At 52.3% G+C, this 67,077-nt stretch overlaps 9 protein-coding genes across 9 annotated transcripts; 8 read left to right on the top strand and 1 right to left on the bottom strand.

Annotated features, from left to right (window-relative positions):
- The first annotated feature begins 4,819 nt into the window (after positions 1-4,819).
- On the top strand, positions 4,820-7,244 carry LOC129783545 (tubulin alpha-3 chain-like). Its single transcript, XM_055793496.1, has 3 exons — positions 4,820-5,012; positions 5,209-5,357; positions 6,211-7,244. Exons 1-3 carry the CDS (start codon positions 4,835-4,837, stop codon positions 7,189-7,191), a joined length of 1,308 nt encoding a protein of 435 aa, XP_055649471.1. The 5' UTR covers positions 4,820-4,834; the 3' UTR covers positions 7,192-7,244.
- Positions 7,245-10,902: 3,658 nt separating this feature from the next.
- LOC129783521 (urocortin-3-like) lies at positions 10,903-11,373 on the top strand. The gene has a single exon (XM_055793470.1). The coding sequence runs from the start codon at positions 10,903-10,905 to the stop codon at positions 11,371-11,373; it is 471 nt and encodes a 156-aa protein (XP_055649445.1).
- A 6,656-nt stretch (positions 11,374-18,029) lies between these two features.
- LOC129783549 (tubulin alpha-3 chain-like) lies at positions 18,030-20,457 on the top strand. The gene is made up of 3 exons (XM_055793500.1): positions 18,030-18,222; positions 18,419-18,567; positions 19,424-20,457. Exons 1-3 carry the CDS (start codon positions 18,045-18,047, stop codon positions 20,402-20,404), a joined length of 1,308 nt encoding a protein of 435 aa, XP_055649475.1. The 5' UTR covers positions 18,030-18,044; the 3' UTR covers positions 20,405-20,457.
- Positions 20,458-24,120: 3,663 nt separating this feature from the next.
- On the top strand, positions 24,121-24,591 carry LOC129783522 (urocortin-3-like). The gene has a single exon (XM_055793471.1). It carries the CDS (start codon positions 24,121-24,123, stop codon positions 24,589-24,591), a length of 471 nt encoding a protein of 156 aa, XP_055649446.1.
- Positions 24,592-31,247: 6,656 nt separating this feature from the next.
- On the top strand, positions 31,248-33,672 carry LOC129783544 (tubulin alpha-3 chain-like). Its single transcript, XM_055793494.1, has 3 exons — positions 31,248-31,440; positions 31,637-31,785; positions 32,639-33,672. Exons 1-3 carry the CDS (start codon positions 31,263-31,265, stop codon positions 33,617-33,619), a joined length of 1,308 nt encoding a protein of 435 aa, XP_055649469.1. The 5' UTR covers positions 31,248-31,262; the 3' UTR covers positions 33,620-33,672.
- Positions 33,673-37,331: 3,659 nt separating this feature from the next.
- Positions 37,332-37,802, top strand: LOC129783523 (urocortin-3-like). The gene has a single exon (XM_055793472.1). It carries the CDS (start codon positions 37,332-37,334, stop codon positions 37,800-37,802), a length of 471 nt encoding a protein of 156 aa, XP_055649447.1.
- Positions 37,803-44,458: 6,656 nt separating this feature from the next.
- LOC129783542 (tubulin alpha-3 chain-like) lies at positions 44,459-47,140 on the top strand. Its single transcript, XM_055793491.1, has 3 exons — positions 44,459-44,651; positions 44,848-44,996; positions 45,833-47,140. The coding sequence occupies exons 1-3, from the start codon at positions 44,474-44,476 to the stop codon at positions 46,811-46,813; spliced, it is 1,308 nt and encodes a 435-aa protein (XP_055649466.1). The 5' UTR covers positions 44,459-44,473; the 3' UTR covers positions 46,814-47,140.
- A 3,389-nt stretch (positions 47,141-50,529) lies between these two features.
- Positions 50,530-51,000, top strand: LOC129783541 (urocortin-3-like). The gene has a single exon (XM_055793490.1). The coding sequence runs from the start codon at positions 50,530-50,532 to the stop codon at positions 50,998-51,000; it is 471 nt and encodes a 156-aa protein (XP_055649465.1).
- A 9,824-nt stretch (positions 51,001-60,824) lies between these two features.
- On the bottom strand, positions 60,825-63,241 carry LOC129783550 (tubulin alpha-3 chain-like). Its single transcript, XM_055793501.1, has 3 exons — positions 63,049-63,241; positions 62,704-62,852; positions 60,825-61,851 (listed from the first exon to the last, which is right to left on the bottom strand). Exons 1-3 carry the CDS (start codon positions 63,224-63,226, stop codon positions 60,871-60,873), a joined length of 1,308 nt encoding a protein of 435 aa, XP_055649476.1. The 5' UTR covers positions 63,227-63,241; the 3' UTR covers positions 60,825-60,870.
- Positions 63,242-67,077: the final 3,836 nt, after the last annotated feature.

Genomic DNA, 67,077 nt, shown 5'->3' with positions numbered 1-67,077 from the left:
GTCAGAGTTCAGCCTTTTCTGGTGCAGAGATGTCTAGAGTAACCTTGGGCAGCAAGGAGCAACAGGGATTTGCTCAGAGCCGAGGGAGAAATCATTGCTCTGAGCAGAAAGTTGAAAAGACTTTCCCCTGTGCTCCCCGGTGAGCTCCAGTAAAGCACTGGTCCAGGCTGGGAACAGGCTTTTGTCCCCCACCAGCTGCCATGGGGATCTGCACCATCCCTGGTTTTGAGGTCCTTTTCCAGCACCAGGTTAGACAATGGGAATATCTCAGCCCCACTGGTGCCTGGAAATCAAAACATCACATGCCTGGGGCTCACGCTGAGTGAGCTCAGTGAGCTTCTGATCCCCTTTAATGAAGGCAATTAACATTGAAGTGACACCACGGAAGCAGATGAGCCAAGGTGTTTGCTGGCACCAGGCTGTGCTTGCACGTGCAAAGCTGAGACAGGGACAGCAGATACCAGCTGATAGTGAGTGATGGGGAAAGCAGAGATCCTCCATCCCCAGCTGCATCCCCGCCAGGGAGTCTCACACACACCCGGCACTGGCTTGGACGAACCCTCCCAAAATTAATCCTCCTTCTCAACCTCTGCCAAGCGAGACCAGGGGTTGCTTGGAGGGGCTGAAACACATGCAGATGTTGGAGGAGCCAGATTTCCTGAGGAAGCTGGATAGAAATAGGAGCACTGAAATCTCCATCAGCACCCATCTGTGCCTGGGAACATGTAGAGCCAAGGCTGCTGTGCTTGGAAAAGACATCATTGTTGATTGGGGTGATATGTGCAGTTTTGTAAAAGCCAGGTGAGGATTTGGTCTTTCCTGCCGTTTCATGCAGGAAGTCTTGGTATTGCACTCAAAAAGAGAGGTTTGCTCAGGCATGGGTGCACAGTTGCTGCACACTCACAACATACCTGCCTGCCTCCATTGCCAGGTCCCCTCCAGTCTCTTCATAATCCTTACCCCAGGCAGCCAGCTCTTCCCAGACCTCCAGGAATGCCCTCGTCCTCCTCCTCCTCCTCCACATGATAATGCTCAGAGGCTTCTTTCACCCACACCAGAGCAAACCAGAGATGCTGCAGTGATTTAGACAGCCCCCAAGGACAGCAGATCCTGAACCTCATCCTGGGATCAAGGAGGTCCCATGCCCATCTGGCTGAGGAAGGGATTCAGGCAGTGTAACTCAATGGGCATCAAGCATCTGGCCAAAAATGCACTCCCACTGTGCAAGGAGGTATCCACACTCACATCCATGGGGTCTTGGCTAAAAAAAACAAGATGATTTCCAGCAGCAACCACAGGCAGAGTTTGCCCATGCACCTCGGGACAGAGAGCAAGGGAACATGGCAGAGTTATATCAGGAGATGATCCCTAAGCAGGGTGGTGAGATGCACTTCAGGCTGCAGATACACCTAGAGGGAGCCATCCCTGGTGGCATCAAAGCCTGCTTCTGGGATGTCCTGTCCCATTCTTGGAATGTTTTGTCCCGCTCCTGGGATGTCCGGTCCTGCTCTGAGCTGGGCCAGCTGTAACCAACTCTTCCAGGAACAGGGCTAGCCCCGGCCACCCAGGAGCTCTGCATGGAACTCTGTCAACACGATTTGTGATATGAATAGGAGCACATAAAGATGCAAAAGCAACCCAATTATTTGAAGAAGGATAAGAAACTGCCCCCAGTTTCAGCCGCAGACCCACTGGCTGCTGGATGGGTGATTTGCTCTGCTCTATGTCCCTCTCACGTGCTTTTGCTGTGACTCTGGACTGTTGCCTTCCTGACCATTTTCTGTGAGTTGTGCCCTGGGGCAGTCCCATTTTCTGTTCCTCTTCTTAGAAGACCCCAACTTTCCCACTGAACCCAAGAGAGGTGGTAGGGCAGAGGGTAAACCACCCATATCCAGGGCACCAGACCATGAGACTTAGTAGGTCCCATGAAGCCCATCCCCATGTCTTAAGTCTAAATCAGATTTTACAACTTGTGTTTCTGGCCTCTGAGACATCCCATGTCCGTGAGGTTTTGCTTTTTTATATGCTGCACGGAGAATAAAACCATTGTCCATTTGCAAAGTGGTGGTCACATTGGTGCCCCTCAGTCCTGGCACTATGCCATATACTGTCACCTCTCTCCTTGTCTGTCCCAAGTCCCCCCAGACATCCATCAGCCCCACATCACAGAACAGCCTCAGCATCTCTGATGAATTTTTGCCACCTAACAGCTCTTATCCCTATCTTAGAGAAGGGACACTGAGGAACAGAAAAGTCCCATCTCCACCAGTGTTCCAGGACCACACAGGTCCTACATTCCCCTCTGGCAGTGAGGCCCATCTCCATGGGACAGGCTGGGGAGAGCTCCACTCTCTGCACTGTCAACGGCCTGGGGCCAGGAAAGGGGGATGCTGCAAAGTTCAGGCACAGCCAGGGTAGCTGGATTGCGTTCGATGGGCCAACACTGCCCTGGAGCTGGGAGAGCCCGGCTTCCTCATGGGGCACCAGTGCTGGAGAACCAATCCCAGCCCCATGACATCACCCCAGGGCAGGAGCCCCATTCTGCAACTCCTGTCCATCCCCAAGAGATTCAACAGACGTGCTGTTTGCATTTGGAAAAGGGCAATGGAACACAGAAAACACATTTCCAGCCCTGAGGATGGCAATGAAAGTTTTAAAAATTAGCATAATTCTTTAAATATATAAATAAATAATTCCACATGCTCCCCCACCCCCCAAAAATAACCATTCAAAGCTCCTTTTCTGATTTCACAGAAAGTGCTCTTAGACATCGTAGGGAAAGCAATTCTGAATGAATATTTAAAAGCCAAAGAAACTCCAAACTCTATGGGTTTGCAGGTGCAAATCCTTCAAAGAACCTTGATTACCCCACATGGCTATCCCTCCTGGAGCAGAAACACCTGAACCCTTTGCCAGCAGGTGGCTGCACAAGGAGGGGACAGGCGGGACCCCTCTAGCAGAGAGCCCAGCTCTACCTTCTATAAAAAGCCCAAGAGGGAGGCAGATAGGGTGTGCTCTCAGGGAGGTGGTTCTAAGTGTGGTAAGGGGTCCTGGAGGTTTGGAGCAATGGTGAGTAGCTGTGGGTCTGCTCTCTGATAGTCAGGGCTGGTCCTGCCTGGCTCTGCAGGAGGGTGAGGCTGGCGATGGCTTTTTTTTCCCAGTGAGATGTTTTGCCCCTGGCTGTGTGCTTCCGTGGGTGTAAAACTGGTTGTGGGGTATGGGGGAGCGTGTGAGCCCTGGACAAGGGGTTCCTAAAGGCGCAGAGCTTGTGCTTGGGCATGTCCAGTGCTGGGTTGGCTTTGCAAATGTTGGTGTCCCCCTCTTCCTGACCTAGGGAGGGCTACTCTGCTGAAATGCCTTCAGACCTGTTTATCCTTCTGTGTGAAGATATTTTGAAGGCATTGCTGGTGGTATTCAATACATGACTGAGCTAGGTGCCCATCTGGTGCTGCTGTGGGGCTGGGGCAGACCTGGAACAGGGGATGAAGGTCTCTCCTTGTGGAGACTGGTTCAGCATCCCTGTTCTGTCCTTGGCGTTGGGGGTGGCTAAGGCTGTCCTGGGACTGTTTAGGAAGAGAAGTGCAGTGGTGGTGGCTGAGGGCTGCTATATTAAACACCAACACTCAGGGCAGGACCCTCTGCTGTAGTGGAGGATGTTGCTGCCCTGTGTCTGTGCTTGGTAGGGGTCCTGCTGTGCCAGGCTTCTTGCAAGAAGATAACTTGAGAGTTGCTGTGCTGGTGCAGTGTCCTGCCTAGGCCACAGCTAAAAGCAGATGGTGAAGGCAGACTAAGGTTTGGGTAAGCCCATCTGACACTTTCTTATCTTGTAGCTCAGGGCTTCTTGAAATGGACGTGGTTTTTTTCCCTTAGTAAGCCTCAGTAGAAGTCTCTAGTCCAGTCTCTTTGAGCCCAAAAGCCTGGGTTTCACAGCCTCCTGTGTCAAGGAGTTCAACAGCACAACCACACTTTCTGTACAGGGACTCCTCTCTAGCCAAGCCAAGAGCAGTTGCTTTATGGGGCAATTACTAGTCTTGTATGGAGGTAATGAAGAAATGCTCTCTTGCTTGGATTCTCTCCAGCTGTCTCTAATCAGTGATCCTGCATAGCTGTATCTAATCTAAATGGAGATGAGAAACTACTCTGACAGTCAGTTCTTGAAGCTCAACAGCACTGGCTTCTCCCATCAGAGAGAAGCAGAGGGCTGCTGCTGCTGTCTGAGCCGGGAGAAGTCTGCCTGTACCTCCCTGGGAGGAGCATGGTGGGAGTGTTCCCACTGCTGCCTAAGGCTGGCTGGGCTGAATCATTCCCTCCTCTGCAGCTGAGAGCACCAGATACAGTACCTGGGAAGGCTGTCTGTGCCCTGTCTCCTGCCCCAAGGCAGGATCAGCAAAGCAAAGAGAAGAAACCATGAGCAGTTGGACCTGATAGCCACCATGTACTGTAGATTCAGCAGCTGGGCGTGGTGGCCTGCTTCTTGTAACAGGGCTCTTGAGCAATATGAGTGTTGGGATGCGGAGGGACCTGCCACAACACCCTGCTCTCTGCATCTGCCTTGCTGGGAGATTGCAGCATCTCTCTGAAGTGCTAATGCTTATTTGTGGGTTGTTCGGCAGCTCTCGGGTGCCTGCTACAGAGAAAGTGTCCTGGCTGCCACCAAGCTGGGTTAATGTTCCTCTTGTCCATAGGTTGTTAGCCACATGCTCTATAAAGACATTCAGAAGTGCCCGCTTTAGTCTAATTCCTCAGTGTACACTCCTAACTTTCTCTTCTCTTCTCTCCCATTCCTGTGCAGAGGGAGTGTATTTCTATCCATATTGGCCAGGCTGGTGTCCAGATGGGCAATTCCTGTTGGGAATTATATTGCCTGGAGCACGGGATTGAGCCAGATGGATTCTTCCCCAGTGAATTCCCAGGGCAAGCAGACTCTTCCTTTGGGACCTTCTTCAGTGAGACAGGATCAGGGAAGTATGTACCCAGGGCAATATTTGTTGACCTAGAGTCTACTGTCATTGGTAAGTCATGGAAGGTCTCCAAAACTCTTGGCGGTGGGGGCAATAACTTCTCTGTACCTGAAGTGTGGTGTTGGCCACCTAAACTCTTGGAAGCTAGCAGCCTCACCATGTAAAACTGCATCTAAATTAGTGCAAGTAACTTGGTAGACAGCAGATCTTATGCTAGTGACACTCATGAGATCTCAATCCCCTCCAGATGAGATCAGGACTGGGATCTACCGCACGCTCTTCCACCCAGAGCAGCTCATCAGTGGCAAAGAAGATGCTGCCAACAACTATGCTCGGGGCCGCTACACCGTTGGGAAGGAGATCATTGACTCTGTTGTTGACAGAGCTCGTAAAATGGTAAAAACCTTGTGGAGGGTCGTCTGCATAGCGCTCTGGTTGCTTTTGCCCTGGCTGTCAAGAGATGCAATGGGCTGGGTGGCTGGAGTGGAGAGAGGGAGGCAGTGGTGAGACTAAACCAAGCATATCTTGGTTGGCTTGAAAATGCCACTGTGACCTGGAGCAACACAATGGGATGCCTGTGGGTGTAGGCCTTGCTGCTTGGGACTTAAGGGGAAAACCAGGGACTCAAGATGCCCCCAGCTTAAGCAGGAAAAGAAGCAGCTGCGACTTGACTGTCCAGGCAAGAGGGCTTTCCCCTAATGTGTGTAGGGTTTGCTGTGTCAATCCTGATCCAAAATCTTATCCCAAACAATGTCACATCTCAGCTTCTGGATAGTGGCTCCCCTTAGACCTCTCTTCCCTAGTGTGATAGTGTCTGGAGCATAAGGTTTCACCCACACAGACCTCAGAAGTGCTGTGATAACACTTGATTTAAGTGGAAACTTGTAGTGACTTTCAGACTTCTCCTAATCTTCTTGACTGTTAGTATTGTGAGTCTCTCTGACCTAATATGTCACTCCCTCAGGCCAGGCCTCCTTTCCTCCAAAAGTAGAAGATAATGTAAAAGCAGCTTAATTTGCTGTGTCTAACAGATCCCACCTTCTAGAAGTGAGAGGGTTGTGTGTAAGCAGTAAAAAAAAAAAAAAAAAAAAAAAACAAAACAAAACCAAAAAAACCCAAAAAAAACCAAAACCCACAAACGCCCAAAGACTTGATCTTGATGGTTAAACACAGAACTTTAGCTTAAATCCAAGGACACCACAATAACTCCATTAACTCGGTCCTTCTGGTTCTTTCCCTGGTGCTCCAGACTGAGCAGTGCAGTGGCCTCCAAGGATTCCTGGTCTCCCATAGCTTTGGGGGAGGCACAGGCTCTGGGTTCACCTCCCTTCTCATGGAACGGCTCTCTGTGGAGTACAGCAAGAAGTCCAAGCTGGAGTTCTCTGTGTACCCAGCCCCACAGGTCTCCACAGCAGTGGTGGAGCCCTACAACTCTATCCTCACCACCCACACTACCCTGGAGCACTCGGACTGCTCCTTCATGGTGGACAACGAAGCCATCTATGACATCTGCAACCGCAACCTGGACATTGAGCGTCCCACCTACACCAACCTCAACAGGCTGATTGGGCAGATAGTCTCGTCAGTCACTGCCTCCTTGAGATTCAATGGTGCTCTGAATGTTGACCTGACTGAGTTTCAGACCAACCTGGTGCCCTACCCACGGATACACTTCCCGCTCACAACCTATGCACCCATCATCTCTGCGGAGAAAGCCTACCATGAGCAGCTGTCTGTGCCGGAGATCACCAATGCTTGCTTTGAGTTCTCCAACCAGATGGTGAAGTGTGACCCACGCCGTGGCAAGTACATGGCATGCTGCCTGCTGTACCGAGGTGACGTGGTGCCCAAGGATGTGAATGCAGCCATTGCAGCCATTAAAACACGCCGGTCGATCCAGTTTGTGGACTGGTGCCCCACAGGCTTCAAGGTGGGTATCAACTACCAGCCTCCCACGGTGGTGCCTGGGGGAGACCTGGCCAAGGTGCAGCGGGCTGTGTGCATGCTGAGCAACACCACGGCCATTGCGGAGGCATGGGCCCGTCTGGACCACAAGTTTGACCTGATGTATGCCAAGCGAGCCTTTGTGCACTGGTATGTGGGGGAGGGCATGGAGGAGGGGGAGTTTTCAGAGGCCAGAGAGGACCTGGCTGCCCTGGAGAAGGATTATGAGGAGGTTGGCAGGGACTCTGCAGATGGAGAAGATGAGGCTGATGAGGATGAGTATTAATGAACTGCAGTCTGTTCTTAATGAAGTCAGTCCTCTGTCATAAGGCTAAATTGGTTCTGAGTGCCTGGAGGTGCTAAAGGGTTGTCCTGAACAGCAATGCTACTGTTTGACGTATTATACCTTTTCTGCTTGCATAGTTTATGCTCTCATAGTGCACTTCTGTAGCATGGGTGTCTTGAGCTTTATCACACTGCTGTTTATTGATGAGTGAAGCTGAATAGGTGCCTGACTTAGTGTTGGGGACGCATCCTGCCTAGGCAGAGGATCTGGATTTCTAATCCAGGGGAATGTTGCAAGCTGCCTGCTTTGGCTAAAATGGCAAACTCTTGCTCTAGCTTTTACTGTAAAAGCACCTTTTAATTAGAAATGCACCTGTATACTTCTATGCAACTGTCTTTTTTTTTTTTTATTTGAATAAAGATTTTCTTTCTCTGAGTTCTTTGGACTTAATGAAGATTTATTCTGTGGGGTGGTCCCTTCTGTGTGGATGTTGTCCTGGGGAGAACAGCAAATGCTGATAAGAGTGTGCTCTGGGCAGGTCATCTGTAAGGATCATCAACAATAATTATTGCTGTGAGGCAAGTGTCTTATATCCTGCAGGGACTTGTCTGTCTGGAGCTGGATGCTGTTCTTCTTGCCACCAAGAGCAGCTCGGAGGAAGCATGTCTGGGAGAACAGGGAACCCCCAGTTTGACCAGTGCCATTACAGGGAGTGGCACCTGGGCAAAAAGTACTTTTCTGGTGGGGCTTTACCTCACCATCTTTGGTAAAGCCTGTTTGTTGCCTGAGCAAGTACTGGCTGGTGGAGCAGTGCTGTAGCTGTAGACTGGGGTCTTGCTCAGGGGTTGGTGCAAGCATGAGCTCAGTCCTGTGCACCTGGGGTTGGAGTTTGCCCTGAGGAGGTGTGCCAGGCCAATGTGATGGAGTGGCTCAGGAGGAAAAGCCATGAAAAGCCTCTGATAAGATATAGAGAAGGAGTGTTCATAAGCCTGTGGGGTAGGAGAATGGCTGGCTCCATGCTGCATGGAGTTATACACCACATTTGTTTGTTGTATACCCACTCCTCATTTTAATGCTGGGTTCTGTCTCAAAGTGAAGTCAGTCTCCCTCTGCCCCAGACCTCCTCCATACCCTGTAGCTACAGCTGCCCTCTGTCCTAATGGGGATGTGATTCTGGAGATGTTCCCAAAGTGATGCACTGGCAGGTACAGCCAGGGATGGTTAGAAGGATGGAGATGTGTTGCTGCCTCCTATAATTGGGAGGTGGAAAGAGCCCAGAGCTCATTGTTAGCTGCAGTTAGCCTAAAAAACCAGGGTGCTGGGAGCATGAATAGACAGTAGATGGGTCCTCCCATCTACTGTTGGGCTGAAGCCTCCTCTGTGCTCAACTCGCTGCTATGAAATTACCTCAGTGAAAATGTTAGGTATGGCCCACTGCTCTTGGGGAGGGTCATGATCCTGAGGGCTCTGCAAGGCCTTTTGAAGATATTCTGCCTCTCCACCCAGCAGCTCAGGACCAGGGTCCCAGGGAGAGCAGGGGTTGTAGACAAGGGTGAGAAATTTAGCAGCCTCTAAATTCATGCCACCCACCCTGCTAGCAGGGGCTGCCAGGATTTTCTTTTTTTTTTTTTTTTTGTGAGGGGGACTGTTCCTTCTGAGGCTGAAACGCAGCTGCAAAGGGGGAGGTTTTGGGGTAGGAGAAAGATCTTCATCCTGTTAAGCTTTTGCAAGCAAAAAACTAAGTCCCAGTGTTTACATGTCTGAACTGGGGCTGAAGGAAGGAGAGGTTTGGGCCCTGAATTGCTCTTGCATGGGGGCTGTGTGCCTGGGGAAAGGTTTCCTCCCCCGTGCTGCCTGGGTCGTGCCATGGCTGCTGCATGTCCTCTGTCTCTCTTCTGGACACAGGGCAGAGTTAAGGGGGTGGCTGTTGCCTGGGGGGGTGTGTGTGTGTGTGTGTGTCTCTGTGGGGTTTTGTGCAGGGGCATGCGAGGCAAAGGAGTGGAAATTAAACAGGTCCTTCAAATCCTGCCTGTACGACCTGCCCCATTCTCCCCCTCTGAGGGACTGCAAAGGGCAGGGTTAAGGGGATAAACCTGTCCCAGTCTCCCCCTCCACAGGACGGTGATGGACAGTTAAAGTGACAGCAGTTTCAGGGACCGCGGCTCAGGGGGAAGAAGAGCAGGTCCAGGGTGACAACTCCTAGGGCAAGTGATTTGACTTGATTTTGATGGGTCTGAGGACATCTCCCCCACCCAGCAGCCCCTTATGCAGTGGTGCACAGCCTCCATACCCAGAAGATGCACATACTCCATCCCCAAAGACACAGACATCCATGGAGACCCAAGGGAGCCATCCTGCTCTGAAAGAACTTCCCACGGGCTTCCCCAGCCTCCCTGACACCTCCACACTCCTGTCCCCATGGGAAATAAATTAGCAGTTCGTGACCCCAAATCAGTGATGAAACCCCAGCCCCAGGCAGGGCCCTGCACCCCCGGGGACTGTCCCCTGGCCAGGGCTTGCCATGCGGTGCCCTTGCCACAAGGTGGGGTCTGAAGATCGGGAATGCCAGCACACCTCCAGGCGCTTGGAGGGGCCATGTGCCCTCAGGGCTGGCCCCAGGGACACTTTTCTGACCTCGACAGGGGCAAAGACCCTCACCATGAGATCCCCTGTGGCCTTTTCGGTGGTCTTTTTGAATGGTCGGGTGGGTATACAGGGCAATGGGTCGCTACTGGGAGAGACAGGACTCAGAGATGGGGAGGTTTTGTGGAGCAGGAGGGTTATCCCAAGGTTTTCAGTCCCCCTCAAGGCCCAGAAATGACTGTCTTTCAAGCAGGGAGTGACGCTGCTATGATGTTATTTTGGAGGTGGCCCCAGGTCCCCAGGCAGGGCTGTCCACAGGGGGACTGCACCCTAGATGGGCCATCAGATGGGGCAGCCCATCCTGAACGCAGGGTGGAGGGGGGTCCTGGGCATGGAGCCATGGGGTAACAGGCAGCCCTGGAGCACCCAGGGTCAGGGCTGGAGAAGGGACATGGGGCCATCACAGTGGACTGGTGGCAGATCACACCTCCAGCACTGGGGCTGACTGTCCCCCACTCTTCATGCCCTTTTCAGAAAGAGTTTTGTGAACAGGTGGAAGGGCAAGTTCTGGTTTCAAAGAGCACAGAAACATCTCTGGTGGCTTCAGACTGACCAGAGAGGAGCTGAAAGGAAAACCCACCTTTACAGCACCTGGTGGTACCCACAGTTACTCCATGGAGGAGTTAGCAAGGTAGAGAGGGCTGCAGGGAGGCTGCAATGAGATTCCTCCAGGCAAGGAGGTACCCACAGTAGAAACCATCTCTCCTGCAGCAGGCACTGGTGCTTCAGCAAATGGATGGCCAAATCCTTTCCTTCATGGAGACTGCAGCTTTGCAAAGCATTTTGGACATTCCACCTCCCACCCAGCACCCCAAAACCAAGGGCTGGGGGATTGCACCTTGGAGGAGGAGGCCCCAGGACAACTGATTCCCACCCACCTGTCCTAACCATTAGAGGGGATGGGGGAGACCTGGGAGGTGAAACCAAGAGTGCAGAATCTGGGAGAGGGACCCAGGTCTATGGGATGTGGGAGGATGGGGAGACAATGGTGCTCTATCCTGGGCCCGGCAGGATGCTCATGCCCATCTCTGCCCTCCCCTCACTCTCTCCATTGGGCAGGCCACCACAATGGCCCACACCAGGCTGCTGCTCCTCCTTGCCCTCCTCTGTGCTGCCGAGACTGGCCAAGCTCTCCACCTCTACAGCGCCGCCTCTATCTTCAGCTGCCTTAATGCGGCCCTTGCTGAAGCCCAGAAGAGCCGCCCAGAAGAAAACACCATCTTGGACAAGCGCAGTTTCGACTTGCCATCGCCAGAGGAGGTGTCAGATGAGGAGGTGGGGGAGGATGCGGTGGATGAAGAGATGGGGAAAAGGACGTTCCCAGGTGAAGGCCATTACAAATATGTCTCCCAGGCACAGGTAAAGGGGAAGACGTACCAAAACCGGGCCAAGAGCGACCGCCGCACCAAGGTCACCCTCTCCCTCGACGTCCCCACCAACATCATGAACGTTCTCTTCAACATCGCCAAAGCCAAGAACCTGCGGGCAAAGGCCGCCGCCAATGCTCACCTCATGGCCCAAATCGGGTGGCGGAAGTGACCCCCCACAGGGCAGGGGGGACTCAGAGCTGGGCTGGCTGCAAGGGGCCACCACCTGGCCCCAGCTTGCTGGCCAGACAGGACTGATGGCCGTGTACGATATCAGTGTTGTATATTTTTGACCCATAGAGCTACCTAACTTTCATACCTCTTCTTCCTCCTTCTCTCCTTCCCGATCTCCTCCATCCCTCCTCCTGGACATTTCCACGCGCGGGGAAGAGGCTTGTGTCTGCAGCAGGGCAAAGGGACGCATTGCCTCAGGAAGGTCTCTAATTAAAGCTACAATCTCTTGAGTTTCCAGTGCTTTGTTATCCCATCGCCTCCACTGGGTGCTCGATCAGGCCTGTCTGGGCCCACTGGGTTTCCAAAACCTCCCTCCAGCTCAACTTCACGGCCCTGTCTCCACCACCATCCAGACCCTACTCCCTCCCAAATTCTCCATACACAAGTTGTCCCTACACACAATCATTACTGCATTGGAAAGGGAAAAGCAAGAATGGGCAGGGGACCTCAAGAGGAATTTCCCAGTTTCCCCTTCTGGGGACTCTCTAGGTTTTAAGGTTGTTTTACAACCACTCCTTTCCCCACCAGCACCTTCAGCAGTTGCAGCTGGGACAGCATCAACCTTCCAATCCACATGGCCCTTCACAAGTGTTCCCAAGTCATCACTTGGCACTGGTCAGGGCCACCCCACGGCCTCAGGTGAGTCTGGACCCCAAGAGCTGCAGGTGCCTCCCTGGCTGCTCCAGATCCACCTCATGGGGTCTGTCCATGTTGCCCAGTCTATCCCTGCCCACCTTTCCCACCACTCTGCCTTTCCTGGTAGACCTCTGTACCGGTTTTTCAGTTGGTAGAGCTTCAGCTCCCTATGCGCAGACTTCAACATTCAACAACACAAACATTCACCCTGTTCTTTTCCACCTTCCGCTGAAGCCCAGCTCACCAAGCTCCCACCCCTTCACCTTAGACTATTTATCCCTTCCTCTAAATCTGCCATTCTCTTCACCTCCCAGCCCCGCTCCAAGATGAAACTTCATCTTCTGACCTCCATCTCTGCATGTAGCAGGCATGGGAGATGGAGAGAATTTGGCCTTTCTTTCCCAGAAGATGTTTATCAAAAGCAACAAAGCAGCTCCCACCAGCTCCATCTAGGGCATGGCCAGAGCACTCCGGGGGGACATTAAGAGGGGATAGATCTCCAGTTGAAGGGTTGGCAGATGGACTCACCAGCTCCATCTGAGGAGATGTAGGTGGAGGCATCTCCTCGCCGCCCCACCAAGCACCCAGAGGAGGCAACACAGCTGAATTCAGCCCCAGCAAGCCCATGCTCAGGTGGTCAAGGATCCTAGACGATCCACAGACCAGGGACTCAGGACCCAACCCCCAAAAGCAAAAACAAAAAAAAAGGAGTACACCAGGCCCTTCAGCATCTTCCTCTCATAGCACACATCTCCAGCAGACGACCCACCAACATGCCCACAGCATCTCTGTGCAATGGCCTCCTCCTGCCTCAGCTCCAAGGGTGTACAGGCGAGGTCTTTCCTTGTTGCAATCCGCTGTAGCCTTGCACTATATTGACCTTTAAGTACACTTTATGTATATAGCTTTATACATTTTTATAGCCCAACACCCTACACATCTATCCCCCACTGGTATGTTGAGCTCTCGTTCAGCAGGACATAGGCATTGTCCCCATTTTACACCCAGGGAAACTGAGGCACACACGCCCACTCACATCTGGTCAGGCAAAGCAGGGTACAGCAAAGTCAGACCTGTCTGGGCACCCAGCTGGACATACTCTCGTTCCTTTGTGGGGTCGTCCAGAGGTGCCCCAGGTTGTCAGAGTTCAGCCTTTTCTGGTGCAGAGATGTCTAGAGTAACCTTGGGCAGCAAGGAGCAACAGGGATTTGCTCAGAGCCGAGGGAGAAATCATTGCTCTGAGCAGAAAGTTGAAAAGACTTTCCCCTGTGCTCCCCGGTGAGCTCCAGTAAAGCACTGGTCCAGGCTGGGAACAGGCTTTTGTCCCCCACCAGCTGCCATGGGGATCTGCACCATCCCTGGTTTTGAGGTCCTTTTCCAGCACCAGGTTAGACAATGGGAATATCTCAGCCCCACTGGTGCCTGGAAATCAAAACATCACATGCCTGGGGCTCACGCTGAGTGAGCTCAGTGAGCTTCTGATCCCCTTTAATGAAGGCAATTAACATTGAAGTGACACCACGGAAGCAGATGAGCCAAGGTGTTTGCTGGCACCAGGCTGTGCTTGCACGTGCAAAGCTGAGACAGGGACAGCAGATACCAGCTGATAGTGAGTGATGGGGAAAGCAGAGATCCTCCATCCCCAGCTGCATCCCCGCCAGGGAGTCTCACACACACCCGGCACTGGCTTGGACGAACCCTCCCAAAATTAATCCTCCTTCTCAACCTCTGCCAAGCGAGACCAGGGGTTGCTTGGAGGGGCTGAAACACATGCAGATGTTGGAGGAGCCAGATTTCCTGAGGAAGCTGGATAGAAATAGGAGCACTGAAATCTCCATCAGCACCCATCTGTGCCTGGGAACATGTAGAGCCAAGGCTGCTGTGCTTGGAAAAGACATCATTGTTGATTGGGGTGATATGTGCAGTTTTGTAAAAGCCAGGTGAGGATTTGGTCTTTCCTGCCGTTTCATGCAGGAAGTCTTGGTATTGCACTCAAAAAGAGAGGTTTGCTCGGGCATGGGTGCACAGTTGCTGCACACTCACAACATACCTGCCTGCCTCCATTGCCAGGTCCCCTCCAGTCTCTTCATAATCCTTACCCCAGGCAGCCAGCTCTTCCCAGACCTCCAGGAATGCCCTCGTCCTCCTCCTCCTCCTCCACATGATAATGCTCAGAGGCTTCTTTCACCCACACCAGAGCAAACCAGAGATGCTGCAGTGATTTAGACAGCCCCCAAGGACAGCAGATCCTGAACCTCATCCTGGGATCAAGGAGGTCCCATGCCCATCTGGCTGAGGAAGGGATTCAGGCAGTGTAACTCAATGGGCATCAAGCATCTGGCCAAAAATGCACTCCCACTGTGCAAGGAGGTATCCACACTCACATCCATGGGGTCTTGGCTAAAAAAAACAAGATGATTTCCAGCAGCAACCACAGGCAGAGTTTGCCCATGCACCTCGGGACAGAGAGCAAGGGAACATGGCAGAGTTATATCAGGAGATGATCCCTAAGCAGGGTGGTGAGATGCACTTCAGGCTGCAGATACACCTAGAGGGAGCCATCCCTGGTGGCATCAAAGCCTGCTTCTGGGATGTCCTGTCCCATTCTTGGAATGTTTTGTCCCGCTCCTGGGATGTCCGGTCCTGCTCTGAGCTGGGCCAGCTGTAACCAACTCTTCCAGGAACAGGGCTAGCCCCGGCCACCCAGGAGCTCTGCATGGAACTCTGTCAACACGATTTGTGATATGAATAGGAGCACATAAAGATGCAAAAGCAACCCAATTATTTGAAGAAGGATAAGAAACTGCCCCCAGTTTCAGCCGCAGACCCACTGGCTGCTGGATGGGTGATTTGCTCTGCTCTATGTCCCTCTCACGTGCTTTTGCTGTGACTCTGGACTGTTGCCTTCCTGACCATTTTCTGTGAGTTGTGCCCTGGGGCAGTCCCATTTTCTGTTCCTCTTCTTAGAAGACCCCAACTTTCCCACTGAACCCAAGAGAGGTGGTAGGGCAGAGGGTAAACCACCCATATCCAGGGCACCAGACCATGAGACTTAGTAGGTCCCATGAAGCCCATCCCCATGTCTTAAGTCTAAATCAGATTTTACAACTTGTGTTTCTGGCCTCTGAGACATCCCATGTCCGTGAGGTTTTGCTTTTTTATATGCTGCACGGAGAATAAAACCATTGTCCATTTGCAAAGTGGTGGTCACATTGGTGCCCCTCAGTCCTGGCACTATGCCATATACTGTCACCTCTCTCCTTGTCTGTCCCAAGTCCCCCCAGACATCCATCAGCCCCACATCACAGAACAGCCTCAGCATCTCTGATGAATTTTTGCCACCTAACAGCTCTTATCCCTATCTTAGAGAAGGGACACTGAGGAACAGAAAAGTCCCATCTCCACCAGTGTTCCAGGACCACACAGGTCCTACATTCCCCTCTGGCAGTGAGGCCCATCTCCATGGGACAGGCTGGGGAGAGCTCCACTCTCTGCACTGTCAACGGCCTGGGGCCAGGAAAGGGGGATGCTGCAAAGTTCAGGCACAGCCAGGGTAGCTGGATTGCGTTCGATGGGCCAACACTGCCCTGGAGCTGGGAGAGCCCGGCTTCCTCATGGGGCACCAGTGCTGGAGAACCAATCCCAGCCCCATGACATCACCCCAGGGGGAGCCCCATTCTGCAACTCCTGTCCCATCCCCAAGAGATTCAACAGACGTGCTGTTTGCATTTGGAAAAGGGCAATGGAACACAGAAAACACATTTCCAGCCCTGAGGATGGCAATGAAAGTTTTAAAAATTAGCATAATTCCTTTAAATATATAAATAAATAATTCCACATGCTCCCCCACCCCCCAAAAATAACCATTCAAAGCTCCTTTTCTGATTTCACAGAAAGTGCTCTTAGACATCGTAGGGAAAGCAATTCTGAATGAATATTTAAAAGCCAAAGAAACTCCAAACTCTATGGGTTTGCAGGTGCAAATCCTTCAAAGAACCTTGATTACCCCACATGGCTATCCCTCCTGGAGCAGAAACACCTGAACCCTTTGCCAGCAGGTGGCTGCACAAGGAGGGGACAGGAGGGACCCCTCTAGCAGAGAGCCCAGCTCTACCTTCTATAAAAAGCCCAAGAGGGAGGCAGATAGGGTGTGCTCTCAGGGAGGTGGTTCTAAGTGTGGTAAGGGGTCCTGGAGGTTTGGAGCAATGGTGAGTAGCTGTGGGTCTGCTCTCTGATAGTCAGGGCTGGTCCTGCCTGGCTCTGCAGGAGGGTGAGGCTGGCGATGGCTTTTTTTTCCCAGTGAGATGTTTTGCCCCTGGCTGTGTGCTTCCGTGGGTGTAAAACTGGTTGTGGGGTATGGGGGAGCGTGTGAGCCCTGGACAAGGGGTTCCTAAAGGCGCAGAGCTTGTGCTTGGGCATGTCCAGTGCTGGGTTGGCTTTGCAAATGTTGGTGTCCCCCTCTTCCTGACCTAGGGAGGGCTACTCTGCTGAAATGCCTTCAGACCTGTTTATCCTTCTGTGTGAAGATATTTTGAAGGCATTGCTGGTGGTATTCAATACATGACTGAGCTAGGTGCCCATCTGGTGCTGCTGTGGGGCTGGGGCAGACCTGGAACAGGGGATGAAGGTCTCTCCTTGTGGAGACTGGTTCAGCATCCCTGTTCTGTCCTTGGCGTTGGGGGTGGCTAAGGCTGTCCTGGGACTGTTTAGGAAGAGAAGTGCAGTGGTGGTGGCTGAGGGCTGCTATATTAAACACCAACACTCAGGGCAGGACCCTCTGCTGTAGTGGAGGATGTTGCTGCCCTGTGTCTGTGCTTGGTAGGGGTCCTGCTGTGCCAGGCTTCTTGCAAGAAGATAACTTGAGAGTTGCTGTGCTGGTGCAGTGTCCTGCCTAGGCCACAGCTAAAAGCAGATGGTGAAGGCAGACTAAGGTTTGGGTAAGCCCATCTGACACTTTCTTATCTTGTAGCTCAGGGCTTCTTGAAATGGACGTGGTTTTTTTCCCTTAGTAAGCCTCAGTAGAAGTCTCTAGTCCAGTCTCTTTGAGCCCAAAAGCCTGGGTTTCACAGCCTCCTGTGTCAAGGAGTTCAACAGCACAACCACACTTTCTGTACAGGGACTCCTCTCTAGCCAAGCCAAGAGCAGTTGCTTTATGGGGCAATTACTAGTCTTGTATGGAGGTAATGAAGAAATGCTCTCTTGCTTGGATTCTCTCCAGCTGTCTCTAATCGGTGATCCTGCATAGCTGTATCTAATCTAAATGGAGATGAGAAACTACTCTGACAGTCAGTTCTTGAAGCTCAACAGCACTGGCTTCTCCCATCAGAGAGAAGCAGAGGGCTGCTGCTGCTGTCTGAGCCGGGAGAAGTCTGCCTGTACCTCCCTGGGAGGAGCATGGTGGGAGTGTTCCCACTGCTGCCTAAGGCTGGCTGGGCTGAATCATTCCCTCCTCTGCAGCTGAGAGCACCAGATACAGTACCTGGGAAGGCTGTCTGTGCCCTGTCTCCTGCCCCAAGGCAGGATCAGCAAAGCAAAGAGAAGAAACCATGAGCAGTTGGACCTGATAGCCACCATGTACTGTAGATTCAGCAGCTGGGCGTGGTGGCCTGCTTCTTGTAACAGGGCTCTTGAGCAATATGAGTGTTGGGATGCGGAGGGACCTGCCACAACACCCTGCTCTCTGCATCTGCCTTGCTGGGAGATTGCAGCATCTCTCTGAAGTGCTAATGCTTATTTGTGGGTTGTTCGGCAGCTCTCGGGTGCCTGCTACAGAGAAAGTGTCCTGGCTGCCACCAAGCTGGGTTAATGTTCCTCTTGTCCATAGGTTGTTAGCCACATGCTCTATAAAGACATTCAGAAGTGCCCGCTTTAGTCTAATTCCTCAGTGTACACTCCTAACTTTCTCTTCTCTTCTCTCCCATTCCTGTGCAGAGGGAGTGTATTTCTATCCATATTGGCCAGGCTGGTGTCCAGATGGGCAATTCCTGTTGGGAATTATATTGCCTGGAGCACGGGATTGAGCCAGATGGATTCTTCCCCAGTGAATTCCCAGGGCAAGCAGACTCTTCCTTTGGGACCTTCTTCAGTGAGACAGGATCAGGGAAGTATGTACCCAGGGCAATATTTGTTGACCTAGAGTCTACTGTCATTGGTAAGTCATGGAAGGTCTCCAAAACTCTTGGCGGTGGGGGCAATAACTTCTCTGTACCTGAAGTGTGGTGTTGGCCACCTAAACTCTTGGAAGCTAGCAGCCTCACCATGTAAAACTGCATCTAAATTAGTGCAAGTAACTTGGTAGACAGCAGATCTTATGCTAGTGACACTCATGAGATCTCAATCCCCTCCAGATGAGATCAGGACTGGGATCTACCGCACGCTCTTCCACCCAGAGCAGCTCATCAGTGGCAAAGAAGATGCTGCCAACAACTATGCTCGGGGCCGCTACACCGTTGGGAAGGAGATCATTGACTCTGTTGTTGACAGAGCTCGTAAAATGGTAAAAACCTTGTGGAGGGTCGTCTGCATAGCGCTCTGGTTGCTTTTGCCCTGGCTGTCAAGAGATGCAATGGGCTGGGTGGCTGGAGTGGAGAGAGGGAGGCAGTGGTGAGACTAAACCAAGCATATCTTGGTTGGCTTGAAAATGCCACTGTGACCTGGAGCAACACAATGGGATGCCTGTGGGTGTAGGCCTTGCTGCTTGGGACTTAAGGGGAAAACCAGGGACTCAAGATGCCCCCAGCTTAAGCAGGAAAAGAAGCAGCTGCGACTTGACTGTCCAGGCAAGAGGGCTTTCCCCTAATGTGTGTAGGGTTTGCTGTGTCAATCCTGATCCAAAATCTTATCCCAAACAATGTCACATCTCAGCTTCTGGATAGTGGCTCCCCTTAGACCTCTCTTCCCTAGTGTGATAGTGTCTGGAGCATAAGGTTTCACCCACACAGACCTCAGAAGTGCTGTGATAACACTTGATTTAAGTGGAAACTTGTAGTGACTTTCAGACTTCTCCTAATCTTCTTGACTGTTAGTATTGTGAGTCTCTCTGACCTAATATGTCACTCCCTCAGGCCAGGCCTCCTTTCCTCCAAAAGTAGAAGATAATGTAAAAGCAGCTTAATTTGCTGTGTCTAACAGATCCCACCTTCTAGAAGTGAGAGGGTTGTGTGTAAGCAGTAAAAAAAAAAAAAAAAAAAAAAAAAAAAAAACCAAAACCAAAAAAACCCAAAAAAAACCAAAACCCACAAACGCCCAAAGACTTGATCTTGATGGTTAAACACAGAACTTTAGCTTAAATCCAAGGACACCACAATAACTCCATTAACTCGGTCCTTCTGGTTCTTTCCCTGGTGCTCCAGACTGAGCAGTGCAGTGGCCTCCAAGGATTCCTGGTCTCCCATAGCTTTGGGGGAGGCACAGGCTCTGGGTTCACCTCCCTTCTCATGGAACGGCTCTCTGTGGAGTACAGCAAGAAGTCCAAGCTGGAGTTCTCTGTGTACCCAGCCCCACAGGTCTCCACAGCAGTGGTGGAGCCCTACAACTCTATCCTCACCACCCACACTACCCTGGAGCACTCGGACTGCTCCTTCATGGTGGACAACGAAGCCATCTATGACATCTGCAACCGCAACCTGGACATTGAGCGTCCCACCTACACCAACCTCAACAGGCTGATTGGGCAGATAGTCTCGTCAGTCACTGCCTCCTTGAGATTCAATGGTGCTCTGAATGTTGACCTGACTGAGTTTCAGACCAACCTGGTGCCCTACCCACGGATACACTTCCCGCTCACAACCTATGCACCCATCATCTCTGCGGAGAAAGCCTACCATGAGCGGCTGTCTGTGCCGGAGATCACCAATGCTTGCTTTGAGTTCTCCAACCAGATGGTGAAGTGTGACCCACGCCGTGGCAAGTACATGGCATGCTGCCTGCTGTACCGAGGTGACGTGGTGCCCAAGGATGTGAATGCAGCCATTGCAGCCATTAAAACACGCCGGTCGATCCAGTTTGTGGACTGGTGCCCCACAGGCTTCAAGGTGGGTATCAACTACCAGCCTCCCACGGTGGTGCCTGGGGGAGACCTGGCCAAGGTGCAGCGGGCTGTGTGCATGCTGAGCAACACCACGGCCATTGCGGAGGCATGGGCCCGTCTGGACCACAAGTTTGACCTGATGTATGCCAAGCGAGCCTTTGTGCACTGGTATGTGGGGGAGGGCATGGAGGAGGGGGAGTTTTCAGAGGCCAGAGAGGACCTGGCTGCCCTGGAGAAGGATTATGAGGAGGTTGGCAGGGACTCTGCAGATGGAGAAGATGAGGCTGATGAGGATGAGTATTAATGAACTGCAGTCTGTTCTTAATGAAGTCAGTCCTCTGTCATAAGGCTAAATTGGTTCTGAGTGCCTGGAGGTGCTAAAGGGTTGTCCTGAACAGCAATGCTACTGTTTGACGTATTATACCTTTTCTGCTTGCATAGTTTATGCTCTCATAGTGCACTTCTGTAGCATGGGTGTCTTGAGCTTTATCACACTGCTGTTTATTGATGAGTGAAGCTGAATAGGTGCCTGACTTAGTGCTGGGGACGCATCCTGCCTAGGCAGAGGATCTGGATTTCTAATCCAGGGGAATGTTGCAAGCTGCCTGCTTTGGCTAAAATGGCAAACTCTTGCTCTAGCTTTTACTGTAAAAGCACCTTTTAATTAGAAATGCACCTGTATACTTCTATGCAACTGTCTTTTTTTTTTTTTTTTATTTGAATAAAGATTTTCTTTCTCTGAGTTCTTTGGACTTAATGAAGATTTATTCTGTGGGGTGGTCCCTTCTGTGTGGATGTTGTCCTGGGGAGAACAGCAAATGCTGATAAGAGTGTGCTCTGGGCAGGTCATCTGTAAGGATCATCAACAATAATTATTGCTGTGAGGCAAGTGTCTTATATCCTGCAGGGACTTGTCTGTCTGGAGCTGGATGCTGTTCTTCTTGCCACCAAGAGCAGCTCGGAGGAAGCATGTCTGGGAGAACAGGGAACCCCCAGTTTGACCAGTGCCATTACAGGGAGTGGCACCTGGGCAAAAAGTACTTTTCTGGTGGGGCTTTACCTCACCATCTTTGGTAAAGCCTGTTTGTTGCCCGAGCAAGTACTGGCTGGTGGAGCAGTGCTGTAGCTGTAGACTGGGGTCTTGCTCAGGGGTTGGTGCAAGCATGAGCTCAGTCCTGTGCACCTGGGGTTGGAGTTTGCCCTGAGGAGGTGTGCCAGGCCAATGTGATGGAGTGGCTCAGGAGGAAAAGCCATGAAAAGCCTCTGATAAGATATAGAGAAGGAGTGTTCATAAGCCTGTGGGGTAGGAGAATGGCTGGCTCCATGCTGCATGGAGTTATACACCACATTTGTTTGTTGTATACCCACTCCTCATTTTAATGCTGGGTTCTGTCTCAAAGTGAAGTCAGTCTCCCTCTGCCCCAGACCTCCTCCATACCCTGTAGCTACAGCTGCCCTCTGTCCTAATGGGGATGTGATTCTGGAGATGTTCCCAAAGTGATGCACTGGCAGGTACAGCCAGGGATGGTTAGAAGGATGGAGATGTGTTGCTGCCTCCTATAATTGGGAGGTGGAAAGAGCCCAGAGCTCATTGTTAGCTGCAGTTAGCCTAAAAAACCAGGGTGCTGGGAGCATGAATAGACAGTAGATGGGTCCTCCCATCTACTGTTGGGCTGAAGCCTCCTCTGTGCTCAACTCGCTGCTATGAAATTACCTCAGTGAAAATGTTAGGTATGGCCCACTGCTCTTGGGGAGGGTCATGATCCTGAGGGCTCTGCAAGGCCTTTTGAAGATATTCTGCCTCTCCACCCAGCAGCTCAGGACCAGGGTCCCAGGGAGAGCAGGGGTTGTAGACAAGGGTGAGAAATTTAGCAGCCTCTAAATTCATGCCACCCACCCTGCTAGCAGGGGCTGCCAGGATTTTCTTTTTTTTTTTTTTTTTTTTTGTGAGGGGGACTGTTCCTTCTGAGGCTGAAACGCAGCTGCAAAGGGGGAGGTTTTGGGGTAGGAGAAAGATCTTCATCCTGTTAAGCTTTTGCAAGCAAAAAACTAAGTCCCAGTGTTTACATGTCTGAACTGGGGCTGAAGGAAGGAGAGGTTTGGGCCCTGAATTGCTCTTGCATGGGGGCTGTGTGCCTGGGGAAAGGTTTCCTCCCCCGTGCTGCCTGGGTCGTGCCATGGCTGCTGCATGTCCTCTGTCTCTCTTCTGGACACAGGGCAGAGTTAAGGGGGTGGCTGTTGCCTGGGGGTGGGTGTGTGTGTGTGTGTCTCTGTGGGGTTTTGTGCAGGGGCATGCGAGGCAAAGGAGTGGAAATTAAACAGGTCCTTCAAATCCTGCCTGTACGACCTGCCCCATTCTCCCCCTCTGAGGGACTGCAAAGGGCAGGGTTAAGGGGATAAACCTGTCCCAGTCTCCCCCTCCACAGGACGGTGATGGACAGTTAAAGTGACAGCAGTTTCAGGGACCGCGGCTCAGGGGGAAGAAGAGCAGGTCCAGGGTGACAACTCCTAGGGCAAGTGATTTGACTTGATTTTGATGGGTCTGAGGACATCTCCCCCACCCAGCAGCCCCTTATGCAGTGGTGCACAGCCTCCATACCCAGAAGATGCACATACTCCATCCCCAAAGACACAGACATCCATGGAGACCCAAGGGAGCCATCCTGCTCTGAAAGAACTTCCCACGGGCTTCCCCAGCCTCCCTGACACCTCCACACTCCTGTCCCCATGGGAAATAAATTAGCAGTTCGTGACCCCAAATCAGTGATGAAACCCCAGCCCCAGGCAGGGCCCTGCACCCCCGGGGACTGTCCCCTGGCCAGGGCTTGCCATGCGGTGCCCTTGCCACAAGGTGGGGTCTGAAGATCGGGAATGCCAGCACACCTCCAGGCGCTTGGAGGGGCCATGTGCCCTCAGGGCTGGCCCCAGGGACACTTTTCTGACCTCGACAGGGGCAAAGACCCTCACCATGAGATCCCCTGTGGCCTTTTCGGTGGTCTTTTTGAATGGTCGGGTGGGTATACAGGGCAATGGGTCGCTACTGGGAGAGACAGGACTCAGAGATGGGGAGGTTTTGTGGAGCAGGAGGGTTATCCCAAGGTTTTCAGTCCCCCTCAAGGCCCAGAAATGACTGTCTTTCAAGCAGGGAGTGACGCTGCTATGATGTTATTTTGGAGGTGGCCCCAGGTCCCCAGGCAGGGCTGTCCACAGGGGGACTGCACCCTAGATGGGCCATCAGATGGGGCAGCCCATCCTGAACGCAGGGTGGAGGGGGGTCCTGGGCATGGAGCCATGGGGTAACAGGCAGCCCTGGAGCACCCAGGGTCAGGGCTGGAGAAGGGACATGGGGCCATCACAGTGGACTGGTGGCAGATCACACCTCCAGCACTGGGGCTGACTGTCCCCCACTCTTCATGCCCTTTTCAGAAAGAGTTTTGTGAACAGGTGGAAGGGCAAGTTCTGGTTTCAAAGAGCACAGAAACATCTCTGGTGGCTTCAGACTGACCAGAGAGGAGCTGAAAGGAAAACCCACCTTTACAGCACCTGGTGGTACCCACAGTTACTCCATGGAGGAGTTAGCAAGGTAGAGAGGGCTGCAGGGAGGCTGCAATGAGATTCCTCCAGGCAAGGAGGTACCCACAGTAGAAACCATCTCTCCTGCAGCAGGCACTGGTGCTTCAGCAAATGGATGGCCAAATCCTTTCCTTCATGGAGACTGCAGCTTTGCAAAGCATTTTGGACATTCCACCTCCCACCCAGCACCCCAAAACCAAGGGCTGGGGGATTGCACCTTGGAGGAGGAGGCCCCAGGACAACTGATTCCCACCCACCTGTCCTAACCATTAGAGGGGATGGGGGAGACCTGGGAGGTGAAACCAAGAGTGCAGAATCTGGGAGAGGGACCCAGGTCTATGGGATGTGGGAGGATGGGGAGACAATGGTGCTCTATCCTGGGCCCGGCAGGATGCTCATGCCCATCTCTGCCCTCCCCTCACTCTCTCCATTGGGCAGGCCACCACAATGGCCCACACCAGGCTGCTGCTCCTCCTTGCCCTCCTCTGTGCTGCCGAGACTGGCCAAGCTCTCCACCTCTACAGCGCCGCCTCTATCTTCAGCTGCCTTAATGCGGCCCTTGCTGAAGCCCAGAAGAGCCGCCCAGAAGAAAACACCATCTTGGACAAGCGCAGTTTCGACTTGCCATCGCCAGAGGAGGTGTCAGATGAGGAGGTGGGGGAGGATGCGGTGGATGAAGAGATGGGGAAAAGGACGTTCCCAGGTGAAGGCCATTACAAATATGTCTCCCAGGCACAGGTAAAGGGGAAGACGTACCAAAACCGGGCCAAGAGCGACCGCCGCACCAAGGTCACCCTCTCCCTCGACGTCCCCACCAACATCATGAACGTTCTCTTCAACATCGCCAAAGCCAAGAACCTGCGGGCAAAGGCCGCCGCCAATGCTCACCTCATGGCCCAAATCGGGTGGCGGAAGTGACCCCCCACAGGGCAGGGGGGACTCAGAGCTGGGCTGGCTGCAAGGGGCCACCACCTGGCCCCAGCTTGCTGGCCAGACAGGACTGATGGCCGTGTACGATATCAGTGTTGTATATTTTTGACCCATAGAGCTACCTAACTTTCATACCTCTTCTTCCTCCTTCTCTCCTTCCCGATCTCCTCCATCCCTCCTCCTGGACATTTCCACGCGCGGGGAAGAGGCTTGTGTCTGCAGCAGGGCAAAGGGACGCATTGCCTCAGGAAGGTCTCTAATTAAAGCTACAATCTCTTGAGTTTCCAGTGCTTTGTTATCCCATCGCCTCCACTGGGTGCTCGATCAGGCCTGTCTGGGCCCACTGGGTTTCCAAAACCTCCCTCCAGCTCAACTTCACGGCCCTGTCTCCACCACCATCCAGACCCTACTCCCTCCCAAATTCTCCATACACAAGTTGTCCCTACACACAATCATTACTGCATTGGAAAGGGAAAAGCAAGAATGGGCAGGGGACCTCAAGAGGAATTTCCCAGTTTCCCCTTCTGGGGACTCTCTAGGTTTTAAGGTTGTTTTACAACCACTCCTTTCCCCACCAGCACCTTCAGCAGTTGCAGCTGGGACAGCATCAACCTTCCAATCCACATGGCCCTTCACAAGTGTTCCCAAGTCATCACTTGGCACTGGTCAGGGCCACCCCACGGCCTCAGGTGAGTCTGGACCCCAAGAGCTGCAGGTGCCTCCCTGGCTGCTCCAGATCCACCTCATGGGGTCTGTCCATGTTGCCCAGTCTATCCCTGCCCACCTTTCCCACCACTCTGCCTTTCCTGGTAGACCTCTGTACCGGTTTTTCAGTTGGTAGAGCTTCAGCTCCCTATGCGCAGACTTCAACATTCAACAACACAAACATTCACCCTGTTCTTTTCCACCTTCCGCTGAAGCCCAGCTCACCAAGCTCCCACCCCTTCACCTTAGACTATTTATCCCTTCCTCTAAATCTGCCATTCTCTTCACCTCCCAGCCCCGCTCCAAGATGAAACTTCATCTTCTGACCTCCATCTCTGCATGTAGCAGGCATGGGAGATGGAGAGAATTTGGCCTTTCTTTCCCAGAAGATGTTTATCAAAAGCAACAAAGCAGCTCCCACCAGCTCCATCTAGGGCATGGCCAGAGCACTCCGGGGGGACATTAAGAGGGGATAGATCTCCAGTTGAAGGGTTGGCAGATGGACTCACCAGCTCCATCTGAGGAGATGTAGGTGGAGGCATCTCCTCGCCGCCCCACCAAGCACCCAGAGGAGGCAACACAGCTGAATTCAGCCCCAGCAAGCCCATGCTCAGGTGGTCAAGGATCCTAGACGATCCACAGACCAGGGACTCAGGACCCAACCCCCAAAAGCAAAAACAAAAAAAAAGGAGTACACCAGGCCCTTCAGCATCTTCCTCTCATAGCACACATCTCCAGCAGACGACCCACCAACATGCCCACAGCATCTCTGTGCAATGGCCTCCTCCTGCCTCAGCTCCAAGGGTGTACAGGCGAGGTCTTTCCTTGTTGCAATCCGCTGTAGCCTTGCACTATATTGACCTTTAAGTACACTTTATGTATATAGCTTTATACATTTTTATAGCCCAACACCCTACACATCTATCCCCCACTGGTATGTTGAGCTCTCGTTCAGCAGGACATAGGCATTGTCCCCATTTTACACCCAGGGAAACTGAGGCACACACGCCCACTCACATCTGGTCAGGCAAAGCAGGGTACAGCAAAGTCAGACCTGTCTGGGCACCCAGCTGGACATACTCTCGTTCCTTTGTGGGGTCGTCCAGAGGTGCCCCAGGTTGTCAGAGTTCAGCCTTTTCTGGTGCAGAGATGTCTAGAGTAACCTTGGGCAGCAAGGAGCAACAGGGATTTGCTCAGAGCCGAGGGAGAAATCATTGCTCTGAGCAGAAAGTTGAAAAGACTTTCCCCTGTGCTCCCCGGTGAGCTCCAGTAAAGCACTGGTCCAGGCTGGGAACAGGCTTTTGTCCCCCACCAGCTGCCATGGGGATCTGCACCATCCCTGGTTTTGAGGTCCTTTTCCAGCACCAGGTTAGACAATGGGAATATCTCAGCCCCACTGGTGCCTGGAAATCAAAACATCACATGCCTGGGGCTCACGCTGAGTGAGCTCAGTGAGCTTCTGATCCCCTTTAATGAAGGCAATTAACATTGAAGTGACACCACGGAAGCAGATGAGCCAAGGTGTTTGCTGGCACCAGGCTGTGCTTGCACGTGCAAAGCTGAGACAGGGACAGCAGATACCAGCTGATAGTGAGTGATGGGGAAAGCAGAGATCCTCCATCCCCAGCTGCATCCCCGCCAGGGAGTCTCACACACACCCGGCACTGGCTTGGACGAACCCTCCCAAAATTAATCCTCCTTCTCAACCTCTGCCAAGCGAGACCAGGGGTTGCTTGGAGGGGCTGAAACACATGCAGATGTTGGAGGAGCCAGATTTCCTGAGGAAGCTGGATAGAAATAGGAGCACTGAAATCTCCATCAGCACCCATCTGTGCCTGGGAACATGTAGAGCCAAGGCTGCTGTGCTTGGAAAAGACATCATTGTTGATTGGGGTGATATGTGCAGTTTTGTAAAAGCCAGGTGAGGATTTGGTCTTTCCTGCCGTTTCATGCAGGAAGTCTTGGTATTGCACTCAAAAAGAGAGGTTTGCTCGGGCATGGGTGCACAGTTGCTGCACACTCACAACATACCTGCCTGCCTCCATTGCCAGGTCCCCTCCAGTCTCTTCATAATCCTTACCCCAGGCAGCCAGCTCTTCCCAGACCTCCAGGAATGCCCTCGTCCTCCTTCTCCTCCTCCACATGATAATGCTCAGAGGCTTCTTTCACCCACACCAGAGCAAACCAGAGATGCTGCAGTGATTTAGACAGCCCCCAAGGACAGCAGATCCTGAACCTCATCCTGGGATCAAGGAGGTCCCATGCCCATCTGGCTGAGGAAGGGATTCAGGCAGTGTAACTCAATGGGCATCAAGCATCTGGCCAAAAATGCACTCCCACTGTGCAAGGAGGTATCCACACTCACATCCATGGGGTCTTGGCTAAAAAAAACAAGATGATTTCCAGCAGCAACCACAGGCAGAGTTTGCCCATGCACCTCGGGACAGAGAGCAAGGGAACATGGCAGAGTTATATCAGGAGATGATCCCTAAGCAGGGTGGTGAGATGCACTTCAGGCTGCAGATACACCTAGAGGGAGCCATCCCTGGTGGCATCAAAGCCTGCTTCTGGGATGTCCTGTCCCATTCTTGGAATGTTTTGTCCCGCTCCTGGGATGTCCGGTCCTGCTCTGAGCTGGGCCAGCTGTAACCAACTCTTCCAGGAACAGGGCTAGCCCCGGCCACCCAGGAGCTCTGCATGGAACTCTGTCAACACGATTTGTGATATGAATAGGAGCACATAAAGATGCAAAAGCAACCCAATTATTTGAAGAAGGATAAGAAACTGCCCCCAGTTTCAGCCGCAGACCCACTGGCTGCTGGATGGGTGATTTGCTCTGCTCTATGTCCCTCTCACGTGCTTTTGCTGTGACTCTGGACTGTTGCCTTCCTGACCATTTTCTGTGAGTTGTGCCCTGGGGCAGTCCCATTTTCTGTTCCTCTTCTTAGAAGACCCCAACTTTCCCACTGAACCCAAGAGAGGTGGTAGGGCAGAGGGTAAACCACCCATATCCAGGGCACCAGACCATGAGACTTAGTAGGTCCCATAAAGCCCATCCCCATGTCTTAAGTCTAAATCAGATTTTACAACTTGTGTTTCTGGCCTCTGAGACATCCCATGTCCGTGAGGTTTTGCTTTTTTATATGCTGCACGGAGAATAAAACCATTGTCCATTTGCAAAGTGGTGGTCACATTGGTGCCCCTCAGTCCTGGCACTATGCCATATACTGTCACCTCTCTCCTTGTCTGTCCCAAGTCCCCCCAGACATCCATCAGCCCCACATCACAGAACAGCCTCAGCATCTCTGATGAATTTTTGCCACCTAACAGCTCTTATCCCTGTCTTAGAGAAGGGACACTGAGGAACAGAAAAGTCCCATCTCCACCAGTGTTCCAGGACCACACAGGTCCTACATTCCCCTCTGGCAGTGAGGCCCATCTCCATGGGACAGGCTGGGGAGAGCTCCACTCTCTGCACTGTCAACGGCCTGGGGCCAGGAAAGGGGGGTGCTGCAAAGTTCAGGCACAGCCAGGGTAGCTGGATTGCGTTCGATGGGCCAACACTGCCCTGGAGCTGGGAGAGCCCGGCTTCCTCATGGGGCACCAGTGCTGGAGAACCAATCCCAGCCCCATGACATCACCCCAGGGCAGGAGCCCCATTCTGCAACTCCTGTCCATCCCCAAGAGATTCAACAGACGTGCTGTTTGCATTTGGAAAAGGGCAATGGAACACAGAAAACACATTTCCAGCCCTGAGGATGGCAATGAAAGTTTTAAAAATTAGCATAATTCTTTAAATATATAAATAAATAATTCCACATGCTCCCCCACCCCCCAAAAATAACCATTCAAAGCTCCTTTTCTGATTTCACAGAAAGTGCTCTTAGACATCGTAGGGAAAGCAATTCTGAATGAATATTTAAAAGCCAAAGAAACTCCAAACTCTATGGGTTTGCAGGTGCAAATCCTTCAAAGAACCTTGATTACCCCACATGGCTATCCCTCCTGGAGCAGAAACACCTGAACCCTTTGCCAGCAGGTGGCTGCACAAGGAGGGGACAGGAGGGACCCCTCTAGCAGAGAGCCCAGCTCTACCTTCTATAAAAAGCCCAAGAGGGAGGCAGATAGGGTGTGCTCTCAGGGAGGTGGTTCTAAGTGTGGTAAGGGGTCCTGGAGGTTTGGAGCAATGGTGAGTAGCTGTGGGTCTGCTCTCTGATAGTCAGGGCTGGTCCTGCCTGGCTCTGCAGGAGGGTGAGGCTGGCGATGGCTTTTTTTTCCCAGTGAGATGTTTTGCCCCTGGCTGTGTGCTTCCGTGGGTGTAAAACTGGTTGTGGGGTATGGGGGAGCGTGTGAGCCCTGGACAAGGGGTTCCTAAAGGCGCAGAGCTTGTGCTTGGGCATGTCCAGTGCTGGGTTGGCTTTGCAAATGTTGGTGTCCCCCTCTTCCTGACCTAGGGAGGGCTACTCTGCTGAAATGCCTTCAGACCTGTTTATCCTTCTGTGTGAAGATATTTTGAAGGCATTGCTGGTGGTATTCAATACATGACTGAGCTAGGTGCCCATCTGGTGCTGCTGTGGGGCTGGGGCAGACCTGGAACAGGGGATGAAGGTCTCTCCTTGTGGAGACTGGTTCAGCATCCCTGTTCTGTCCTTGGCGTTGGGGGTGGCTAAGGCTGTCCTGGGACTGTTTAGGAAGAGAAGTGCAGTGGTGGTGGCTGAGGGCTGCTATATTAAACACCAACACTCAGGGCAGGACCCTCTGCTGTAGTGGAGGATGTTGCTGCCCTGTGTCTGTGCTTGGTAGGGGTCCTGCTGTGCCAGGCTTCTTGCAAGAAGATAACTTGAGAGTTGCTGTGCTGGTGCAGTGTCCTGCCTAGGCCACAGCTAAAAGCAGATGGTGAAGGCAGACTAAGGTTTGGGTAAGCCCATCTGACACTTTCTTATCTTGTAGCTCAGGGCTTCTTGAAATGGACGTGGTTTTTTTCCCTTAGTAAGCCTCAGTAGAAGTCTCTAGTCCAGTCTCTTTGAGCCCAAAAGCCTGGGTTTCACAGCCTCCTGTGTCAAGGAGTTCAACAGCACAACCACACTTTCTGTACAGGGACTCCTCTCTAGCCAAGCCAAGAGCAGTTGCTTTATGGGGCAATTACTAGTCTTGTATGGAGGTAATGAAGAAATGCTCTCTTGCTTGGATTCTCTCCAGCTGTCTCTAATCAGTGATCCTGCATAGCTGTATCTAATCTAAATGGAGATGAGAAACTACTCTGACAGTCAGTTCTTGAAGCTCAACAGCACTGGCTTCTCCCATCAGAGAGAAGCAGAGGGCTGCTGCTGCTGTCTGAGCCGGGAGAAGTCTGCCTGTACCTCCCTGGGAGGAGCATGGTGGGAGTGTTCCCACTGCTGCCTAAGGCTGGCTGGGCTGAATCATTCCCTCCTCTGCAGCTGAGAGCACCAGATACAGTACCTGGGAAGGCTGTCTGTGCCCTGTCTCCTGCCCCAAGGCAGGATCAGCAAAGCAAAGAGAAGAAACCATGAGCAGTTGGACCTGATAGCCACCATGTACTGTAGATTCAGCAGCTGGGCGTGGTGGCCTGCTTCTTGTAACAGGGCTCTTGAGCAATATGAGTGTTGGGATGCGGAGGGACCTGCCACAACACCCTGCTCTCTGCATCTGCCTTGCTGGGAGATTGCAGCATCTCTCTGAAGTGCTAATGCTTATTTGTGGGTTGTTCGGCAGCTCTCGGGTGCCTGCTACAGAGAAAGTGTCCTGGCTGCCACCAAGCTGGGTTAATGTTCCTCTTGTCCATAGGTTGTTAGCCACATGCTCTATAAAGACATTCAGAAGTGCCCGCTTTAGTCTAATTCCTCAGTGTACACTCCTAACTTTCTCTTCTCTTCTCTCCCATTCCTGTGCAGAGGGAGTGTATTTCTATCCATATTGGCCAGGCTGGTGTCCAGATGGGCAATTCCTGTTGGGAATTATATTGCCTGGAGCACGGGATTGAGCCAGATGGATTCTTCCCCAGTGAATTCCCAGGGCAAGCAGACTCTTCCTTTGGGACCTTCTTCAGTGAGACAGGATCAGGGAAGTATGTACCCAGGGCAATATTTGTTGACCTAGAGTCTACTGTCATTGGTAAGTCATGGAAGGTCTCCAAAACTCTTGGCGGTGGGGGCAATAACTTCTCTGTACCTGAAGTGTGGTGTTGGCCACCTAAACTCTTGGAAGCTAGCAGCCTCACCATGTAAAACTGCATCTAAATTAGTGCAAGTAACTTGGTAGACAGCAGATCTTATGCTAGTGACACTCATGAGATCTCAATCCCCTCCAGATGAGATCAGGACTGGGATCTACCGCACGCTCTTCCACCCAGAGCAGCTCATCAGTGGCAAAGAAGATGCTGCCAACAACTATGCTCGGGGCCGCTACACCGTTGGGAAGGAGATCATTGACTCTGTTGTTGACAGAGCTCGTAAAATGGTAAAAACCTTGTGGAGGGTCGTCTGCATAGCGCTCTGGTTGCTTTTGCCCTGGCTGTCAAGAGATGCAATGGGCTGGGTGGCTGGAGTGGAGAGAGGGAGGCAGTGGTGAGACTAAACCAAGCATATCTTGGTTGGCTTGAAAATGCCACTGTGACCTGGAGCAACACAATGGGATGCCTGTGGGTGTAGGCCTTGCTGCTTGGGACTTAAGGGGAAAACCAGGGACTCAAGATGCCCCCAGCTTAAGCAGGAAAAGAAGCAGCTGCGACTTGACTGTCCAGGCAAGAGGGCTTTCCCCTAATGTGTGTAGGGTTTGCTGTGTCAATCCTGATCCAAAATCTTATCCCAAACAATGTCACATCTCAGCTTCTGGATAGTGGCTCCCCTTAGACCTCTCTTCCCTAGTGTGATAGTGTCTGGAGCATAAGGTTTCACCCACACAGACCTCAGAAGTGCTGTGATAACACTTGATTTAAGTGGAAACTTGTAGTGACTTTCAGACTTCTCCTAATCTTCTTGACTGTTAGTATTGTGAGTCTCTCTGACCTAATATGTCACTCCCTCAGGCCAGGCCTCCTTTCCTCCAAAAGTAGAAGATAATGTAAAAGCAGCTTAATTTGCTGTGTCTAACAGATCCCACCTTCTAGAAGTGAGAGGGTTGTGTGTAAGCAGTAAAAAAAAAAAAAAAAAAAAAAAAAAAACCAAAACCAAAAAAACCCAAAAAAAACCAAAACCCACAAACGCCCAAAGACTTGATCTTGATGGTTAAACACAGAACTTTAGCTTAAATCCAAGGACACCACAATAACTCCATTAACTCGGTCCTTCTGGTTCTTTCCCTGGTGCTCCAGACTGAGCAGTGCAGTGGCCTCCAAGGATTCCTGGTCTCCCATAGCTTTGGGGGAGGCACAGGCTCTGGGTTCACCTCCCTTCTCATGGAACGGCTCTCTGTGGAGTACAGCAAGAAGTCCAAGCTGGAGTTCTCTGTGTACCCAGCCCCACAGGTCTCCACAGCAGTGGTGGAGCCCTACAACTCTATCCTCACCACCCACACTACCCTGGAGCACTCGGACTGCTCCTTCATGGTGGACAACGAAGCCATCTATGACATCTGCAACCGCAACCTGGACATTGAGCGTCCCACCTACACCAACCTCAACAGGCTGATTGGGCAGATAGTCTCGTCAGTCACTGCCTCCTTGAGATTCAATGGTGCTCTGAATGTTGACCTGACTGAGTTTCAGACCAACCTGGTGCCCTACCCACGGATACACTTCCCGCTCACAACCTATGCACCCATCATCTCTGCGGAGAAAGCCTACCATGAGCAGCTGTCTGTGCCGGAGATCACCAATGCTTGCTTTGAGTTCTCCAACCAGATGGTGAAGTGTGACCCACGCCGTGGCAAGTACATGGCATGCTGCCTGCTGTACCGAGGTGACGTGGTGCCCAAGGATGTGAATGCAGCCATTGCAGCCATTAAAACACGCCGGTCGATCCAGTTTGTGGACTGGTGCCCCACAGGCTTCAAGGTGGGTATCAACTACCAGCCTCCCACGGTGGTGCCTGGGGGAGACCTGGCCAAGGTGCAGCGGGCTGTGTGCATGCTGAGCAACACCACGGCCATTGCGGAGGCATGGGCCCGTCTGGACCACAAGTTTGACCTGATGTATGCCAAGCGAGCCTTTGTGCACTGGTATGTGGGGGAGGGCATGGAGGAGGGGGAGTTTTCAGAGGCCAGAGAGGACCTGGCTGCCCTGGAGAAGGATTATGAGGAGGTTGGCAGGGACTCTGCAGATGGAGAAGATGAGGCTGATGAGGATGAGTATTAATGAACTGCAGTCTGTTCTTAATGAAGTCAGTCCTCTGTCATAAGGCTAAATTGGTTCTGAGTGCCTGGAGGTGCTAAAGGGTTGTCCTGAACAGCAATGCTACTGTTTGACGTATTATACCTTTTCTGCTTGCATAGTTTATGCTCTCATAGTGCACTTCTGTAGCATGGGTGTCTTGAGCTTTATCACACTGCTGTTTATTGATGAGTGAAGCTGAATAGGTGCCTGACTTAGTGTTGGGGACGCATCCTGCCTAGGCAGAGGATCTGGATTTCTAATCCAGGGGAATGTTGCAAGCTGCCTGCTTTGGCTAAAATGGCAAACTCTTGCTCTAGCTTTTACTGTAAAAGCACCTTTTAATTAGAAATGCACCTGTATACTTCTATGCAACTGTCTTTTTTTTTTTTTTATTTGAATAAAGATTTTCTTTCTCTGAGTTCTTTGGACTTAATGAAGATTTATTCTGTGGGGTGGTCCCTTCTGTGTGGATGTTGTCCTGGGGAGAACAGCAAATGCTGATAAGAGTGTGCTCTGGGCAGGTCATCTGTAAGGATCATCAACAATAATTATTGCTGTGAGGCAAGTGTCTTATATCCTGCAGGGACTTGTCTGTCTGGAGCTGGATGCTGTTCTTCTTGCCACCAAGAGCAGCTCGGAGGAAGCATGTCTGGGAGAACAGGGAACCCCCAGTTTGACCAGTGCCATTACAGGGAGTGGCACCTGGGCAAAAAGTACTTTTCTGGTGGGGCTTTACCTCACCATCTTTGGTAAAGCCTGTTTGTTGCCCGAGCAAGTACTGGCTGGTGGAGCAGTGCTGTAGCTGTAGACTGGGGTCTTGCTCAGGGGTTGGTGCAAGCATGAGCTCAGTCCTGTGCACCTGGGGTTGGAGTTTGCCCTGAGGAGGTGTGCCAGGCCAATGTGATGGAGTGGCTCAGGAGGAAAAGCCATGAAAAGCCTCTGATAAGATATAGAGAAGGAGTGTTCATAAGCCTGTGGGGTAGGAGAATGGCTGGCTCCATGCTGCATGGAGTTATACACCATATTTGTTTGTTGTATACCCACTCCTCATTTTAATGCTGGGTTCTGTCTCAAAGTGAAGTCAGTCTCCCTCTGCCCCAGACCTCCTCCATACCCTGTAGCTACAGCTGCCCTCTGTCCTAATGGGGATGTGATTCTGGAGATGTTCCCAAAGTGATGCACTGGCAGGTACAGCCAGGGATGGTTAGAAGGATGGAGATGTGTTGCTGCCTCCTATAATTGGGAGGTGGAAAGAGCCCAGAGCTCATTGTTAGCTGCAGTTAGCCTAAAAAACCAGGGTGCTGGGAGCATGAATAGACAGTAGATGGGTCCTCCCATCTACTGTTGGGCTGAAGCCTCCTCTGTGCTCAACTCGCTGCTATGAAATTACCTCAGTGAAAATGTTAGGTATGGCCCACTGCTCTTGGGGAGGGTCATGATCCTGAGGGCTCTGCAAGGCCTTTTGAAGATATTCTGCCTCTCCACCCAGCAGCTCAGGACCAGGGTCCCAGGGAGAGCAGGGGTTGTAGACAAGGGTGAGAAATTTAGCAGCCTCTAAATTCATGCCACCCACCCTGCTAGCAGGGGCTGCCAGGATTTTCTTTTTTTTTTTTTTTTTTTGTGAGGGGGACTGTTCCTTCTGAGGCTGAAACGCAGCTGCAAAGGGGGAGGTTTTGGGGTAGGAGAAAGATCTTCATCCTGTTAAGCTTTTGCAAGCAAAAAACTAAGTCCCAGTGTTTACATGTCTGAACTGGGGCTGAAGGAAGGAGAGGTTTGGGCCCTGAATTGCTCTTGCATGGGGGCTGTGTGCCTGGGGAAAGGTTTCCTCCCCCGTGCTGCCTGGGTCGTGCCATGGCTGCTGCATGTCCTCTGTCTCTCTTCTGGACACAGGGCAGAGTTAAGGGGGTGGCTGTTGCCTGGGGGGGGGTGTGTGTGTGTGTGTCTCTGTGGGGTTTTGTGCAGGGGCATGCGAGGCAAAGGAGTGGAAATTAAACAGGTCCTTCAAATCCTGCCTGTACGACCTGCCCCATTCTCCCCCTCTGAGGGACTGCAAAGGGCAGGGTTAAGGGGATAAACCTGTCCCAGTCTCCCCCTCCACAGGACGGTGATGGACAGTTAAAGTGACAGCAGTTTCAGGGACCGCGGCTCAGGGGGAAGAAGAGCAGGTCCAGGGTGACAACTCCTAGGGCAAGTGATTTGACTTGATTTTGATGGGTCTGAGGACATCTCCCCCACCCAGCAGCCCCTTATGCAGTGGTGCACAGCCTCCATACCCAGAAGATGCACATACTCCATCCCCAAAGACACAGACATCCATGGAGACCCAAGGGAGCCATCCTGCTCTGAAAGAACTTCCCACGGGCTTCCCCAGCCTCCCTGACACCTCCACACTCCTGTCCCCATGGGAAATAAATTAGCAGTTCGTGACCCCAAATCAGTGATGAAACCCCAGCCCCAGGCAGGGCCCTGCACCCCCGGGGACTGTCCCCTGGCCAGGGCTTGCCATGCGGTGCCCTTGCCACAAGGTGGGGTCTGAAGATCGGGAATGCCAGCACACCTCCAGGCGCTTGGAGGGGCCATGTGCCCTCAGGGCTGGCCCCAGGGACACTTTTCTGACCTCGACAGGGGCAAAGACCCTCACCATGAGATCCCCTGTGGCCTTTTCGGTGGTCTTTTTGAATGGTCGGGTGGGTATACAGGGCAATGGGTCGCTACTGGGAGAGACAGGACTCAGAGATGGGGAGGTTTTGTGGAGCAGGAGGGTTATCCCAAGGTTTTCAGTCCCCCTCAAGGCCCAGAAATGACTGTCTTTCAAGCAGGGAGTGACGCTGCTATGATGTTATTTTGGAGGTGGCCCCAGGTCCCCAGGCAGGGCTGTCCACAGGGGGACTGCACCCTAGATGGGCCATCAGATGGGGCAGCCCATCCTGAACGCAGGGTGGAGGGGGGTCCTGGGCATGGAGCCATGGGGTAACAGGCAGCCCTGGAGCACCCAGGGTCAGGGCTGGAGAAGGGACATGGGGCCATCACAGTGGACTGGTGGCAGATCACACCTCCAGCACTGGGGCTGACTGTCCCCCACTCTTCATGCCCTTTTCAGAAAGAGTTTTGTGAACAGGTGGAAGGGCAAGTTCTGGTTTCAAAGAGCACAGAAACATCTCTGGTGGCTTCAGACTGACCAGAGAGGAGCTGAAAGGAAAACCCACCTTTACAGCACCTGGTGGTACCCACAGTTACTCCATGGAGGAGTTAGCAAGGTAGAGAGGGCTGCAGGGAGGCTGCAATGAGATTCCTCCAGGCAAGGAGGTACCCACAGTAGAAACCATCTCTCCTGCAGCAGGCACTGGTGCTTCAGCAAATGGATGGCCAAATCCTTTCCTTCATGGAGACTGCAGCTTTGCAAAGCATTTTGGACATTCCACCTCCCACCCAGCACCCCAAAACCAAGGGCTGGGGGATTGCACCTTGGAGGAGGAGGCCCCAGGACAACTGATTCCCACCCACCTGTCCTAACCATTAGAGGGGATGGGGGAGACCTGGGAGGTGAAACCAAGAGTGCAGAATCTGGGAGAGGGACCCAGGTCTATGGGATGTGGGAGGATGGGGAGACAATGGTGCTCTATCCTGGGCCCGGCAGGATGCTCATGCCCATCTCTGCCCTCCCCTCACTCTCTCCATTGGGCAGGCCACCACAATGGCCCACACCAGGCTGCTGCTCCTCCTTGCCCTCCTCTGTGCTGCCGAGACTGGCCAAGCTCTCCACCTCTACAGCGCCGCCTCTATCTTCAGCTGCCTTAATGCGGCCCTTGCTGAAGCCCAGAAGAGCCGCCCAGAAGAAAACACCATCTTGGACAAGCGCAGTTTCGACTTGCCATCGCCAGAGGAGGTGTCAGATGAGGAGGTGGGGGAGGATGCGGTGGATGAAGAGATGGGGAAAAGGACGTTCCCAGGTGAAGGCCATTACAAATATGTCTCCCAGGCACAGGTAAAGGGGAAGACGTACCAAAACCGGGCCAAGAGCGACCGCCGCACCAAGGTCACCCTCTCCCTCGACGTCCCCACCAACATCATGAACGTTCTCTTCAACATCGCCAAAGCCAAGAACCTGCGGGCAAAGGCCGCCGCCAATGCTCACCTCATGGCCCAAATCGGGTGGCGGAAGTGACCCCCCACAGGGCAGGGGGGACTCAGAGCTGGGCTGGCTGCAAGGGGCCACCACCTGGCCCCAGCTTGCTGGCCAGACAGGACTGATGGCCGTGTACGATATCAGTGTTGTATATTTTTGACCCATAGAGCTACCTAACTTTCATACCTCTTCTTCCTCCTTCTCTCCTTCCCGATCTCCTCCATCCCTCCTCCTGGACATTTCCACGCGCGGGGAAGAGGCTTGTGTCTGCAGCAGGGCAAAGGGACGCATTGCCTCAGGAAGGTCTCTAATTAAAGCTACAATCTCTTGAGTTTCCAGTGCTTTGTTATCCCATCGCCTCCACTGGGTGCTCGATCAGGCCTGTCTGGGCCCACTGGGTTTCCAAAACCTCCCTCCAGCTCAACTTCACGGCCCTGTCTCCACCACCATCCAGACCCTACTCCCTCCCAAATTCTCCATACACAAGTTGTCCCTACACACAATCATTACTGCATTGGAAAGGGAAAAGCAAGAATGGGCAGGGGACCTCAAGAGGAATTTCCCAGTTTCCCCTTCTGGGGACTCTCTAGGTTTTAAGGTTGTTTTACAACCACTCCTTTCCCCACCAGCACCTTCAGCAGTTGCAGCTGGGACAGCATCAACCTTCCAATCCACATGGCCCTTCACAAGTGTTCCCAAGTCATCACTTGGCACTGGTCAGGGCCACCCCACGGCCTCAGGTGAGTCTGGACCCCAAGAGCTGCAGGTGCCTCCCTGGCTGCTCCAGATCCACCTCATGGGGTCTGTCCATGTTGCCCAGTCTATCCCTGCCCACCTTTCCCACCACTCTGCCTTTCCTGGTAGACCTCTGTACCGGTTTTTCAGTTGGTAGAGCTTCAGCTCCCTATGCGCAGACTTCAACATTCAACAACACAAACATTCACCCTGTTCTTTTCCACCTTCCGCTGAAGCCCAGCTCACCAAGCTCCCACCCCTTCACCTTAGACTATTTATCCCTTCCTCTAAATCTGCCATTCTCTTCACCTCCCAGCCCCGCTCCAAGATGAAACTTCATCTTCTGACCTCCATCTCTGCATGTAGCAGGCATGGGAGATGGAGAGAATTTGGCCTTTCTTTCCCAGAAGATGTTTATCAAAAGCAACAAAGCAGCTCCCACCAGCTCCATCTAGGGCATGGCCAGAGCACTCCGGGGGGACATTAAGAGGGGATAGATCTCCAGTTGAAGGGTTGGCAGATGGACTCACCAGCTCCATCTGAGGAGATGTAGGTGGAGGCATCTCCTCGCCGCCCCACCAAGCACCCAGAGGAGGCAACACAGCTGAATTCAGCCCCAGCAAGCCCATGCTCAGGTGGTCAAGGATCCTAGACGATCCACAGACCAGGGACTCAGGACCCAACCCCCAAAAGCAAAAACAAAAAAAAAGGAGTACACCAGGCCCTTCAGCATCTTCCTCTCATAGCACACATCTCCAGCAGACGACCCACCAACATGCCCACAGCATCTCTGTGCAATGGCCTCCTCCTGCCTCAGCTCCAAGGGTGTACAGGCGAGGTCTTTCCTTGTTGCAATCCGCTGTAGCCTTGCACTATATTGACCTTTAAGTACACTTTATGTATATAGCTTTATACATTTTTATAGCCCAACACCCTACACATCTATCCCCCACTGGTATGTTGAGCTCTCGTTCAGCAGGACATAGGCATTGTCCCCATTTTACACCCAGGGAAACTGAGGCACACACGCCCACTCACATCTGGTCAGGCAAAGCAGGGTACAGCAAAGTCAGACCTGTCTGGGCACCCAGCTGGACATACTCTCGTTCCTTTGTGGGGTCGTCCAGAGGTGCCCCAGGTTGTCAGAGTTCAGCCTTTTCTGGTGCAGAGATGTCTAGAGTAACCTTGGGCAGCAAGGAGCAACAGGGATTTGCTCAGAGCCGAGGGAGAAATCATTGCTCTGAGCAGAAAGTTGAAAAGACTTTCCCCTGTGCTCCCCGGTGAGCTCCAGTAAAGCACTGGTCCAGGCTGGGAACAGGCTTTTGTCCCCCACCAGCTGCCATGGGGATCTGCACCATCCCTGGTTTTGAGGTCCTTTTCCAGCACCAGGTTAGACAATGGGAATATCTCAGCCCCACTGGTGCCTGGAAATCAAAACATCACATGCCTGGGGCTCACGCTGAGTGAGCTCAGTGAGCTTCTGATCCCCTTTAATGAAGGCAATTAACATTGAAGTGACACCACGGAAGCAGATGAGCCAAGGTGTTTGCTGGCACCAGGCTGTGCTTGCACGTGCAAAGCTGAGACAGGGACAGCAGATACCAGCTGATAGTGAGTGATGGGGAAAGCAGAGATCCTCCATCCCCAGCTGCATCCCCGCCAGGGAGTCTCACACACACCCGGCACTGGCTTGGACGAACCCTCCCAAAATTAATCCTCCTTCTCAACCTCTGCCAAGCGAGACCAGGGGTTGCTTGGAGGGGCTGAAACACATGCAGATGTTGGAGGAGCCAGATTTCCTGAGGAAGCTGGATAGAAATAGGAGCACTGAAATCTCCATCAGCACCCATCTGTGCCTGGGAACATGTAGAGCCAAGGCTGCTGTGCTTGGAAAAGACATCATTGTTGATTGGGGTGATATGTGCAGTTTTGTAAAAGCCAGGTGAGGATTTGGTCTTTCCTGCCGTTTCATGCAGGAAGTCTTGGTATTGCACTCAAAAAGAGAGGTTTGCTCAGGCATGGGTGCACAGTTGCTGCACACTCACAACATACCTGCCTGCCTCCATTGCCAGGTCCCCTCCAGTCTCTTCATAATCCTTACCCCAGGCAGCCAGCTCTTCCCAGACCTCCAGGAATGCCCTCGTCCTCCTTCTCCTCCTCCACATGATAATGCTCAGAGGCTTCTTTCACCCACACCAGAGCAAACCAGAGATGCTGCAGTGATTTAGACAGCCCCCAAGGACAGCAGATCCTGAACCTCATCCTGGGATCAAGGAGGTCCCATGCCCATCTGGCTGAGGAAGGGATTCAGGCAGTGTAACTCAATGGGCATCAAGCATCTGGCCAAAAATGCACTCCCACTGTGCAAGGAGGTATCCACACTCACATCCATGGGGTCTTGGCTAAAAAAAACAAGATGATTTCCAGCAGCAACCACAGGCAGAGTTTGCCCATGCACCTCGGGACAGAGAGCAAGGGAACATGGCAGAGTTATATCAGGAGATGATCCCTAAGCAGGGTGGTGAGATGCACTTCAGGCTGCAGATACACCTAGAGGGAGCCATCCCTGGTGGCATCAAAGCCTGCTTCTGGGATGTCCTGTCCCATTCTTGGAATGTTTTGTCCCGCTCCTGGGATGTCCGGTCCTGCTCTGAGCTGGGCCAGCTGTAACCAACTCTTCCAGGAACAGGGCTAGCCCCGGCCACCCAGGAGCTCTGCATGGAACTCTGTCAACACGATTTGTGATATGAATAGGAGCACATAAAGATGCAAAAGCAACCCAATTATTTGAAGAAGGATAAGAAACTGCCCCCAGTTTCAGCCGCAGACCCACTGGCTGCTGGATGGGTGATTTGCTCTGCTCTATGTCCCTCTCACGTGCTTTTGCTGTGACTCTGGACTGTTGCCTTCCTGACCATTTTCTGTGAGTTGTGCCCTGGGGCAGTCCCATTTTCTGTTCCTCTTCTTAGAAGACCCCAACTTTCCCACTGAACCCAAGAGAGGTGGTAGGGCAGAGGGTAAACCACCCATATCCAGGGCACCAGACCATGAGACTTAGTAGGTCCCATGAAGCCCATCCCCATGTCTTAAGTCTAAATCAGATTTTACAACTTGTGTTTCTGGCCTCTGAGACATCCCATGTCCGTGAGGTTTTGCTTTTTTATATGCTGCACGGAGAATAAAACCATTGTCCATTTGCAAAGTGGTGGTCACATTGGTGCCCCTCAGTCCTGGCACTATGCCATATACTGTCACCTCTCTCCTTGTCTGTCCCAAGTCCCCCCAGACATCCATCAGCCCCACATCACAGAACAGCCTCAGCATCTCTGATGAATTTTTGCCACCTAACAGCTCTTATCCCTATCTTAGAGAAGGGACACTGAGGAACAGAAAAGTCCCATCTCCACCAGTGTTCCAGGACCACACAGGTCCTACATTCCCCTCTGGCAGTGAGGCCCATCTCCATGGGACAGGCTGGGGAGAGCTCCACTCTCTGCACTGTCAACGGCCTGGGGCCAGGAAAGGGGGATGCTGCAAAGTTCAGGCACAGCCAGGGTAGCTGGATTGCGTTCGATGGGCCAACACTGCCCTGGAGCTGGGAGAGCCCGGCTTCCTCATGGGGCACCAGTGCTGGAGAACCAATCCCAGCCCCATGACATCACCCCAGGGCAGGAGCCCCATTCTGCAACTCCTGTCCATCCCCAAGAGATTCAACAGACGTGCTGTTTGCATTTGGAAAAGGGCAATGGAACACAGAAAACACATTTCCAGCCCTGAGGATGGCAATGAAAGTTTTAAAAATTAGCATAATTCTTTAAATATATAAATAAATAATTCCACATGCTCCCCCACCCCCCAAAAATAACCATTCAAAGCTCCTTTTCTGATTTCACAGAAAGTGCTCTTAGACATCGTAGGGAAAGCAATTCTGAATGAATATTTAAAAGCCAAAGAAACTCCAAACTCTATGGGTTTGCAGGTGCAAATCCTTCAAAGAACCTTGATTACCCCACATGGCTATCCCTCCTGGAGCAGAAACACCTGAACCCTTTGCCAGCAGGTGGCTGCACAAGGAGGGGACAGGAAGGACCCCTCTAGCAGAGAGCCCAGCTCTACCTTCTATAAAAAGCCCAAGAGGGAGGCAGATAGGGTGTGCTCTCAGGGAGGTGGTTCTAAGTGTGGTAAGGGGTCCTGGAGGTTTGGAGCAATGGTGAGTAGCTGTGGGTCTGCTCTCTGATAGTCAGGGCTGGTCCTGCCTGGCTCTGCAGGAGGGTGAGGCTGGCGATGGCTTTTTTTTCCCAGTGAGATGTTTTGCCCCTGGCTGTGTGCTTCCGTGGGTGTAAAACTGGTTGTGGGGTATGGGGGAGCGTGTGAGCCCTGGACAAGGGGTTCCTAAAGGCGCAGAGCTTGTGCTTGGGCATGTCCAGTGCTGGGTTGGCTTTGCAAATGTTGGTGTCCCCCTCTTCCTGACCTAGGGAGGGCTACTCTGCTGAAATGCCTTCAGACCTGTTTATCCTTCTGTGTGAAGATATTTTGAAGGCATTGCTGGTGGTATTCAATACATGACTGAGCTAGGTGCCCATCTGGTGCTGCTGTGGGGCTGGGGCAGACCTGGAACAGGGGATGAAGGTCTCTCCTTGTGGAGACTGGTTCAGCATCCCTGTTCTGTCCTTGGCGTTGGGGGTGGCTAAGGCTGTCCTGGGACTGTTTAGGAAGAGAAGTGCAGTGGTGGTGGCTGAGGGCTGCTATATTAAACACCAACACTCAGGGCAGGACCCTCTGCTGTAGTGGAGGATGTTGCTGCCCTGTGTCTGTGCTTGGTAGGGGTCCTGCTGTGCCAGGCTTCTTGCAAGAAGATAACTTGAGAGTTGCTGTGCTGGTGCAGTGTCCTGCCTAGGCCACAGCTAAAAGCAGATGGTGAAGGCAGACTAAGGTTTGGGTAAGCCCATCTGACACTTTCTTATCTTGTAGCTCAGGGCTTCTTGAAATGGACGTGGTTTTTTTCCCTTAGTAAGCCTCAGTAGAAGTCTCTAGTCCAGTCTCTTTGAGCCCAAAAGCCTGGGTTTCACAGCCTCCCGTGTCAAGGAGTTCAACAGCACAACCACACTTTCTGTACAGGGACTCCTCTCTAGCCAAGCCAAGAGCAGTTGCTTTATGGGGCAATTACTAGTCTTGTATGGAGGTAATGAAGAAATGCTCTCTTGCTTGGATTCTCTCCAGCTGTCTCTAATCAGTGATCCTGCATAGCTGTATCTAATCTAAATGGAGATGAGAAACTACTCTGACAGTCAGTTCTTGAAGCTCAACAGCACTGGCTTCTCCCATCAGAGAGAAGCAGAGGGCTGCTGCTGCTGTCTGAGCCGGGAGAAGTCTGCCTGTACCTCCCTGGGAGGAGCATGGTGGGAGTGTTCCCACTGCTGCCTAAGGCTGGCTGGGCTGAATCATTCCCTCCTCTGCAGCTGAGAGCACCAGATACAGTACCTGGGAAGGCTGTCTGTGCCCTGTCTCCTGCCCCAAGGCAGGATCAGCAAAGCAAAGAGAAGAAACCATGAGCAGTTGGACCTGATAGCCACCATGTACTGTAGATTCAGCAGCTGGGCGTGGTGGCCTGCTTCTTGTAACAGGGCTCTTGAGCAATATGAGTGTTGGGATGCGGAGGGACCTGCCACAACACCCTGCTCTCTGCATCTGCCTTGCTGGGAGATTGCAGCATCTCTCTGAAGTGCTAATGCTTATTTGTGGGTTGTTCGGCAGCTCTCGGGTGCCTGCTACAGAGAAAGTGTCCTGGCTGCCACCAAGCTGGGTTAATGTTCCTCTTGTCCATAGGTTGTTAGCCACATGCTCTATAAAGACATTCAGAAGTGCCCGCTTTAGTCTAATTCCTCAGTGTACACTCCTAACTTTCTCTTCTCTTCTCTCCCATTCCTGTGCAGAGGGAGTGTATTTCTATCCATATTGGCCAGGCTGGTGTCCAGATGGGCAATTCCTGTTGGGAATTATATTGCCTGGAGCACGGGATTGAGCCAGATGGATTCTTCCCCAGTGAATTCCCAGGGCAAGCAGACTCTTCCTTTGGGACCTTCTTCAGTGAGACAGGATCAGGGAAGTATGTACCCAGGGCAATATTTGTTGACCTAGAGTCTACTGTCATTGGTAAGTCATGGAAGGTCTCCAAAACTCTTGGCGGTGGGGGCAATAACTTCTCTGTACCTGAAGTGTGGTGTTGGCCACCTAAACTCTTGGAAGCTAGCAGCCTCACCATGTAAAACTGCATCTAAATTAGTGCAAGTAACTTGGTAGACAGCAGATCTTATGCTAGTGACACTCATGAGATCTCAATCCCCTCCAGATGAGATCAGGACTGGGATCTACCGCACGCTCTTCCACCCAGAGCAGCTCATCAGTGGCAAAGAAGATGCTGCCAACAACTATGCTCGGGGCCGCTACACCGTTGGGAAGGAGATCATTGACTCTGTTGTTGACAGAGCTCGTAAAATGGTAAAAACCTTGTGGAGGGTCGTCTGCATAGCGCTCTGGTTGCTTTTGCCCTGGCTGTCAAGAGATGCAATGGGCTGGGTGGCTGGAGTGGAGAGAGGGAGGCAGTGGTGAGACTAAACCAAGCATATCTTGGTTGGCTTGAAAATGCCACTGTGACCTGGAGCAACACAATGGGATGCCTGTGGGTGTAGGCCTTGCTGCTTGGGACTTAAGGGGAAAACCAGGGACTCAAGATGCCCCCAGCTTAAGCAGGAAAAGAAGCAGCTGCGACTTGACTGTCCAGGCAAGAGGGCTTTCCCCTAATGTGTGTAGGGTTTGCTGTGTCAATCCTGATCCAAAATCTTATCCCAAACAATGTCACATCTCAGCTTCTGGATAGTGGCTCCCCTTAGACCTCTCTTCCCTAGTGTGATAGTGTCTGGAGCATAAGGTTTCACCCACACAGACCTCAGAAGTGCTGTGATAACACTTGATTTAAGTGGAAACTTGTAGTGACTTTCAGACTTCTCCTAATCTTCTTGACTGTTAGTATTGTGAGTCTCTCTGACCTAATATGTCACTCCCTCAGGCCAGGCCTCCTTTCCTCCAAAAGTAGAAGATAATGTAAAAGCAGCTTAATTTGCTGTGTCTAACAGATCCCACCTTCTAGAAGTGAGAGGGTTGTGTGTAAGCAGTAAAAAAAAAAAAAAAAAAAAAACAAAACCAAAAAAAACCAAAACCCACAAACGCCCAAAGACTTGATCTTGATGGTTAAACACAGAACTTTAGCTTAAATCCAAGGACACCACAATAACTCCATTAACTCGGTCCTTCTGGTTCTTTCCCTGGTGCTCCAGACTGAGCAGTGCAGTGGCCTCCAAGGATTCCTGGTCTCCCATAGCTTTGGGGGAGGCACAGGCTCTGGGTTCACCTCCCTTCTCATGGAACGGCTCTCTGTGGAGTACAGCAAGAAGTCCAAGCTGGAGTTCTCTGTGTACCCAGCCCCACAGGTCTCCACAGCAGTGGTGGAGCCCTACAACTCTATCCTCACCACCCACACTACCCTGGAGCACTCGGACTGCTCCTTCATGGTGGACAACGAAGCCATCTATGACATCTGCAACCGCAACCTGGACATTGAGCGTCCCACCTACACCAACCTCAACAGGCTGATTGGGCAGATAGTCTCGTCAGTCACTGCCTCCTTGAGATTCAATGGTGCTCTGAATGTTGACCTGACTGAGTTTCAGACCAACCTGGTGCCCTACCCACGGATACACTTCCCGCTCACAACCTATGCACCCATCATCTCTGCGGAGAAAGCCTACCATGAGCAGCTGTCTGTGCCGGAGATCACCAATGCTTGCTTTGAGTTCTCCAACCAGATGGTGAAGTGTGACCCACGCCGTGGCAAGTACATGGCATGCTGCCTGCTGTACCGAGGTGACGTGGTGCCCAAGGATGTGAATGCAGCCATTGCAGCCATTAAAACACGCCGGTCGATCCAGTTTGTGGACTGGTGCCCCACAGGCTTCAAGGTGGGTATCAACTACCAGCCTCCCACGGTGGTGCCTGGGGGAGACCTGGCCAAGGTGCAGCGGGCTGTGTGCATGCTGAGCAACACCACGGCCATTGCGGAGGCATGGGCCCGTCTGGACCACAAGTTTGACCTGATGTATGCCAAGCGAGCCTTTGTGCACTGGTATGTGGGGGAGGGCATGGAGGAGGGGGAGTTTTCAGAGGCCAGAGAGGACCTGGCTGCCCTGGAGAAGGATTATGAGGAGGTTGGCAGGGACTCTGCAGATGGAGAAGATGAGGCTGATGAGGATGAGTATTAATGAACTGCAGTCTGTTCTTAATGAAGTCAGTCCTCTGTCATAAGGCTAAATTGGTTCTGAGTGCCTGGAGGTGCTAAAGGGTTGTCCTGAACAGCAATGCTACTGTTTGACGTATTATACCTTTTCTGCTTGCATAGTTTATGCTCTCATAGTGCACTTCTGTAGCATGGGTGTCTTGAGCTTTATCACACTGCTGTTTATTGATGAGTGAAGCTGAATAGGTGCCTGACTTAGTGTTGGGGACGCATCCTGCCTAGGCAGAGGATCTGGATTTCTAATCCAGGGGAATGTTGCAAGCTGCCTGCTTTGGCTAAAATGGCAAACTCTTGCTCTAGCTTTTACTGTAAAAGCACCTTTTAATTAGAAATGCACCTGTATACTTCTATGCAACTGTCTTTTTTTTTTTTTATTTGAATAAAGATTTTCTTTCTCTGAGTTCTTTGGACTTAATGAAGATTTATTCTGTGGGGTGGTCCCTTCTGTGTGGATGTTGTCCTGGGGAGAACAGCAAATGCTGATAAGAGTGTGCTCTGGGCAGGTCATCTGTAAGGATCATCAACAATAATTATTGCTGTGAGGCAAGTGTCTTATATCCTGCAGGGACTTGTCTGTCTGGAGCTGGATGCTGTTCTTCTTGCCACCAAGAGCAGCTCGGAGGAAGCATGTCTGGGAGAACAGGGAACCCCCAGTTTGACCAGTGCCATTACAGGGAGTGGCACCTGGGCAAAAAGTACTTTTCTGGTGGGGCTTTACCTCACCATCTTTGGTAAAGCCTGTTTGTTGCCCGAGCAAGTACTGGCTGGTGGAGCAGTGCTGTAGCTGTAGACTGGGGTCTTGCTCAGGGGTTGGTGCAAGCATGAGCTCAGTCCTGTGCACCTGGGGTTGGAGTTTGCCCTGAGGAGGTGTGCCAGGCCAATGTGATGGAGTGGCTCAGGAGGAAAAGCCATGAAAAGCCTCTGATAAGATATAGAGAAGGAGTGTTCATAAGCCTGTGGGGTAGGAGAATGGCTGGCTCCATGCTGCATGGAGTTATACACCATATTTGTTTGTTGTATACCCACTCCTCATTTTAATGCTGGGTTCTGTCTCAAAGTGAAGTCAGTCTCCCTCTGCCCCAGACCTCCTCCATACCCTGTAGCTACAGCTGCCCTCTGTCCTAATGGGGATGTGATTCTGGAGATGTTCCCAAAGTGATGCACTGGCAGGTACAGCCAGGGATGGTTAGAAGGATGGAGATGTGTTGCTGCCTCCTATAATTGGGAGGTGGAAAGAGCCCAGAGCTCATTGTTAGCTGCAGTTAGCCTAAAAAACCAGGGTGCTGGGAGCATGAATAGACAGTAGATGGGTCCTCCCATCTACTGTTGGGCTGAAGCCTCCTCTGTGCTCAACTCGCTGCTATGAAATTACCTCAGTGAAAATGTTAGGTATGGCCCACTGCTCTTGGGGAGGGTCATGATCCTGAGGGCTCTGCAAGGCCTTTTGAAGATATTCTGCCTCTCCACCCAGCAGCTCAGGACCAGGGTCCCAGGGAGAGCAGGGGTTGTAGACAAGGGTGAGAAATTTAGCAGCCTCTAAATTCATGCCACCCACCCTGCTAGCAGGGGCTGCCAGGATTTTCTTTTTTTTTTTTTTTTTTTGTGAGGGGGACTGTTCCTTCTGAGGCTGAAACGCAGCTGCAAAGGGGGAGGTTTTGGGGTAGGAGAAAGATCTTCATCCTGTTAAGCTTTTGCAAGCAAAAAACTAAGTCCCAGTGTTTACATGTCTGAACTGGGGCTGAAGGAAGGAGAGGTTTGGGCCCTGAATTGCTCTTGCATGGGGGCTGTGTGCCTGGGGAAAGGTTTCCTCCCCCGTGCTGCCTGGGTCGTGCCATGGCTGCTGCATGTCCTCTGTCTCTCTTCTGGACACAGGGCAGAGTTAAGGGGGTGGCTGTTGCCTGGGGGGGGGGGGTGTGTGTGTGTGTGTGTCTCTGTGGGGTTTTGTGCAGGGGCATGTGAGGCAAAGGAGTGGAAATTAAACAGGTCCTTCAAATCCTGCCTGTACGACCTGCCCCATTCTCCCCCTCTGAGGGACTGCAAAGGGCAGGGTTAAGGGGATAAACCTGTCCCAGTCTCCCCCTCCACAGGACGGTGATGGACAGTTAAAGTGACAGCAGTTTCAGGGACCGCGGCTCAGGGGGAAGAAGAGCAGGTCCAGGGTGACAACTCCTAGGGCAAGTGATTTGACTTGATTTTGATGGGTCTGAGGACATCTCCCCCACCCAGCAGCCCCTTATGCAGTGGTGCACAGCCTCCATACCCAGAAGATGCACATACTCCATCCCCAAAGACACAGACATCCATGGAGACCCAAGGGAGCCATCCTGCTCTGAAAGAACTTCCCACGGGCTTCCCCAGCCTCCCTGACACCTCCACACTCCTGTCCCCATGGGAAATAAATTAGCAGTTCGTGACCCCAAATCAGTGATGAAACCCCAGCCCCAGGCAGGGCCCTGCACCCCCGGGGACTGTCCCCTGGCCAGGGCTTGCCATGCGGTGCCCTTGCCACAAGGTGGGGTCTGAAGATCGGGAATGCCAGCACACCTCCAGGCGCTTGGAGGGGCCATGTGCCCTCAGGGCTGGCCCCAGGGACACTTTTCTGACCTCGACAGGGGCAAAGACCCTCACCATGAGATCCCCTGTGGCCTTTTCGGTGGTCTTTTTGAATGGTCGGGTGGGTATACAGGGCAATGGGTCGCTACTGGGAGAGACAGGACTCAGAGATGGGGAGGTTTTGTGGAGCAGGAGGGTTATCCCAAGGTTTTCAGTCCCCCTCAAGGCCCAGAAATGACTGTCTTTCAAGCAGGGAGTGACGCTGCTATGATGTTATTTTGGAGGTGGCCCCAGGTCCCCAGGCAGGGCTGTCCACAGGGGGACTGCACCCTAGATGGGCCATCAGATGGGGCAGCCCATCCTGAACGCAGGGTGGAGGGGGGTCCTGGGCATGGAGCCATGGGGTAACAGGCAGCCCTGGAGCACCCAGGGTCAGGGCTGGAGAAGGGACATGGGGCCATCACAGTGGACTGGTGGCAGATCACACCTCCAGCACTGGGGCTGACTGTCCCCCACTCTTCATGCCCTTTTCAGAAAGAGTTTTGTGAACAGGTGGAAGGGCAAGTTCTGGTTTCAAAGAGCACAGAAACATCTCTGGTGGCTTCAGACTGACCAGAGAGGAGCTGAAAGGAAAACCCACCTTTACAGCACCTGGTGGTACCCACAGTTACTCCATGGAGGAGTTAGCAAGGTAGAGAGGGCTGCAGGGAGGCTGCAATGAGATTCCTCCAGGCAAGGAGGTACCCACAGTAGAAACCATCTCTCCTGCAGCAGGCACTGGTGCTTCAGCAAATGGATGGCCAAATCCTTTCCTTCATGGAGACTGCAGCTTTGCAAAGCATTTTGGACATTCCACCTCCCACCCAGCACCCCAAAACCAAGGGCTGGGGGATTGCACCTTGGAGGAGGAGGCCCCAGGACAACTGATTCCCACCCACCTGTCCTAACCATTAGAGGGGATGGGGGAGACCTGGGAGGTGAAACCAAGAGTGCAGAATCTGGGAGAGGGACCCAGGTCTATGGGATGTGGGAGGATGGGGAGACAATGGTGCTCTATCCTGGGCCCGGCAGGATGCTCATGCCCATCTCTGCCCTCCCCTCACTCTCTCCATTGGGCAGGCCACCACAATGGCCCACACCAGGCTGCTGCTCCTCCTTGCCCTCCTCTGTGCTGCCGAGACTGGCCAAGCTCTCCACCTCTACAGCGCCGCCTCTATCTTCAGCTGCCTTAATGCGGCCCTTGCTGAAGCCCAGAAGAGCCGCCCAGAAGAAAACACCATCTTGGACAAGCGCAGTTTCGACTTGCCATCGCCAGAGGAGGTGTCAGATGAGGAGGTGGGGGAGGATGCGGTGGATGAAGAGATGGGGAAAAGGACGTTCCCAGGTGAAGGCCATTACAAATATGTCTCCCAGGCACAGGTAAAGGGGAAGACGTACCAAAACCGGGCCAAGAGCGACCGCCGCACCAAGGTCACCCTCTCCCTCGACGTCCCCACCAACATCATGAACGTTCTCTTCAACATCGCCAAAGCCAAGAACCTGCGGGCAAAGGCCGCCGCCAATGCTCACCTCATGGCCCAAATCGGGTGGCGGAAGTGACCCCCCACAGGGCAGGGGGGACTCAGAGCTGGGCTGGCTGCAAGGGGCCACCACCTGGCCCCAGCTTGCTGGCCAGACAGGACTGATGGCCGTGTACGATATCAGTGTTGTATATTTTTGACCCATAGAGCTACCTAACTTTCATACCTCTTCTTCCTCCTTCTCTCCTTCCCGATCTCCTCCATCCCTCCTCCTGGACATTTCCACGCGCGGGGAAGAGGCTTGTGTCTGCAGCAGGGCAAAGGGACGCATTGCCTCAGGAAGGTCTCTAATTAAAGCTACAATCTCTTGAGTTTCCAGTGCTTTGTTATCCCATCGCCTCCACTGGGTGCTCGATCAGGCCTGTCTGGGCCCACTGGGTTTCCAAAACCTCCCTCCAGCTCAACTTCACGGCCCTGTCTCCACCACCATCCAGACCCTACTCCCTCCCAAATTCTCCATACACAAGTTGTCCCTACACACAATCATTACTGCATTGGAAAGGGAAAAGCAAGAATGGGCAGGGGACCTCAAGAGGAATTTCCCAGTTTCCCCTTCTGGGGACTCTCTAGGTTTTAAGGTTGTTTTACAACCACTCCTTTCCCCACCAGCACCTTCAGCAGTTGCAGCTGGGACAGCATCAACCTTCCAATCCACATGGCCCTTCACAAGTGTTCCCAAGTCATCACTTGGCACTGGTCAGGGCCACCCCACGGCCTCAGGTGAGTCTGGACCCCAAGAGCTGCAGGTGCCTCCCTGGCTGCTCCAGATCCACCTCATGGGGTCTGTCCATGTTGCCCAGTCTATCCCTGCCCACCTTTCCCACCACTCTGCCTTTCCTGGTAGACCTCTGTACCGGTTTTTCAGTTGGTAGAGCTTCAGCTCCCTATGCGCAGACTTCAACATTCAACAACACAAACATTCACCCTGTTCTTTTCCACCTTCCGCTGAAGCCCAGCTCACCAAGCTCCCACCCCTTCACCTTAGACTATTTATCCCTTCCTCTAAATCTGCCATTCTCTTCACCTCCCAGCCCCGCTCCAAGATGAAACTTCATCTTCTGACCTCCATCTCTGCATGTAGCAGGCATGGGAGATGGAGAGAATTTGGCCTTTCTTTCCCAGAAGATGTTTATCAAAAGCAACAAAGCAGCTCCCACCAGCTCCATCTAGGGCATGGCCAGAGCACTCCGGGGGGACATTAAGAGGGGATAGATCTCCAGTTGAAGGGTTGGCAGATGGACTCACCAGCTCCATCTGAGGAGATGTAGGTGGAGGCATCTCCTCGCCGCCCCACCAAGCACCCAGAGGAGGCAACACAGCTGAATTCAGCCCCAGCAAGCCCATGCTCAGGTGGTCAAGGATCCTAGATGATCCACAGACCAGGGACTCAGGACCCAACCCCCAAAAGCAAAAACAAAAAAAAAGGAGTACACCAGGCCCTTCAGCATCTTCCTCTCATAGCACACATCTCCAGCAGACGACCCACCAACATGCCCACAGCATCTCTGTGCAATGGCCTCCTCCTGCCTCAGCTCCAAGGGTGTACAGGCGAGGTCTTTCCTTGTTGCAATCCGCTGTAGCCTTGCACTATATTGACCTTTAAGTACACTTTATGTATATAGCTTTATACATTTTTATAGCCCAACACCCTACACATCTATCCCCCACTGGTATGTTGAGCTCTCGTTCAGCAGGACATAGGCATTGTCCCCATTTTACACCCAGGGAAACTGAGGCACACACGCCCACTCACATCTGGTCAGGCAAAGCAGGGTACAGCAAAGTCAGACCTGTCTGGGCACCCAGCTGGACATACTCTCGTTCCTTTGTGGGGTCGTCCAGAGGTGCCCCAGGTTGTCAGAGTTCAGCCTTTTCTGGTGCAGAGATGTCTAGAGTAACCTTGGGCAGCAAGGAGCAACAGGGATTTGCTCAGAGCCGAGGGAGAAATCATTGCTCTGAGCAGAAAGTTGAAAAGACTTTCCCCTGTGCTCCCCGGTGAGCTCCAGTAAAGCACTGGTCCAGGCTGGGAACAGGCTTTTGTCCCCCACCAGCTGCCATGGGGATCTGCACCATCCCTGGTTTTGAGGTCCTTTTCCAGCACCAGGTTAGACAATGGGAATATCTCAGCCCCACTGGTGCCTGGAAATCAAAACATCACATGCCTGGGGCTCACGCTGAGTGAGCTCAGTGAGCTTCTGATCCCCTTTAATGAAGGCAATTAACATTGAAGTGACACCACGGAAGCAGATGAGCCAAGGTGTTTGCTGGCACCAGGCTGTGCTTGCACGTGCAAAGCTGAGACAGGGACAGCAGATACCAGCTGATAGTGAGTGATGGGGAAAGCAGAGATCCTCCATCCCCAGCTGCATCCCCGCCAGGGAGTCTCACACACACCCGGCACTGGCTTGGACGAACCCTCCCAAAATTAATCCTCCTTCTCAACCTCTGCCAAGCGAGACCAGGGGTTGCTTGGAGGGGCTGAAACACATGCAGATGTTGGAGGAGCCAGATTTCCTGAGGAAGCTGGATAGAAATAGGAGCACTGAAATCTCCATCAGCACCCATCTGTGCCTGGGAACATGTAGAGCCAAGGCTGCTGTGCTTGGAAAAGACATCATTGTTGATTGGGGTGATATGTGCAGTTTTGTAAAAGCCAGGTGAGGATTTGGTCTTTCCTGCCGTTTCATGCAGGAAGTCTTGGTATTGCACTCAAAAAGAGAGGTTTGCTCAGGCATGGGTGCACAGTTGCTGCACACTCACAACATACCTGCCTGCCTCCATTGCCAGGTCCCCTCCAGTCTCTTCATAATCCTTACCCCAGGCAGCCAGCTCTTCCCAGACCTCCAGGAATGCCCTCGTCCTCCTTCTCCTCCTCCACATGATAATGCTCAGAGGCTTCTTTCACCCACACCAGAGCAAACCAGAGATGCTGCAGTGATTTAGACAGCCCCCAAGGACAGCAGATCCTGAACCTCATCCTGGGATCAAGGAGGTCCCATGCCCATCTGGCTGAGGAAGGGATTCAGGCAGTGTAACTCAATGGGCATCAAGCATCTGGCCAAAAATGCACTCCCACTGTGCAAGGAGGTATCCACACTCACATCCATGGGGTCTTGGCTAAAAAAAACAAGATGATTTCCAGCAGCAACCACAGGCAGAGTTTGCCCATGCACCTCGGGACAGAGAGCAAGGGAACATGGCAGAGTTATATCAGGAGATGATCCCTAAGCAGGGTGGTGAGATGCACTTCAGGCTGCAGATACACCTAGAGGGAGCCATCCCTGGTGGCATCAAAGCCTGCTTCTGGGATGTCCTGTCCCATTCTTGGAATGTTTTGTCCCGCTCCTGGGATGTCCGGTCCTGCTCTGAGCTGGGCCAGCTGTAACCAACTCTTCCAGGAACAGGGCTAGCCCCGGCCACCCAGGAGCTCTGCATGGAACTCTGTCAACACGATTTGTGATATGAATAGGAGCACATAAAGATGCAAAAGCAACCCAATTATTTGAAGAAGGATAAGAAACTGCCCCCAGTTTCAGCCGCAGACCCACTGGCTGCTGGATGGGTGATTTGCTCTGCTCTATGTCCCTCTCACGTGCTTTTGCTGTGACTCTGGACTGTTGCCTTCCTGACCATTTTCTGTGAGTTGTGCCCTGGGGCAGTCCCATTTTCTGTTCCTCTTCTTAGAAGACCCCAACTTTCCCACTGAACCCAAGAGAGGTGGTAGGGCAGAGGGTAAACCACCCATATCCAGGGCACCAGACCATGAGACTTAGTAGGTCCCATAAAGCCCATCCCCATGTCTTAAGTCTAAATCAGATTTTACAACTTGTGTTTCTGGCCTCTGAGACATCCCATGTCCGTGAGGTTTTGCTTTTTTATATGCTGCACGGAGAATAAAACCATTGTCCATTTGCAAAGTGGTGGTCACATTGGTGCCCCTCAGTCCTGGCACTATGCCATATACTGTCACCTCTCTCCTTGTCTGTCCCAAGTCCCCCCAGACATCCATCAGCCCCACATCACAGAACAGCCTCAGCATCTCTGATGAATTTTTGCCACCTAACAGCTCTTATCCCTATCTTAGAGAAGGGACACTGAGGAACAGAAAAGTCCCATCTCCACCAGTGTTCCAGGACCACACAGGTCCTACATTCCCCTCTGGCAGTGAGGCCCATCTCCATGGGACAGGCTGGGGAGAGCTCCACTCTCTGCACTGTCAACGGCCTGGGGCCAGGAAAGGGGGATGCTGCAAAGTTCAGGCACAGCCAGGGTAGCTGGATTGCGTTCGATGGGCCAACACTGCCCTGGAGCTGGGAGAGCCTGGCTTCCTCATGGGGCACCAGTGCTGGAGAACCAATCCCAGCCCCATGACATCACCCCAGGGCAGGAGCCCCATTCTGCAACTCCTGTCCATCCCCAAGAGATTCAACAGACGTGCTGTTTGCATTTGGAAAAGGGCAATGGAACACAGAAAACACATTTCCAGCCCTGAGGATGGCAATGAAAGTTTTAAAAATTAGCATAATTCTTTAAATATATAAATAAATAATTCCACATGCTCCCCCACCCCCCCAAAAATAACCATTCAAAGCTCCTTTTCTGATTTCACAGAAAGTGCTCTTAGACATCGTAGGGAAAGCAATTCTGAATGAATATTTAAAAGCCAAAGAAACTCCAAACTCTATGGGTTTGCAGGTGCAAATCCTTCAAAGAACCTTGATTACCCCACATGGCTATCCCTCCTGGAGCAGAAACACCTGAACCCTTTGCCAGCAGGTGGCTGCACAAGGAGGGGACAGGAGGGACCCCTCTAGCAGAGAGCCCAGCTCTACCTTCTATAAAAAGCCCAAGAGGGAGGCAGATAGGGTGTGCTCTCAGGGAGGTGGTTCTAAGTGTGGTAAGGGGTCCTGGAGGTTTGGAGCAATGGTGAGTAGCTGTGGGTCTGCTCTCTGATAGTCAGGGCTGGTCCTGCCTGGCTCTGCAGGAGGGTGAGGCTGGCGATGGCTTTTTTTTCCCAGTGAGATGTTTTGCCCCTGGCTGTGTGCTTCCGTGGGTGTAAAACTGGTTGTGGGGTATGGGGGAGCGTGTGAGCCCTGGACAAGGGGTTCCTAAAGGCGCAGAGCTTGTGCTTGGGCATGTCCAGTGCTGGGTTGGCTTTGCAAATGTTGGTGTCCCCCTCTTCCTGACCTAGGGAGGGCTACTCTGCTGAAATGCCTTCAGACCTGTTTATCCTTCTGTGTGAAGATATTTTGAAGGCATTGCTGGTGGTATTCAATACATGACTGAGCTAGGTGCCCATCTGGTGCTGCTGTGGGGCTGGCGCAGACCTGGAACAGGGGATGAAGGTCTCTCCTTGTGGAGACTGGTTCAGCATCCCTGTTCTGTCCTTGGCGTTGGGGGTGGCTAAGGCTGTCCTGGGACTGTTTAGGAAGAGAAGTGCAGTGGTGGTGGCTGAGGGCTGCTATATTAAACACCAACACTCAGGGCAGGACCCTCTGCTGTAGTGGAGGATGTTGCTGCCCTGTGTCTGTGCTTGGTAGGGGTCCTGCTGTGCCAGGCTTCTTGCAAGAAGATAACTTGAGAGTTGCTGTGCTGGTGCAGTGTCCTGCCTAGGCCACAGCTAAAAGCAGATGGTGAAGGCAGACTAAGGTTTGGGTAAGCCCATCTGACACTTTCTTATCTTGTAGCTCAGGGCTTCTTGAAATGGACGTGGTTTTTTTCCCTTAGTAAGCCTCAGTAGAAGTCTCTAGTCCAGTCTCTTTGAGCCCAAAAGCCTGGGTTTCACAGCCTCCCGTGTCAAGGAGTTCAACAGCACAACCACACTTTCTGTACAGGGACTCCTCTCTAGCCAAGCCAAGAGCAGTTGCTTTATGGGGCAATTACTAGTCTTGTATGGAGGTAATGAAGAAATGCTCTCTTGCTTGGATTCTCTCCAGCTGTCTCTAATCAGTGATCCTGCATAGCTGTATCTAATCTAAATGGAGATGAGAAACTACTCTGACAGTCAGTTCTTGAAGCTCAACAGCACTGGCTTCTCCCATCAGAGAGAAGCAGAGGGCTGCTGCTGCTGTCTGAGCCGGGAGAAGTCTGCCTGTACCTCCCTGGGAGGAGCATGGTGGGAGTGTTCCCACTGCTGCCTAAGGCTGGCTGGGCTGAATCATTCCCTCCTCTGCAGCTGAGAGCACCAGATACAGTACCTGGGAAGGCTGTCTGTGCCCTGTCTCCTGCCCCAAGGCAGGATCAGCAAAGCAAAGAGAAGAAACCATGAGCAGTTGGACCTGATAGCCACCATGTACTGTAGATTCAGCAGCTGGGCGTGGTGGCCTGCTTCTTGTAACAGGGCTCTTGAGCAATATGAGTGTTGGGATGCGGAGGGACCTGCCACAACACCCTGCTCTCTGCATCTGCCTTGCTGGGAGATTGCAGCATCTCTCTGAAGTGCTAATGCTTATTTGTGGGTTGTTCGGCAGCTCTCGGGTGCCTGCTACAGAGAAAGTGTCCTGGCTGCCACCAAGCTGGGTTAATGTTCCTCTTGTCCATAGGTTGTTAGCCACATGCTCTATAAAGACATTCAGAAGTGCCCGCTTTAGTCTAATTCCTCAGTGTACACTCCTAACTTTCTCTTCTCTTCTCTCCCATTCCTGTGCAGAGGGAGTGTATTTCTATCCATATTGGCCAGGCTGGTGTCCAGATGGGCAATTCCTGTTGGGAATTATATTGCCTGGAGCACGGGATTGAGCCAGATGGATTCTTCCCCAGTGAATTCCCAGGGCAAGCAGACTCTTCCTTTGGGACCTTCTTCAGTGAGACAGGATCAGGGAAGTATGTACCCAGGGCAATATTTGTTGACCTAGAGTCTACTGTCATTGGTAAGTCATGGAAGGTCTCCAAAACTCTTGGCGGTGGGGGCAATAACTTCTCTGTACCTGAAGTGTGGTGTTGGCCACCTAAACTCTTGGAAGCTAGCAGCCTCACCATGTAAAACTGTGGACAGCCCTGCCTGGGGACCTGGGGCCACCTCCAAAATAACATCATAGCAGCGTCACTCCCTGCTTGAAAGACAGTCATTTCTGGGCCTTGAGGGGGACTGAAAACCTTGGGATAACCCTCCTGCTCCACAAAACCTCCCCATCTCTGAGTCCTGTCTCTCCCAGTAGCGACCCATTGCCCTGTATACCCACCCGACCATTCAAAAAGACCACCGAAAAGGCCACAGGGGATCTCATGGTGAGGGTCTTTGCCCCTGTCGAGGTCAGAAAAGTGTCCCTGGGGCCAGCCCTGAGGGCACATGGCCCCTCCAAGCGCCTGGAGGTGTGCTGGCATTCCCGATCTTCAGACCCCACCTTGTGGCAAGGGCACCGCATGGCAAGCCCTGGCCAGGGGACAGTCCCCGGGGGTGCAGGGCCCTGCCTGGGGCTGGGGTTTCATCACTGATTTGGGGTCACGAACTGCTAATTTATTTCCCATGGGGACAGGAGTGTGGAGGTGTCAGGGAGGCTGGGGAAGCCCGTGGGAAGTTCTTTCAGAGCAGGATGGCTCCCTTGGGTCTCCATGGATGTCTGTGTCTTTGGGGATGGAGTATGTGCATCTTCTGGGTATGGAGGCTGTGCACCACTGCATAAGGGGCTGCTGGGTGGGGGAGATGTCCTCAGACCCATCAAAATCAAGTCAAATCACTTGCCCTAGGAGTTGTCACCCTGGACCTGCTCTTCTTCCCCCTGAGCCGCGGTCCCTGAAACTGCTGTCACTTTAACTGTCCATCACCGTCCTGTGGAGGGGGAGACTGGGACAGGTTTATCCCCTTAACCCTGCCCTTTGCAGTCCCTCAGAGGGGGAGAATGGGGCAGGTCGTACAGGCAGGATTTGAAGGACCTGTTTAATTTCCACTCCTTTGCCTCGCATGCCCCTGCACAAAACCCCACAGAGACACACACACACACACCCCCCCCCCAGGCAACAGCCACCCCCTTAACTCTGCCCTGTGTCCAGAAGAGAGACAGAGGACATGCAGCAGCCATGGCACGACCCAGGCAGCACGGGGGAGGAAACCTTTCCCCAGGCACACAGCCCCCATGCAAGAGCAATTCAGGGCCCAAACCTCTCCTTCCTTCAGCCCCAGTTCAGACATGTAAACACTGGGACTTAGTTTTTTGCTTGCAAAAGCTTAACAGGATGAAGATCTTTCTCCTACCCCAAAACCTCCCCCTTTGCAGCTGCGTTTCAGCCTCAGAAGGAACAGTCCCCCTCACAAAAAAAAAAAAAAAAAAAGAAAATCCTGGCAGCCCCTGCTAGCAGGGTGGGTGGCATGAATTTAGAGGCTGCTAAATTTCTCACCCTTGTCTACAACCCCTGCTCTCCCTGGGACCCTGGTCCTGAGCTGCTGGGTGGAGAGGCAGAATATCTTCAAAAGGCCTTGCAGAGCCCTCAGGATCATGACCCTCCCCAAGAGCAGTGGGCCATACCTAACATTTTCACTGAGGTAATTTCATAGCAGCGAGTTGAGCACAGAGGAGGCTTCAGCCCAACAGTAGATGGGAGGACCCATCTACTGTCTATTCATGCTCCCAGCACCCTGGTTTTTTAGGCTAACTGCAGCTAACAATGAGCTCTGGGCTCTTTCCACCTCCCAATTATAGGAGGCAGCAACACATCTCCATCCTTCTAACCATCCCTGGCTGTACCTGCCAGTGCATCACTTTGGGAACATCTCCAGAATCACATCCCCATTAGGACAGAGGGCAGCTGTAGCTACAGGGTATGGAGGAGGTCTGGGGCAGAGGGAGACTGACTTCACTTTGAGACAGAACCCAGCATTAAAATGAGGAGTGGGTATACAACAAACAAATATGGTGTATAACTCCATGCAGCATGGAGCCAGCCATTCTCCTACCCCACAGGCTTATGAACACTCCTTCTCTATATCTTATCAGAGGCTTTTCATGGCTTTTCCTCCTGAGCCACTCCATCACATTGGCCTGGCACACCTCCTCAGGGCAAACTCCAACCCCAGGTGCACAGGACTGAGCTCATGCTTGCACCAACCCCTGAGCAAGACCCCAGTCTACAGCTACAGCACTGCTCCACCAGCCAGTACTTGCTCGGGCAACAAACAGGCTTTACCAAAGATGGTGAGGTAAAGCCCCACCAGAAAAGTACTTTTTGCCCAGGTGCCACTCCCTGTAATGGCACTGGTCAAACTGGGGGTTCCCTGTTCTCCCAGACATGCTTCCTCCGAGCTGCTCTTGGTGGCAAGAAGAACAGCATCCAGCTCCAGACAGACAAGTCCCTGCAGGATATAAGACACTTGCCTCACAGCAATAATTATTGTTGATGATCCTTACAGATGACCTGCCCAGAGCACACTCTTATCAGCATTTGCTGTTCTCCCCAGGACAACATCCACACAGAAGGGACCACCCCACAGAATAAATCTTCATTAAGTCCAAAGAACTCAGAGAAAGAAAATCTTTATTCAAATAAAAAAAAAAAAAAAAGACAGTTGCATAGAAGTATACAGGTGCATTTCTAAGTAAAAGGTGCTTTTACAGTAAAAGCTAGAGCAAGAGTTTGCCATTTTAGCCAAAGCAGGCAGCTTGCAACATTCCCCTGGATTAGAAATCCAGATCCTCTGCCTAGGCAGGATGCGTCCCCAGCACTAAGTCAGGCACCTATTCAGCTTCACTCATCAATAAACAGCAGTGTGATAAAGCTCAAGACACCCATGCTACAGAAGTGCACTATGAGAGCATAAACTATGCAAGCAGAAAAGGTATAATACGTCAAACAGTAGCATTGCTGTTCAGGACAACCCTTTAGCACCTCCAGGCACTCAGAACCAATTTAGCCTTATGACAGAGGACTGACTTCATTAAGAACAGACTGCAGTTCATTAATACTCATCCTCATCAGCCTCATCTTCTCCATCTGCAGAGTCCCTGCCAACCTCCTCATAATCCTTCTCCAGGGCAGCCAGGTCCTCTCTGGCCTCTGAAAACTCCCCCTCCTCCATGCCCTCCCCCACATACCAGTGCACAAAGGCTCGCTTGGCATACATCAGGTCAAACTTGTGGTCCAGACGGGCCCATGCCTCCGCAATGGCCGTGGTGTTGCTCAGCATGCACACAGCCCGCTGCACCTTGGCCAGGTCTCCCCCAGGCACCACCGTGGGAGGCTGGTAGTTGATACCCACCTTGAAGCCTGTGGGGCACCAGTCCACAAACTGGATCGACCGGCGTGTTTTAATGGCTGCAATGGCTGCATTCACATCCTTGGGCACCACGTCACCTCGGTACAGCAGGCAGCATGCCATGTACTTGCCACGGCGTGGGTCACACTTCACCATCTGGTTGGAGAACTCAAAGCAAGCATTGGTGATCTCCGGCACAGACAGCTGCTCATGGTAGGCTTTCTCCGCAGAGATGATGGGTGCATAGGTTGTGAGCGGGAAGTGTATCCGTGGGTAGGGCACCAGGTTGGTCCGAAACTCAGTCAGGTCAACATTCAGAGCACCATTGAATCTCAAGGAGGCAGTGACTGACGAGACTATCTGCCCAATCAGCCTGTTGAGGTTGGTGTAGGTGGGACGCTCAATGTCCAGGTTGCGGTTGCAGATGTCATAGATGGCTTCGTTGTCCACCATGAAGGAGCAGTCCGAGTGCTCCAGGGTAGTGTGGGTGGTGAGGATAGAGTTGTAGGGCTCCACCACTGCTGTGGAGACCTGTGGGGCTGGGTACACAGAGAACTCCAGCTTGGACTTCTTGCTGTACTCCACAGAGAGCCGTTCCATGAGAAGGGAGGTGAACCCAGAGCCTGTGCCTCCCCCAAAGCTATGGGAGACCAGGAATCCTTGGAGGCCACTGCACTGCTCAGTCTGGAGCACCAGGGAAAGAACCAGAAGGACCGAGTTAATGGAGTTATTGTGGTGTCCTTGGATTTAAGCTAAAGTTCTGTGTTTAACCATCAAGATCAAGTCTTTGGGCGTTTGTGGGTTTTGGTTTTTTTTGGGTTTTTTTGGTTTTGGTTTTTTTTTTTTTTTTTTTTTTTTTTTACTGCTTACACACAACCCTCTCACTTCTAGAAGGTGGGATCTGTTAGACACAGCAAATTAAGCTGCTTTTACATTATCTTCTACTTTTGGAGGAAAGGAGGCCTGGCCTGAGGGAGTGACATATTAGGTCAGAGAGACTCACAATACTAACAGTCAAGAAGATTAGGAGAAGTCTGAAAGTCACTACAAGTTTCCACTTAAATCAAGTGTTATCACAGCACTTCTGAGGTCTGTGTGGGTGAAACCTTATGCTCCAGACACTATCACACTAGGGAAGAGAGGTCTAAGGGGAGCCACTATCCAGAAGCTGAGATGTGACATTGTTTGGGATAAGATTTTGGATCAGGATTGACACAGCAAACCCTACACACATTAGGGGAAAGCCCTCTTGCCTGGACAGTCAAGTCGCAGCTGCTTCTTTTCCTGCTTAAGCTGGGGGCATCTTGAGTCCCTGGTTTTCCCCTTAAGTCCCAAGCAGCAAGGCCTACACCCACAGGCATCCCATTGTGTTGCTCCAGGTCACAGTGGCATTTTCAAGCCAACCAAGATATGCTTGGTTTAGTCTCACCACTGCCTCCCTCTCTCCACTCCAGCCACCCAGCCCATTGCATCTCTTGACAGCCAGGGCAAAAGCAACCAGAGCGCTATGCAGACGACCCTCCACAAGGTTTTTACCATTTTACGAGCTCTGTCAACAACAGAGTCAATGATCTCCTTCCCAACGGTGTAGCGGCCCCGAGCATAGTTGTTGGCAGCATCTTCTTTGCCACTGATGAGCTGCTCTGGGTGGAAGAGCGTGCGGTAGATCCCAGTCCTGATCTCATCTGGAGGGGATTGAGATCTCATGAGTGTCACTAGCATAAGATCTGCTGTCTACCAAGTTACTTGCACTAATTTAGATGCAGTTTTACATGGTGAGGCTGCTAGCTTCCAAGAGTTTAGGTGGCCAACACCACACTTCAGGTACAGAGAAGTTATTGCCCCCACCGCCAAGAGTTTTGGAGACCTTCCATGACTTACCAATGACAGTAGACTCTAGGTCAACAAATATTGCCCTGGGTACATACTTCCCTGATCCTGTCTCACTGAAGAAGGTCCCAAAGGAAGAGTCTGCTTGCCCTGGGAATTCACTGGGGAAGAATCCATCTGGCTCAATCCCGTGCTCCAGGCAATATAATTCCCAACAGGAATTGCCCATCTGGACACCAGCCTGGCCAATATGGATAGAAATACACTCCCTCTGCACAGGAATGGGAGAGAAGAGAAAGTTAGGAGTGTACACTGAGGAATTAGACTAAAGCGGGCACTTCTGAATGTCTTTATAGAGCATGTGGCTAACAACCTATGGACAAGAGGAACATTAACCCAGCTTGGTGGCAGCCAGGACACTTTCTCTGTAGCAGGCACCCGAGAGCTGCCGAACAACCCACAAATAAGCATTAGCACTTCAGAGAGATGCTGCAATCTCCCAGCAAGGCAGATGCAGAGAGCAGGGTGTTGTGGCAGGTCCCTCCGCATCCCAACACTCATATTGCTCAAGAGCCCTGTTACAAGAAGCAGGCCACCACGCCCAGCTGCTGAATCTACAGTACATGGTGGCTATCAGGTCCAACTGCTCATGGTTTCTTCTCTTTGCTTTGCTGATCCTGCCTTGGGGCAGGAGACAGGGCACAGACAGCCTTCCCAGGTACTGTATCTGGTGCTCTCAGCTGCAGAGGAGGGAATGATTCAGCCCAGCCAGCCTTAGGCAGCAGTGGGAACACTCCCACCATGCTCCTCCCAGGGAGGTACAGGCAGACTTCTCCCGGCTCAGACAGCAGCAGCAGCCCTCTGCTTCTCTCTGATGGGAGAAGCCAGTGCTGTTGAGCTTCAAGAACTGACTGTCAGAGTAGTTTCTCATCTCCATTTAGATTAGATACAGCTATGCAGGATCACTGATTAGAGACAGCTGGAGAGAATCCAAGCAAGAGAGCATTTCTTCATTACCTCCATACAAGACTAGTAATTGCCCCATAAAGCAACTGCTCTTGGCTTGGCTAGAGAGGAGTCCCTGTACAGAAAGTGTGGTTGTGCTGTTGAACTCCTTGACACAGGAGGCTGTGAAACCCAGGCTTTTGGGCTCAAAGAGACTGGACTAGAGACTTCTACTGAGGCTTACTAAGGGAAAAAAACCACGTCCATTTCAAGAAGCCCTGAGCTACAAGATAAGAAAGTGTCAGATGGGCTTACCCAAACCTTAGTCTGCCTTCACCATCTGCTTTTAGCTGTGGCCTAGGCAGGACACTGCACCAGCACAGCAACTCTCAAGTTATCTTCTTGCAAGAAGCCTGGCACAGCAGGACCCCTACCAAGCACAGACACAGGGCAGCAACATCCTCCACTACAGCAGAGGGTCCTGCCCTGAGTGTTGGTGTTTAATATAGCAGCCCTCAGCCACCACCACTGCACTTCTCTTCCTAAACAGTCCCAGGACAGCCTTAGCCACCCCCAACGCCAAGGACAGAACAGGGATGCTGAACCAGTCTCCACAAGGAGAGACCTTCATCCCCTGTTCCAGGTCTGCCCCAGCCCCACAGCAGCACCAGATGGGCACCTAGCTCAGTCATGTATTGAATACCACCAGCAATGCCTTCAAAATATCTTCACACAGAAGGATAAACAGGTCTGAAGGCATTTCAGCAGAGTAGCCCTCCCTAGGTCAGGAAGAGGGGGACACCAACATTTGCAAAGCCAACCCAGCACTGGACATGCCCAAGCACAAGCTCTGCGCCTTTAGGAACCCCTTGTCCAGGGCTCACACGCTCCCCCATACCCCACAACCAGTTTTACACCCACGGAAGCACACAGCCAGGGGCAAAACATCTCACTGGGAAAAAAAAGCCATCGCCAGCCTCACCCTCCTGCAGAGCCAGGCAGGACCAGCCCTGACTATCAGAGAGCAGACCCACAGCTACTCACCATTGCTCCAAACCTCCAGGACCCCTTACCACACTTAGAACCACCTCCCTGAGAGCACACCCTATCTGCCTCCCTCTTGGGCTTTTTATAGAAGGTAGAGCTGGGCTCTCTGCTAGAGGGGTCCCTCCTGTCCCCTCCTTGTGCAGCCACCTGCTGGCAAAGGGTTCAGGTGTTTCTGCTCCAGGAGGGATAGCCATGTGGGGTAATCAAGGTTCTTTGAAGGATTTGCACCTGCAAACCCATAGAGTTTGGAGTTTCTTTGGCTTTTAAATATTCATTCAGAATTGCTTTCCCTACGATGTCTAAGAGCACTTTCTGTGAAATCAGAAAAGGAGCTTTGAATGGTTATTTTTGGGGGGTGGGGGAGCATGTGGAATTATTTATTTATATATTTAAAGAATTATGCTAATTTTTAAAACTTTCATTGCCATCCTCAGGGCTGGAAATGTGTTTTCTGTGTTCCATTGCCCTTTTCCAAATGCAAACAGCACGTCTGTTGAATCTCTTGGGGATGGACAGGAGTTGCAGAATGGGGCTCCTGCCCTGGGGTGATGTCATGGGGCTGGGATTGGTTCTCCAGCACTGGTGCCCCATGAGGAAGCCGGGCTCTCCCAGCTCCAGGGCAGTGTTGGCCCATCGAACGCAATCCAGCTACCCTGGCTGTGCCTGAACTTTGCAGCATCCCCCTTTCCTGGCCCCAGGCCGTTGACAGTGCAGAGAGTGGAGCTCTCCCCAGCCTGTCCCATGGAGATGGGCCTCACTGCCAGAGGGGAATGTAGGACCTGTGTGGTCCTGGAACACTGGTGGAGATGGGACTTTTCTGTTCCTCAGTGTCCCTTCTCTAAGATAGGGATAAGAGCTGTTAGGTGGCAAAAATTCATCAGAGATGCTGAGGCTGTTCTGTGATGTGGGGCTGATGGATGTCTGGGGGGACTTGGGACAGACAAGGAGAGAGGTGACAGTATATGGCATAGTGCCAGGACTGAGGGGCACCAATGTGACCACCACTTTGCAAATGGACAATGGTTTTATTCTCCGTGCAGCATATAAAAAAGCAAAACCTCACGGACATGGGATGTCTCAGAGGCCAGAAACACAAGTTGTAAAATCTGATTTAGACTTAAGACATGGGGATGGGCTTTATGGGACCTACTAAGTCTCATGGTCTGGTGCCCTGGATATGGGTGGTTTACCCTCTGCCCTACCACCTCTCTTGGGTTCAGTGGGAAAGTTGGGGTCTTCTAAGAAGAGGAACAGAAAATGGGACTGCCCCAGGGCACAACTCACAGAAAATGGTCAGGAAGGCAACAGTCCAGAGTCACAGCAAAAGCACGTGAGAGGGACATAGAGCAGAGCAAATCACCCATCCAGCAGCCAGTGGGTCTGCGGCTGAAACTGGGGGCAGTTTCTTATCCTTCTTCAAATAATTGGGTTGCTTTTGCATCTTTATGTGCTCCTATTCATATCACAAATCGTGTTGACAGAGTTCCATGCAGAGCTCCTGGGTGGCCGGGGCTAGCCCTGTTCCTGGAAGAGTTGGTTACAGCTGGCCCAGCTCAGAGCAGGACCGGACATCCCAGGAGCGGGACAAAACATTCCAAGAATGGGACAGGACATCCCAGAAGCAGGCTTTGATGCCACCAGGGATGGCTCCCTCTAGGTGTATCTGCAGCCTGAAGTGCATCTCACCACCCTGCTTAGGGATCATCTCCTGATATAACTCTGCCATGTTCCCTTGCTCTCTGTCCCGAGGTGCATGGGCAAACTCTGCCTGTGGTTGCTGCTGGAAATCATCTTGTTTTTTTTAGCCAAGACCCCATGGATGTGAGTGTGGATACCTCCTTGCACAGTGGGAGTGCATTTTTGGCCAGATGCTTGATGCCCATTGAGTTACACTGCCTGAATCCCTTCCTCAGCCAGATGGGCATGGGACCTCCTTGATCCCAGGATGAGGTTCAGGATCTGCTGTCCTTGGGGGCTGTCTAAATCACTGCAGCATCTCTGGTTTGCTCTGGTGTGGGTGAAAGAAGCCTCTGAGCATTATCATGTGGAGGAGGAGAAGGAGGACGAGGGCATTCCTGGAGGTCTGGG

Source organism: Falco peregrinus, unplaced genomic scaffold (assembly GCF_023634155.1).
Source record: "Falco peregrinus isolate bFalPer1 unplaced genomic scaffold, bFalPer1.pri scaffold_51, whole genome shotgun sequence".
Taxonomy (NCBI): Eukaryota; Metazoa; Chordata; class Aves; order Falconiformes; family Falconidae; genus Falco; species Falco peregrinus.
Note: the sequence above shows the minus strand (reverse complement) of the source record. Positions and strands in the feature narration are given on the sequence as shown.

Coding starts and splice junctions, on each gene's coding strand:
- LOC129783523 (XM_055793472.1), top strand. CDS start 37,332: ATGGCCCACACCAGGCTGCTGCTCCTCCTTGCCCTCCTCTGTGCTGCC.
- LOC129783550 (XM_055793501.1), bottom strand. CDS start 63,226: ATGGGCAATTCCTGTTGGGAATTATATTGCCTGGAGCACGGGATTGAG. Junction 62,853..63,048: donor CCTAGAGTCTACTGTCATTG/GTAAGTCATGGA, acceptor AATCCCCTCCAG/ATGAGATCAGGACTGGGATC. Junction 61,852..62,703: donor TTGACAGAGCTCGTAAAATG/GTAAAAACCTTG, acceptor CTGGTGCTCCAG/ACTGAGCAGTGCAGTGGCCT.
- LOC129783544 (XM_055793494.1), top strand. CDS start 31,263: ATGGGCAATTCCTGTTGGGAATTATATTGCCTGGAGCACGGGATTGAG. Junction 31,441..31,636: donor CCTAGAGTCTACTGTCATTG/GTAAGTCATGGA, acceptor AATCCCCTCCAG/ATGAGATCAGGACTGGGATC. Junction 31,786..32,638: donor TTGACAGAGCTCGTAAAATG/GTAAAAACCTTG, acceptor CTGGTGCTCCAG/ACTGAGCAGTGCAGTGGCCT.
- LOC129783522 (XM_055793471.1), top strand. CDS start 24,121: ATGGCCCACACCAGGCTGCTGCTCCTCCTTGCCCTCCTCTGTGCTGCC.
- LOC129783541 (XM_055793490.1), top strand. CDS start 50,530: ATGGCCCACACCAGGCTGCTGCTCCTCCTTGCCCTCCTCTGTGCTGCC.
- LOC129783545 (XM_055793496.1), top strand. CDS start 4,835: ATGGGCAATTCCTGTTGGGAATTATATTGCCTGGAGCACGGGATTGAG. Junction 5,013..5,208: donor CCTAGAGTCTACTGTCATTG/GTAAGTCATGGA, acceptor AATCCCCTCCAG/ATGAGATCAGGACTGGGATC. Junction 5,358..6,210: donor TTGACAGAGCTCGTAAAATG/GTAAAAACCTTG, acceptor CTGGTGCTCCAG/ACTGAGCAGTGCAGTGGCCT.
- LOC129783521 (XM_055793470.1), top strand. CDS start 10,903: ATGGCCCACACCAGGCTGCTGCTCCTCCTTGCCCTCCTCTGTGCTGCC.
- LOC129783542 (XM_055793491.1), top strand. CDS start 44,474: ATGGGCAATTCCTGTTGGGAATTATATTGCCTGGAGCACGGGATTGAG. Junction 44,652..44,847: donor CCTAGAGTCTACTGTCATTG/GTAAGTCATGGA, acceptor AATCCCCTCCAG/ATGAGATCAGGACTGGGATC. Junction 44,997..45,832: donor TTGACAGAGCTCGTAAAATG/GTAAAAACCTTG, acceptor CTGGTGCTCCAG/ACTGAGCAGTGCAGTGGCCT.
- LOC129783549 (XM_055793500.1), top strand. CDS start 18,045: ATGGGCAATTCCTGTTGGGAATTATATTGCCTGGAGCACGGGATTGAG. Junction 18,223..18,418: donor CCTAGAGTCTACTGTCATTG/GTAAGTCATGGA, acceptor AATCCCCTCCAG/ATGAGATCAGGACTGGGATC. Junction 18,568..19,423: donor TTGACAGAGCTCGTAAAATG/GTAAAAACCTTG, acceptor CTGGTGCTCCAG/ACTGAGCAGTGCAGTGGCCT.